The 72089-nt window shown below is 39.4% G+C and overlaps 4 protein-coding genes across 11 annotated transcripts; 3 read left to right on the top strand and 1 right to left on the bottom strand.

Moving 5' to 3' along the window:
• Positions 1-5391: 5391 nt before the first annotated feature.
• On the bottom strand, positions 5392-37247 carry aadac (arylacetamide deacetylase). Of its 4 annotated transcripts, none has more exons than XM_036001226.1 (7): positions 37057-37247; positions 36127-36277; positions 14448-14615; positions 13056-13284; positions 12522-12591; positions 10953-11124; positions 5392-8139 (listed from the first exon to the last, which is right to left on the bottom strand). In XM_036001226.1, the coding sequence occupies exons 3-7, from the start codon at positions 14586-14588 to the stop codon at positions 7513-7515; spliced, it is 1239 nt and encodes a 412-aa protein (XP_035857119.1). In that variant the 5' UTR covers positions 14589-14615; positions 36127-36277; positions 37057-37247; the 3' UTR covers positions 5392-7512. The 4 variants fall into 4 exon arrangements, with proteins under 4 accessions (XP_035857119.1, XP_031156904.1, XP_035857118.1 ...); XM_031301044.2 differs by lacking the exon at positions 37057-37247 and adding an exon at positions 36958-36992; XM_036001225.1 differs by lacking the exon at positions 37057-37247 and adding an exon at positions 36745-36890.
• igsf10 (immunoglobulin superfamily, member 10) lies at positions 35438-50168 on the top strand. 2 transcript variants are annotated; one of them, XM_036001223.1, is made up of 10 exons: positions 35438-35635; positions 36044-36299; positions 38226-38355; positions 38926-39316; positions 40653-41426; positions 41661-43547; positions 43656-45275; positions 45523-46426; positions 47249-47615; positions 47695-49227. In XM_036001223.1, the coding sequence occupies exons 2-10, from the start codon at positions 36097-36099 to the stop codon at positions 49225-49227; spliced, it is 7809 nt and encodes a 2602-aa protein (XP_035857116.1). In that variant the 5' UTR covers positions 35438-35635; positions 36044-36096. The 2 variants fall into 2 exon arrangements, with proteins under 2 accessions (XP_035857116.1, XP_031156903.1); XM_031301043.2 differs by lacking the exon at positions 35438-35635 and having other exon boundaries at positions 36097-36299; positions 47695-50168.
• Positions 50169-63468: 13300 nt separating this feature from the next.
• Positions 63469-66934, top strand: p2ry12 (purinergic receptor P2Y12). Of its 4 annotated transcripts, XM_031301045.2 has the most exons (4): positions 63476-63601; positions 63705-63770; positions 64073-64336; positions 65889-66934. In XM_031301045.2, exons 2-4 carry the CDS (start codon positions 63747-63749, stop codon positions 66699-66701), a joined length of 1101 nt encoding a protein of 366 aa, XP_031156905.1. In that variant the 5' UTR covers positions 63476-63601; positions 63705-63746; the 3' UTR covers positions 66702-66934. The 4 variants fall into 4 exon arrangements, with proteins under 4 accessions (XP_035857442.1, XP_031156905.1, XP_031156906.1 ...); XM_036001549.1 differs by lacking the exon at positions 63705-63770 and having other exon boundaries at positions 63469-63601; positions 64066-64336; XM_031301046.2 differs by lacking the exon at positions 63705-63770 and having other exon boundaries at positions 63477-63601.
• A 3475-nt stretch (positions 66935-70409) lies between these two features.
• On the top strand, positions 70410-71871 carry LOC118495112 (P2Y purinoceptor 13-like). Its single transcript, XM_036001539.1, has one exon. It carries the CDS (start codon positions 70430-70432, stop codon positions 71420-71422), a length of 993 nt encoding a protein of 330 aa, XP_035857432.1. The 5' UTR covers positions 70410-70429; the 3' UTR covers positions 71423-71871.
• Positions 71872-72089: the final 218 nt, after the last annotated feature.

Raw genomic sequence — 72089 nt, forward strand, 5'->3', positions numbered from 1 at the left:
ACTGGCTTTGGCTTCAGATCTTTCAGTATTTGACCTGACATTACCTTATGAAAAGTTAAACCAAACCAGAGAGAAAATCATGTTATTCAAAGTGCATATTTGCATTAGCAGTAGGTTATGTGCCTGCTTTACTCATGCTTACACATTCTACCCCAGTATTTGTGCACTTTCTAAACTGTATTTAGGTATAATCCGTGCAAAACTACTATATGTTATTAGTATTCAAAGAATCATCTGCCATAATCCATTTCACACTACTGCACTGTAAACCCGAATGTTCAAAGTAATTAAATAGATTAAGTGGGGTATACTCAAAATTTTAGAAAAAGTTATACTAACTTCATTTTGTCAAGTTGGTGTAACATGTTCTTCATTTTTGAGTATTGTTAACTAATAATTTTTGATTAAATGGAACTATTTTGTGTATAAGTAAGCATAACTTAAAAACATAACTTAAGTGCAACTTAATAGAATTAAGTAATTACATACTAAGAATGATAAAGTCCTGTTATTTCTATTGTTTCAAATAGGGGTGATTTAAAAAAAAAACTTAATTTATATAGCACATGTTAAAATACAATAAAATCTCAAAGTGCTTCACCAAATAAGTAAAATTGATCATAATAAATAAATTGCAATCAGCAAATGGTCTGAAATGCATTAGACATTAGTGGAGGACAAAATGTATTTATTTTTTGCATTTTTATTGTCATCAATTTAATGTTGCTTATATATTTTTTATTTTTATTTAAGTGTTGAGCAGCTGCAGGGATCATTTTTTATGCCGAGTTAATCTCTGATTCAACCTGCGAAGCAGAAGGTGGTGCTAATATGCATACTACCTTCCTTACCGCTCTTTGGAAAAAAACAGAAGAAGAAAAGTTTGAACAACGCAGCAAGGCGGGAAGCAACAGACAGTAGGCTTGCAGAAGTTACTACCTAAGCAGCAGCAATCAGCCTCACTGGACTTACTGTAAGTTTTGAATGTTAATATTCATTCACTTTTACTTCTTTTATACATTATACATTTTTACATGCGTTTGTCTCAGAGAGTGTAGAACTTCTCCAAGCCCCCGCCCTTCACTGGCTTATCACGGAAGTCTTGTAGGGATTGGCAACTTGTCAGATATAGGTTAGCTGCTAAAGAGCTAGCTAGCTAGCTAGCTAATTAGCGCGACCACTAACGTTACACACTCCAGCAGCACAGCTAGCGACCTACCACTACCAGACTCACTGAAGAATTTTACGACGGATGAATCTAGTAATCACACGCTCATTCCCCGCTTAAAGGTGGTGTTAGAAAATGAGCACTAACAGACACCTCATATGCGATAGTTAGTTTTTTGTTGATGGAAACTTTCAATAGTGCACCGCTAAGGTCCAATATCATATTAAAAGAGCATAAACGAGCATAATGAGTCAAACTGAGTTCCTACACTGCAAGTCCGCGCTCCCTGTAGCTTCTAGGGACGCTCGTTTTAAATTCTGTGTGAGCAGACTGTCTGAGACACGGAGATTGCTGTTAACAGAACACGAGTCAACTGCCCGTGCTCGCCCACTTGTGTTGCGTCGGTTTTAAAACAAACGACCCTGCTGGAGGCAAGCTGCTTTTCATGACAAAGATGAATAAAGTAAAAACCCTTAACAGTAAAGCTTTGGTTTGTAGAAATGGCATTATTGTTGATTAAGCATGCAGTAAGGTTCAAGTGCTGCTGCTTTTCTTTACAGTAATGTTAATTTTGCTTGATGGCTTTAGTAACTTCACACTTTAGGGATCAAATGAAAAGATCATTAACAGGGAACATTTATAAGTATTTATAATTCGACACTCTTTGAATGCTTTTACTTGTTCAGTTTCAGATCAGTTTATGCCTTTGCATCTCTCTGTTCCAGTTTCAAAAAGTTAAGGAAGATAACTGGAGATGTGATAAAGATACCAGGTAATCCAATGAATCTCTCTCTCACACACACACACACACACACACACACACACACCTCTAAATACCAGTAACTTAAATTGGTTTTTTTTTCAGACAATGTTTTAGTGTGGTAACCCTAAATCATACACACTCCCACATACACATATCATTTGTTTATTCTACTTGCCTGTTTGATCAAAATAATGCTTTTTGCCGTATTCAAGTCAACAGTTCATGAATGTCTTCTGTTCACGAATATCATCTTCCTAATTGATATTTAACCTTTGGCACTGAACAGATCATATTTTACTTTGTATTTGCTTGCAAATATTGTTGAAGAAAGATGATGGAGACCACATTCCCCCTATGCCGACAGACCATAGTGATATCCTGCCCACCAGTGAACGAGCTCATGGACCTCTGGCCTGGTCTCAAAATAGAGTCTGAGGTAATATGGATCAGCTCTCTCTTTTAAAATGAAAATTGTGATTCTTACTCATTTGGCCGATATTTTTGCTTTATAAATGTGTGCTAGATTCTTCAAATTGGACTGTTTTTTTTAAGTGTTCTCCTCCTGCTGTTATTTCTATGCAGTTGTATGCAGAGTTCCAGCGGATTACAAATCAGAACCTGCCCAACACATGCTATCCTGAGCTTGACCGCCATCTTCCTCAACCGATGACCTTATTCAGACAGAAGGCATCAAAAACTGGGAAGACAGCAGATGCTCTGGCTAAAATTAAAAAAAATCAATGATGAACAGGTAAATAGATTTTTACACATTTCATAGGTTGACCCAGTGGAACATTGAACAGGTTCAATGATTCAAATGAGCTTTGTGAATTTTGCAATTAGTCCACTTTATGTTTGCCATTTGTCTGATTGCATTAAAGATGTGAACAGGTTAGAAAGTGGTAAACTACCACCAAGGTTGCAGACCCTCAAGAATGGCTTAATGATGTAGAAACTCATCTGAAAAAAGGCTGCAGGGTAAAGCATTATAAAGGCTAGTTCAAAGTTATCTCCTTTTGTCTAAATAATGCCTCAAAAAGTTACTGCACTACTTTGCAGGTGTTCAGCCAATAGGCCCAAACTACACAATATGCCTTTGTTCTCATTAATATAATGCAAAAGTAACGCTAATGTTTTGTATGTTTTAATGTTTTTCTTAACCATTGTGGGCTGCACAAGATGACCCACATTTCACTGTGCATTTGATACTGGTTATGTAAAACATTTACATTTTAGAGTTTTAAGTGAAAATGTTCTTAAACAGTCTATAGAATTTTTTAAATTTCACCCAAATTGCTGCCCTGTTGCCTTACTCAGGAATTAACCAGGAAGCCAAAAGCAGTGTTTTTTTTTCTTTTATAGCTGTAGCAAACAATAATTTCATTTTGGTATTATTTATTATTGTTTTTGATTACTCCGATTATTTTCCTGACTATCTGATTAGTTGTCTGGTCAATATCAGAAATTTGTGATACATATTTATTTCCTAGGGCCTTAAAGCAACACGCCTACTTATTGGGGCTTATTCCCCATATCCCCCAGAGTTCGATAAGTCCATACATACCCTTCTCATCTCCGTGCGTGTCGTAACTCTGTCTGATGCACCCACGCCTAGCTTAGCACAGATCCTGGAGGTAACCGGCTCCATCTATGCTCCTAATAAGTGACAAAATAACGCCAACATTTTCCTATTTACATGTTGTGATTTGTATAGTCACAGCGTGTACGAATAACAAGGTCACATGAGACACAGCCATCTTCTAACCGTATACAAACTGGGAACTATATTCTCAGAAGGCAAAGCACTGCTACTTGGGTGGAGTGATTTGCTTGCAGAACTCCAGGCGAACTCTCTGCTCCTCACCACGGGGCTTCTCAGGTGCAAATCACTCTGCCCAAGTAGCAGAAGTATCAGTGCTTCACCCTTTCTGAGAATAGTTGTCAGTATGTATACGGTTAGAAGATGGCTGTTTCTCAGCAGCTAGCAGTGGGTGCGTCAGACACGCACGGAGATGAGAAGGGTATGTATGGACTTATCTAACTCTGGGGGATATGGGGAATAAGCTAAAGTCCCAATAAGTCGGTGTGTTCCTTAAGTGACCAGGAACACATTTGGAAGGCTAGAAGTTTTTCTTCTTAAAAATATCTCAAATGTATTTATTTATATACAATTTATTTAAGTATATTTTAAAATTATTTTTTTATTCTATTTATTTTAATTTATAAATGTTTATTTATTTTTGTATTTAATTTTAAATTTAACTGTTCAAAAGCGGACTTTCATGACTTTTAGATATATTAAGTTAGGTAAACTTAATGTAAGTGAGGCAATCAGTTGCCACAAAATTTTTAAGTTTTGAGTCACATGTTTTTAAGTAAACAAACTCAACATATTTGACTAATGTGTACTTAAAACAATGACAACACAAACTAATAAACATTGAGTTTGGTTAACATAAACTGGTGTGGTTGTGTACTTATTTTTGTAAAGTTCTGTGAACTTATTCCTGTGGTTTGTAAACTCAAAACTTTAAGTCATAATAACTGAAAATAATTGAGCTGCCTTAACAGAAAACTGTAAGTCATATTAACTGCAAATATTTGAGTTGAGTTAAATGAGCACTTTTAATTTAACTGTTATCAAAAGGTACATGTAGCAATTCATCCAACCTTTTAAGTTCTGGAAAATTTTGACTTTTAAGTTAATCAACTTAAAAAAATTGTGGCAACTGATTGCCTCACATTTTTTGAGTTCTGGTAACTTATTCGGGTTTACAGTGTGTTAATGAGCCCTCCATAGCAGTGAAGGAATTTGGGAACAGTCCCACCATTCATCTCCAGAGGGATAAATAAGTGCATCTACACATAAAGTGCATGCACACAAGGCCAGAATACAGAGGAATATGACCAGCATTGTGTAACACATAAATAGTCTACTCTGTACCCAGGAGGCGTGGAGTGTTTTGTGTAAAGTGTCCTGATGAACGAGCTTGACCTAGTTGAATCATTCTTTTGTATAAATGGTTTGTTCACACTCATGCATTGCATGAATTGCACTAATTCTGTTGTTTTTTTCCAACCTCTTGAATAGAACAGATTAATGGACATATTATGCAGTATGTTAGCAGCTCAACTGTACTCTCTCAGGTATGAAGCCTCAACAGATCCAATCTGAAATGCTTCACCTTATTGGCGCCAACTGTATTTGTTGTGTCTAAGTCAGTCTATACAGAATATCCTTACAGCATATTATCCTGTTCACTTTAATTATGTGTAATGTATTTGTCAATATCTTGTTACATGACAAGACACTTCTGTTCCTCATTTGCCTCTATTCTAGTACAGTATGTTTCCACACACACACACACAAACACACACACACACACACACACACACACACACACACACACACACACACACACACACACACACACACACACACACACACACACACCAGTAGTTAGAGGGCCAGTCAATTTATTGACAGATAACATTGAAATTAAAAATTATGCAAATCATAGGTTCTCCAAGAGGGAATCCAAAACGAATATAGTCATATTTACAATTGAGAATGTAGCAGTGCTAATGCAAATGAACTAGGTTTCTCTGAAAAACTGTCACTTGATTAAAAAGATACATACTTTATTTGCATAAAGTATATATCTTACTGTATTTTCTTTGTGAAAATAAAATACTGGAAGAAAAAAAAGAAATAGAAATACAGAAATAGGCATACAGTCTTAGTGCCAGCCATATAATCTTGTTTACACACTGTTAAATGTTACAAATGACATCATGAAACTGGCACTTGGTCTTGCACTGGCAACTTCATCCAACAAAGCAGCCTTTATTCATTGTGCAATGTATCCATTACACAAAGGCAAGTCTATAATTGGAAGCTAAGCTTATTTATTAGCTTAATGTAGAATGTCAAATTCACCACATGCAAAGCTGTTTACTCAAACTACAATAAAATCATGCTTGAACAAAGAAGGGGGTAGTACACACATATGTAGGGTGGGGTATCTTTTTTTTTTCCAAAACTGTTACAAAAACAATACTAAAATGGTTCCGGTGCCTAAACTGATACTTAAAAAAGAAAAAGAAAAAAAAGAGCACAAAACGACAGTCAGCGACATTAAATGCACCATTAAGTCCCGTTGGTGTTGTCTCTCCAACATCTCCAATTGCGACAGTGGCCATGGTGTCTCAAAGTGCAGCTAGAATACACAGTTTTTAGCTGCAGACGGTTGCACATCCGTGTTTTGGAATCCTTTTGAGTGAAATACAGCCACATTTTAGACCGTTTAGCTTTAAGCATTTTATCCGAGGTTTAAGCCAGGTACCAACGGTACACACATGCACCTTTATACATTTTGTTATAGGGAATTCACTTGAGACTTGTGATGCGTTGTAAATATTAAGGCTCCAAATACAACTTTAACCAAATTCCCTCTTGGACATTATCCCTCTTTTTGCCGTATTGCTACAACACACCCTGCTCAGCTCAATTACAATCGTGTGTACGCGTGTTCGTGTTCGTGTGAAGAATGTTTGGAGGTATGTACATTGTTACAGCATGATCTTTACTGATAAATACCAATATTCTGTGTGGAATGTGGCTCATCAAATTCCATTGTCTGCAGCCATTATAACGCAAACAAGACTCCAGATATTTATGTTATACTCCGTAAAGTATGTGGAAATTGAACTTAGATGTACTGATGATACCATTCACTCTGCAATTTAAATAATTTACCATACCAAGCAGCCTCTGCCTGTGTACCATATTTGTATGGATTACACAACTAAGGGCTAGTTCTTTACTTGTGTTACATCGACAAATCTTTAATGCAATGTCAGGAACCATTATGCAGCAGTTTTAGTTTTGCAAACACATCTAAACAATCTTAGGTTTCAGTATTAGCTGCATTCTTGGAACTTTGGCCAAACTGAACATAGGTTTTGAAGTTATTAAAGTTTTGCTGTTGTGAAAATCCTTTCCTCCTTTGCCAATACTTGCACTGGATTCTTAAAACCCCAGATGGGATAGCTCATATTTCTTTGGTGGCATGCATTGCTAATTTATAGTATTGATTCTGACGCAATGGATATAAGATCAGGTAGAAGGTCCTGTGATGGGATACAATGAACAGCACCACAGAAGGTCAGCTAGCCACCTACATGTAAAACAATGTTTAACCATCCACAACAACAATCACAACAATTTTTTTCAATATTCCACCTATGGGTAGTGTTATGTTGGTTGGACAATGAACACAATCATACAATCAAGTACAATACTTGAGTGATGGTATTTTACTCAGATCACCTCATGTGAATAAATTAGAACTATTCTTTCAAAATCCTGTTTCTTATTGGTATCTAATGAGGTAAAATCCATGAGTGGAAAAAAAGAGTAAGTCGATATATTACTCAGTATATTTACAGAAAAATAGCGTGACGAAAGAAAAAGAAATAAACAACAAAAACTTGAACACCAGGGGAACAAGTTGCACCTAACCAAACACTGGTGCATTGTGTTGAAAAGCTGGAATGAATATTGATAGTCAAGAGGTCTTTACAAGTTTTCCTCAAGCCATTTGATATAGTTGTCTGTCATGCGACGTGCAATCAGGAAGTCAGTTGGCCACACAGTGAACATCAGTCCTCCATGAAATCCGGTGTCATAGTGTTCATGTGTCACCTCAACACCAGCAGCACGGAGCCGTGTAACATACATGATCCCATCATCTCGGAGAACATCATACTCACATGTCAGAACGTAGGCCTTGGGCAGAGAGCGCAAGGCAGAGTCTGGAACCAGCAGGGGTGATGCCCTCGGGTCAGCAAAAGATCGAGATGGTACATCCATCCCAACTGCCTCCCCTCCGACTCCCTGCACAACAGCAGGAGCACTATAGTTGTATTTTCTATGATATGTTTCTGGCAGAAAGGCGCTCCAGTTGACAAACTTCAGCAGACGGGAAGACTCAGGGTTGTTGTGGGTGTTAGCCATCATGGCTCTGAAGAGCGCCTTGTCGCTGGTGAAGTACTCACTCCAGAAACGCACCATGAGAGTGCGGGGCAGAATGGGCATGTCCTGATTCTGCTGATAGGAAGGTGTGTTAAGATCCAGAGCCTGCAGTACGGGGTAGATGAGTGCTTGGGCCTTTAACTGAACCTGCTGCCCAGGCTCTCTTTGTAACTGTGAAGAGAGACAGAAAAAGATTGGCATGTATTCAAAGAAAATTCCATTCCAATTGAGTATTTCTCAATCCGATGAAATATGTGCTGAAAGTATTGAGAAATAAAACAGCATTATCTAATCACATGTATTAGTCATGGTTATTTACAGGAAGAATTGCTTCAGTCCCAGTTCTGTATTTGTTTGTCTCTTCACAAAGCTGCTGAAAATTCTTAACTCATGGATGTAGTAAGAGAACTAGATTGGTGCAACAGTAAAGCTGTCCTCTAAAACATGACTTGCTCAACCAAGCCAAAAAACATCTTAAATGGATACTTTGGATACTAATGTTGGTAGTATGTGTAAATGAACTATGTTAAACTTCCCTACATCTTACCCAGATCTCCCTACTCACTAGGGCTGTTGCTCGAACTACAGATTGTACTTTCGCATATGGACACAAAGAGTATAGAAGCGGATCGAGAGACAGCCGCCCCTGTTTCTTTCTCAATCTCAGACCGAACTCAGATTAAACAGTGCTAGACAGTGCTGATCAAATATAACCCAAGACTGTTATTGTATTGCCTACTTCTCACTATAAATGTTTTCAGAAATATATTCTAGTGCAGTGTTTGGCTGAAATACTGCCATTTGGGAAAGGAAGTGGGCGCCATTATGTTTCCTGTATTGCGAAAACGGAGGATGAAAAAACGATGAAATGGTAAAACTAGGCAGCACTGACCAAATATATTCCAAGATTATATTACTGTATTGCCTATTTCTCGCCTAAGATGTTTTTAGAAACATATTTTAGCTTACAGTTTAGCTGTAAGACTATCATTTATTACCAGCCAACCGCCATATTGATTCTGTGACCTGCTTGCAATAGGCTTGTTCGAGATGAGCCAGGCCTGTGCAGAATCCTGCCTCTCAGCTGATCTAACAGCTGATTCGTTCAGAATCAACTCTAAGACTTTTTTTATAAACTTTTTATTGTTTTTTAATTGGAGGGATTTGAATTGCTATTTGTCTGATTTAAAGGCGGTGTGGCGCAGTGCATTCTGGTAGTTGTAGGTTTTCTATCTTTTGAGCAAATGTGAATACCACAGCCCATTTTCTGTGTTTTATCTGGCCATGTAGCACCAATTTAAAAAACTATTTATGCTATTCTAATGAGGTTAAATCCACGAGTGGAAAAAAAGAAGAAGTTGATATATTACTCAATATATTTACAGAGAAATAGCTTGACGAAAGAAAAAGAAATAAACAACAAAAACTTGAACACCAGGGGAACAAGTTGCACCTAACCAAACACTGGTGCATTGTGTTGAAAAGCTGGAATGAATATTGATAGTCAAGAGGTCTTTACAAGTTTTCCTCAAGCCATTTGATATAGTTGTCTGTCATGTCAAATATGTATGCTATTCTACTGCATTGACAGACCAGCTTTTTATTTATACATTATTCCAGCGATAAAATACTTACATAAGCATCTTTTCTGATTGTCTGGTCAAAAATAAAACAAAATGTAAAAGGGAAGAACATGACCTGCGTTTAGGTAAGAAGGTACTGCAAAAAATTCCCTTTTTGGGAAATATAACAAAGACGAGGAAAGGCGTACAGAAACTTTTCTGGGCGACAGCCATGTCCCATGAGAGTGGATCATGGGGTCACCCTAAAGGCAGTGTGAGCCAGTGAGTGCACTAGGTTTTTGCTTTGAGGCAAACAGATCCCTATCTACCAGCCTGATGTCTGACTCATGATGTCAGTGTTGTCACCAAACATCTACTAAGAGTGCCCAGAGACATCATGTCTGCTCCAGGATTGTGTACGCCTGGAAAGTGAAGCAATTAATGTCAGCTACTCTCAATGGCGCAACACCAGATGTTCTCCATGGCCTTAAACAGTGATCTTTAGGGTCAAAGAGGTAGTGCATCTGATTTCAACCCCCCTACAGTGTTACTGTAAGTGCTGTGTAAACTGGACTGTGTGCGACAAGGCCCATCACCTGGAACGAGCCATCAGATTGAGGTCATCTAGATAGAATATAGCTAGAATTATGCTTCTGCGAAGATACACGTAAACATCTTCAGTGTTTCAGCTAGCATTTTGTTGCAGCGGGGGAAAAGTGTTAACGTTAGGTTATACAACCATTCCTTCTGGCTTTATACTTGACGTGATCAGGTGAGTCCATTATCTAAACATATTCCACATAGTATGAAACTTAGAAGCAAAAATAAAAAAGTGTGATATCAAGTAAACTCAGCCTTTGCTTTTTCTTGGCCAAAAGGATAGGATAACATTAAAACCTTCACAAGCTTCAAAAGACTAAACTGAAGCCAGGTCACCCTGGTGATACAAATATTTATTGTTTTCTTATCCTGGAACTTGAAAACTCCCTCCTGTAAGACCCCCATCCTCATTGTGTTTCTTTATTTTTTTACTCCTTCTGTAATTTGAAATGCCCAGCTCCCCATGTTCATAGATGTTATGAAACGTGGCCTCAATGTTATGTTATAGCACTCATAGAGTATAAACAATTATAAAAAAGTACTACTTATTATGAATCAGAGAAATTGGCTTGAAATTAACGTAATTTCCTGATGAATAGTTAAAACAAAGTTCTCCACGATAGGCTATGATATAGTAGGTCACTACTGGTCACCTCAGACCCAACACAGAGAACATGCTCTTTTGGTTCAGGGTAATACAATACTATTTATCATAAACTGGCTGTTTAACCTTGCCTCATGTCACCTCTTCATACAGTTCTTTTTCCACATGTAAACCAAAAACATAAAGCTAACACTAGAAAGAAAAAACAGATTCAGTACCTGCTGGGAGACCGCAGCTGCCAGGTTGCCCCCAGCACTATCCCCAGACACAGCAATGCGTCCTGGGTCCACAGAGTACCGGGCCAGCACCCCCTTCTGGAGGAAGTGTTTAACCACATGGTATACATCCTCATATGGGACAGGGAAGTGGTGAGCCGGGGCAAGTCGGTACCTGAAGAAGCAGAAAGGTGCAGAATAAAGCTACATTTTGAGCCTTGGTAAATACACATGAAAACATTTTTAAGGGGATAACCAGATCATCAGATTAAGGGAAAATTGCACACGTTTTTTTTCTTAAATTAGTTTAACACATTTACATGTTTGGGAGAAGAAAATAGGTGTATAAAAGTTTAAGCAACAGAAAGATGCTCATCTAGGCTGTACATTATAAAATGATTGGTCAGTGTTATCACACTACATTTGCAATTTACTTATTTACCAACCTCTGCACAGGCTAAATTTAAATTACTAAATTTATTAGAGAAAATTTACAAATTGACAATTTATCATAATACAGATTAATTGATAACAATCTTTAAATCAATTGTATCTTGTATGATAAATGGCCATTTATATGATTAAATGGCTAACAAAATAAGTTTCAGTTTCATGTAAGCAATGTTTTGCAATATTCAATCAACAAAACAATTGATGAAATTGCAAAACCTTTTGAATGTATGGACTGTCTTGAGCCACTACTAATGTTTACACTAACATTACAACCAGGTATGCATTCCTGTACCCAATTGTGTTTTAGACCTATAAGAAGTCATTTTCACCGCACCACAATGGGCCACAGTAAACCACAGGCATCTTAACGATTATAAACAGTGACACCCCAATTGATTCAAATAAATGCCTCAAAACAACTGCAAACTGCACCGACATTATTGAAATAAATTGCATGTTCTAAACTGTTTTTGTTTTAATCTATGAACCAAATGTTGCACATGGCTGACATTGAGATTGTCAAATGCTGGAATTACTCATTGAACCCTTAAAAATTACACACAGGAATTCAGATGAGGCAGATAAGGCAGTACCCCCACACACCAGACTCCAATACATGGATCCACTCTACCTCCCACTGTCAAATCATGTACAGTATGTCATCAAGCACAACCTTGTAATACACACTAAAATGAAAGAATGACTTGGTGACGGAGTACTGGTATTTCACATAACTGTTGATTGACAAAGCTGAAAAACTGAGTAGTGAATTAGATGATAGCGAGAGGGTATTGACAAAAGAAAGTTACAGTACTGAGAGACAGAGTTAGGGCCGGAAGCGCCAAAGAACAACAGTGAGTGTAGCTGTGACAGGGAAAAGCCTGGTGAGACCCAAATGAAAACCTGTTAGCTTCACTCTACTGCATCCTCACTTCCATCTAGCCTGTGACTAATGGAGGGAGGACAGGCACATATGACAACAGAAAATTGTGTGAGCGGCTGGGAGAAAGAGTCGGGGGAATAGTAGGACTTAACTATGAATAATACAAATGAAGCAGCAGTTTGCACATTATATTACAGTAGCTGCATATAACTGGCTATAAAATATGAAATACTTACTCGACAGAAAGAACAACTGCATCTAGCTTAGTGACAATTGTTCTGGCCAGTAGATCATATGGACTCATCCCTGCATAGACAGAGAAGACAGACAGATCAGAACAGAGATTCTAAAGCAACACAAACCACCATAAGTATTGACATCCAAGGTAACATTGCAGTAACAGAGATGGACTGAATAATCTGTGTTACCGTAATTGTTATAGCCGTTCAACAGATTGCAACAACAGCATGAGATGTGTCAAACAGCATGTCGTGTGTAAATTTACATTTTGGATTAGCAAGTGTAACCACCCTCTGAGGTTCCCCCCGCTCCAGCAGACGGTGTGTTCCTTACTCAGGAAACTGAAAGCTTTGTGGCTTGTATTTTGATGGTTTAATTATTTATGATCCTGTCATAATAACTGACACAGGGAATCTATACAAAGCTGTAATTTGTCACATCCATTTCAGAGTACGTTTCTCATTAAAATTAGTAGAATTACTGTGTGAAGAACACATCACACACATCACCCATCAAGCCTATCAACTTACGGGAACTACCCAGACACCATCCTCCACCGTGCAGATATATGACAGCTCTCCTGAGCTCAGTTTCACCGCCCCTCTGCTTAGGCTGGTACAGCACCACCTCCACTCCATCAAATTTCTCTTCTGTCACCTTGACATGCTCGTCAGAAACAGGCACTACCTTTTCAGCCAGAGTGATGAAGTACATCACCCCCATGTAGTCCTTCAGCCCCAGTAATTCACTGAGGTCTGCCTGGAAAGGGAAGCAAAGCGACAAAATGAGAGAATGAGAGACAGACACATTAGAGAATTGAGCCATGAGTATTACGGTTCATACTGTTCGGTTAAGCTATTTCAGGCTGCTTATCCTATGTAAACAACCACCTTGACCAAAGCTCATAATATTCAAATCAGAAAGGGTTAAGATGCTTAACTACATGGTTATGCAGTATTACAGAGGGAGAGAGGGACACGGAATGTTGCCTGGTAATGTCAACAGCTCCCTAGTTATTTATTTTAAGAAGTCATAACTAAATAAGTTATAAAAGCATGACTCGCACTCTATTATGTCTGATGATGAGGCAGGCAGTCGGTGGCTGGCATGAGGCTAATCAGCTGATGCTCTTCTACTGTCGCCACAACAAAATCATCAGAGTCATCCACTCCAAGCTCTATGTGCATACAATCCACAATATTTAAATATCTTACTTAATACAATACTTTGTTTCATGCTGAAATGATATTGAATCCATCAGAAATAATGAGTCTGAACACTATTCTTCCTATCACAAATATGTCCTGTTGTGTTAAAGGCAGTAGCCTGCACTTGCATTTCATGACAAATATGTTATACTCATACTACTGCAACACCTTTCTAGGTGTTGAATTGATTAAGTATATTGATCTTGTAATAGTGCCCAAGGTGTAGTGACAAAACAAAGCCACTCATGTTTATACTAATGTTACAGCCATGTATACATTACTTGGTGTTTAAACCAATAAAGGGTCATTTTAGTCGCACCACAATGGGCTCGCGTAAACCACAGATGCCTGATGGTCATAAATAGATTGGAGTTTCCTTAATAGGATCTAATATTAGAACAGGTGAGCAGGACTATACAACACGTGGATTAGCATCTGACATAATCTGATATAACAAGCATGTATATCCACATCAGCAAAATACAATAGCCTACACGTTTAACCTGCCACTTTCCCTCAGACAACTTAGCATGTTTTGTTATTTGATATATGGCTACATTAATCAATCATGTATTAAACGGAAATAACAAGTACGTGTTCATTCACCCAAAGTGCTAGACAGCCTATTGTAAAGGGATTTATGTTTAAAGGAATCATCAGTACCAGCAGACCTAATGTCAAGATAGCCTGCAAGAATAACATTATTTTCCTTACCAGGTTGCTGAGACTTCTGAAGAAAGAGTTGGTCAGCATGAGTTTCCATCTCTCTTCTATCTCCTCAGGAATTGGCTCATAAATATAATAAGCGGTAAAAGAGCAGAGAGCGACGAATAAAATGATGCTTCCAAACCTCATTTTACAACGAGCGTCCTCAGCAACTGACTGCAGGGTACAAACACAAACAGGCTGTTAGCTGTAGCAAGTCACTCCGGTGCGCGAGTAAAGCTTACGCTCGGAATTAATTTTGGATCCAGACCAGCTAAATATGACAGCACGTGTTTGGTGTCATTTAATGGTTATCGGCGTGCATGTTCGGAGCTTTTCTTCCCTGCTCGTGCGCACGCAATGCATGTCTGTCTCGTGGAGCCGGAGAATTAGGCTACTTTTAGTGGCAGTGATATGGAGACAGGAGCGCGCACCCTGTGTAGGACCGTCCCACCTTGGCCCACACTGCAAATTCTTCAGGTGCCTCCTCAGCTTGTATAGCTTACACAGAACGCACGAGAGAACTTCGTGCCAAGATGCAACTGATGCTGAAAAATCATAGATTCTGAAACAAAGGTGGCCCATGCATCCAACTTTGTATGAACCAATGTTTAAACGTAAAATACATTTTAAAAAGGTCATAAATATTACAGGTTTTTTATTAGGTTTATCGTGATTTTCTTAAGGGGAAGTCACTCCAGATCCATGCAGTTGATGCACCAAAGTGTCAGCTGTACGCTCCACGAGACACCCAAGCTTGTGCTAAACCCATAGACCCATAGTTAATATTACAGTCAATGGCTAAACAGCGTGCTCTTGGGTATAAATTCTGTACATCCGGTCACAGTATCGGTGTGGCACGTATAACCTTGGGGCCGCAGCGTATAAAAGTGACTGCAGTGCAGCTGAGCAGCAATGGTTGCAAGTCAGCCTTAGCTAATTATATTATTGGTGACAGAGGCAGATAAGATGTCGCGTTTCCTGGCAGGACTGACTGCCAGAGCAATACTCTCATGCTCTCACGTTTCTAAAGGACGCTCAATAAATTACAGTACATAATATTTTCATTTTGTTTAATGTCAGTTTTACGCCCACGTCTTCATGCAGAGGTAGGCCACAATATTCATGACAAAAATCACATTTGTGTGGGAAACAGGTCCACACAGGTGTGTCTTTGAGTCAGGCCCTTTACATTGGCAGTCTCAGCCTCTATTCTATGGAATGCAGTTTCATTCAATATTAAATAAATGAATAAATACATAAATAAATTAATAAATACATACATGAATGAATAAATAAGCCTTTGAAATACATCATGAAATAAATAAATGAGGCAATACATACATAAATAATTAAATAAATGTAAATATTCATACATAAATTAATCAATTTAATAAATTAAATATATTAAAAGGTTTTACTTGTACTTATTTCATGGAACTTTTATTTCATAAGTCCACGTTTATTTATTTCAAGAAACTTTTATTTCATAAATCCACATTTATTGATTTCCGTGGGCTTTTATTTCCTAATGCCACATTTATTGATTTCCCTCTCTATTTATTTCCAGTTCTTATATGCAAATCAGGGGGCGTGGCTATCTCTCACATTCAGATCAGAGCCGTGGGCAAAAAAATGGCTGGCGAAGTGAGTGCGGACATAATGGAAGACATCGGTGGGCTCCGTGATAGCATGCTATCATTAGCAAATCAACATGGTTTATCAGCACATACTATTTTGGCACATATTACTAGGGCGGATAAGTGCTCTTCAAGAAATATACATAGACGACAAAGTTTTAAATAGTTTAAGACTGATTGAGCACCGTGTTCGTGTGGAAGATGTCCAAGTCCAAGTAGTCAACGTTACCGCTAGTACTACAAGCACAGGTGCTGGACTCCCGCTGCTGGATATTCCAGGCGACATGCTGGCTAACTTTGTGTTGTCCGGTCTATCAACCCGAGAAATTGCGGATCTCTTTGGTGTGTCGTCCAGCACGATTCAGAGGAGATTGGCCGAAGAAGGCCTTAGGTGAGTAAACTTACTTATTGAGCTAAAGAGTAGGCTATGGTGGGCAATGAGCCCGACTCATAAAATATACGGCTACTATCACAGCCCATAAGGGGGGTAAAATGCGGCCTGTATTATGAATGTTCCGCACTCTCACTTCGCCAGCCTTTTTTTTGCCCACGGCTCTGTTCTGAATGTGAGAGATAGCCACGCCCCCTGATTTGCATATAAGAACTGGTAATAAATAGAGAGGGAAATCAATAAATGTGGCATTAGGAAATAAAAGTCCACGGAAATAAATAAATGTGGATTTATGAAATAAAAGTCTCTTGAAATAATCGTGGACTTATGGAATAAAAGTACCATGAAATAAGTACAAGTAAAACCTTTTCATATATTTAACTAATTGATTCATTTATATATGAATATTTACATTTATTTAATTATTTATGTATTTATTGCCTCATTTATTTATTTCATGATGTATTTCAAAGGCATATTTCTTTTTGTATTCATGTATTTATTAAATGTATGTATTTATTCATTTAGTTAATATTGAATGAAACGGCATTCCATATATTTCAGCCTCTTTCTCTGATGCAAGAACAGACCCATCTAGAAGCATGAAGTATGATACAGGATTAATGTTACATTAAAGGGTTGTTGATTTGAAGAAGGCCTAAGAGCCGAATCATCATCAGAATAAATAGAGAAATGCATATGGAGCCAGAGTGTGCAACACTTTTTTCTACTTCCAGTGATCAGCACCTCACGACAGCCCTCGGTGTACATTACTCTTCTATATATTATACATTAAAGTAAAGCCACATTTGGCATATTAACTATATTAACTATATATTAACTAGCAGTCTATGATAAGTCAGTATATGGTACATTCTTACTGTATTTTTCTAAACAGATGTACATAAATAAATATTGCAAGTAGCTGACTGTTCCATGGGGGGGAATTATGCAATAGAAATGCCGCACTTTATAAATATCTGCAACAGTATAAATATCTGCAACGGTGTATTCACATTTCTCACACCTCAATACAATAGTAACCTAACTACATGCAAGCAAATCCAATATCAGCATGATGGGAAAGCAGTAGGCCTGGACACTAGAATACAATAAAACCTACATGAAATGTACCGTTTTGTAATTTCATTAGTATTTACTAGGGCTGTCAAAATAACGCGTTAATTTAGATTAATTAATCTGAGAAAAAATAACGCGTTAAAAGAAATAACGCAGATTAATCCATTCCATATTGAACTTTGAGCCATTCTAGCCACCATTCGACTGTAAAATGAAGGAGGGAGACGAGAATGTGCTGCCTGGATCATTAATTGGAACATTTACTTATACAAATCTTCTTCCTGAATAGGGTTGGGTACCGAAATCCGGTGCCAATACAGCACAGGTGCCTTCACGACCTGTATCTACCAGACCGAATAGCAACGCGGATTTCGGCGCCTCATTTCGGTGCCACTGATAGGTCTGCGCTTCTCTCGGATGCTCTGAAACAGACGTTACAGGAAACAGAAACTTCGCTGCATGTGACGCTAGTTAACACTATACTCAACAGCAGCAAACGTTAGCCTACCGCTAGCTAGTAGCTGAATTAAACCTATGGATTAAACACGGTTACAATGCTGACAGCTAACGCTAAACGGTGTAAAGTGTGACTGTATTTTACTGTAGAGGATTCAACACTGGTATGTAACAATCTGCAGCTACCGTCGGAGAAACACAGACGGTGCGTTCAATGAAACTGGTAACCTACAGCCTTGTGGTGCATTCAAAGTTGTTGTTAAAGGCCCTTTTCCCATCTGGTGGTTGTTTTTCTCATTCAACAGCAATTTACTACTGAAATAAGTTATTGTTATAGTTATTACTATATTTTTAAATCATTTAATTTTGACCATATGGCCTTAGCAATAAACAAGCTGTTCTTTAATGTTGCCGACTGTTGTTTAGTACCCTTCTTTTTTTTTTTTTTACTTTCTTAAAAAAGTATCGGTTAGGGCACCGGGCAAAAATTAATTTAGATTAATTAATCACAGAGTATGTAATTAATTAGATTAATTTTTTTAATTGATTGACAGCCCTAGTATTTACCTATCACTAATTTGTGGTAACCTAACACAAAACAACTTTACTGTCAGATCAGATGTTCAACCAGAGCATTATATAACAACCGTATAGACCATTTTCATACTCATTTGCCTCAGTGATCATTGTGATAGCCTTATCAATTATAGCAGCTCCTTCTTGTCATTGCACTATATTGCAAAAAGCAGATTGTAGCACCAGCAACATCCATCTCTCCTTTAATCCTGATCATCTTTATTTTAATGAAATTAAGGAATTATAGGCCTACCCTTAACATTTGATTGACTAAAGGGAAAAGTGACTCCTTGCGATGAGGTATGGGTTAAGCTCAAGATAAAGTCTCTTTTAGTGCCATTTGACATTCTCTGGTTTGAAAATTTGTTAGATTAATAGGGTGTGCTGGACAATAGTTTGATATGTCTTCAGACTTCTCAGAAACCTGAACCAAATGCCTCCACGTGAGTCTGTGTGAACCTTTGTGTCATGATCCTTTCAAACTTTCTCTCAGTCAAGTTGGAATTGGTAATTGGCTGGTATTTAGGAGCAGGCAAGTGTCTCCTTCCATCAGCCATCAAACTCTATTGAGATGCAATCTGCAGGATCCAGTGTGTGACGGTGGCATGGTGAAAGCCTCTGTGAGACTGATCACTGCTGAGCGGTAGAATACTAAATATCTTCTCTGAATACAAAATTACACTTCAGACACTCTGGGGTTCTCCCTGGAATTTCCTCCCTACTTTTTCGCCTCCAAAGATGGGGCTCCACTCAGCTTCTAAGGGAGACCACCTCAGTGGGTTAGTAAATGTTTCATGGAGCCCTGTTCACGCTTTGCCTTTTGTCAGTTAGGGAGAACGGGTGTCAGAGGGTGCGTGGGTGAAGATGTTGTCTTTATCTGGGTAGAGCCATGCTGTGCAGTGCTATGCCACATGGCCGCCCAGCACCCTGCTGCGTGTGGGGGTAGCTCAAGCAGATGTGAAAATTTCTGAAGACTCAAACAAGGAGTTTTAGTACTGTGTAATGTGTGTGAATGCGTGTGAGTGTGTTTGAATGTGTGTGAATGTGTGTGAATGTGTGTTCATGCGTGAAGTTGTGAGTGCTTGGCTATGTTTCATTCCTTTGTGCGTGCACATTCTTGGGTTGAACACATCTACAGAGGCACATTAAATTCTTATAATTAAGGAACTCAATCCAGACCTCCACAGCCAATAATGAGTATGAGAGCAAACTTTGTTACTTTTTAATTTGCAGAGCCCTTGCTGAATCAAAGTAGACTGGCTGTGTGATGAAAGGCATTTGAAGGCACTCAATTCTCAGTTCAGGCTGTGCATCATATCTTTTTGGTTGTGTCATATCCTTTCTACATTCGGACATCTTACTGTACACATGAAGACAGGTGAAACTTCTCTCCAATTAGAACATAACACTAAAATATGCATCACACTTTAACCAGATCAAGCAGAATGCCCTGAGAAGGACCATTTATAGGGTTAGGGGTAAAAGTCAAATACAGTATTTACTGTAGTCCATTTAAAGAGTCTATTTATTTTTTTTTTTTTTTAAATGAACCTATATATTTGTGACCCATTTTTACATCCTCAGAGGGAATAAATTCACTTGGGGCTAAGTGCCAGTATGAGACAATCATTCTTGGTTTTGACCTTTTCATGAGATTTGCTAACAATAAGCAACAAAAATATAGAATAATGGAATAGAATCAGCCCTATCCTTTAAATTGCCAACAGATAACAAAAACCACCACAAATGCCATTTTGCATAACAGATATCTCAGATATATCTCAGATATATATATATATATATATATATATATATATATATATATATATATATATATATATATATATATAAGTAAGTATAAGTAATGGATTCAACGTAAAAAGGTACTTATTGTATGCCATAACAAACAATTCTTGAACAACGTCTAAGAACTACTCCAACACATTAAATCGCTTAGTGGAAACCTTCAGACAATGCACAAAAAGGCCTAATAATGTTTTTTCGCATCAGTGGTTGAACAGTTGAGTGCAGGAAAAAATAAAGATTTGCATTATTAAAGAACTTTTGAACTTGTGGCCCAACTACAGTAGACACAATCGCTTGCAATTTTCATTTCCCTTTGACTTGAAGTATCCTTATCTGCTAAACAATCCTTATCTGTTAATCAAAACATGTCATTTGGAAGATTAAACACCCGCTTTGTAGTATGCTAATCGGTCGAAATGGTTAACTTTTAATGTTTTCATCATACTTCTTCAGCATATCTTCCCTACGTGACTAGGAACCAAAGCAGCATTAAGGATCTTGAGGTTTATTATTTCCACACAGTGCGTCATCATGATCATGGGACTGAGTGTAGGACACACCAGTGGATAAGCTCTTTATCAGTAGTCGCTTATGTGACACTTTTGTTATAAGGAATGTTGGCCCCTCAGCCCATTCCACGTGAATGTCTTATGTAATCATCGTGAATTTCTTATGTAATCACCAGACAAAAGGAAGGCATTTGGACTTGGTTACACATTGAAAAAACTCATTTACATTTAAAGTGTTGGTAAAATAAACATGGTAGGGTTATATTTGATTATGACTTAAACTTTGAGAAACATAAAATGATTTGGGGATGTTTAATCACAATTAATTTAATCAAACACAGCAGTGCTTTTATGGTAAAGGCTAGCATCAGCATGCTAACAATGACAGTGGATATTTACCCAGTAGTTGCAGAGACATTTAACTCAAAGTCAATCAGTAGGCTTATTTCAGTCTGGAAGTATGGTGGGCCGACCAACATCGTCATTCATAGATCTGAGCTACTAGCGTTCATTTTGTCTTTTGGTAACGGTGAGAGATTTATACATAATTCTCTGTCATCATGCCTTGATCCCTGTAAAGCCTTGTCCACCTGCCTAAAAGGTTATCTTGCAATTGTGCAAAATTCATTAAATGAACAAAAACTTGACAACCAAAACAAGTGTTTTGGTTGTATCCATTTTATAGTTTTACTAGCGCCTCAGCTCTAATTCTCTAGCTCTAGTTTTATATAATTTTTTTAACTAATGTAGTTCATCAATGTGGAGACAGTTTAAAATACTTTAATATACTATGTATACTACTTGGTAGATTAGTAGTGCATTATATCACATAAGCATATCATATGTGTGTTATTTTATGTAAAAAGCAACTATAAGAGTCAAATAATGCAGTGGAGTGAAAAGCGCAATATTTCCTTCTGAAACATAGTGGAGTAAAAGTAATAAGTAGCATAAAATGGAAATACTAAAGTATAAGTACCTCAAAACTGGACTTGGTACAGTACTATGTACTTACTTACATTCCACTGCTGATTTATCTGAATGTATTCTTTACATTTTACTCTATTCTGTGTCATAAATGTGTTGTTTCATTGTTTTAATGTGTTAAAACTCTGTCATGTATCAACCCTCTCAGAATAACCTGAAGCATGGCTCTGTGCTTGTAAAAGTGCTGTATAAACAAAACAAAAAAACCTTCAATTAATATTCCAAAATGTAATATTGGTTTAAAATTATAATGCCATTCTTCAAAAGGAGTCCATTGATTGGGACAGACTAGCATTAATACATTTTCAAATGCCTGTACACACCTACACTAATTTTATAATTAAAGACTATTGCATGTCACAATATTCTTTGTTTGTGTGTTTTTTTATACAAAAATAGATTCAAAAGAATCAAAAGAGAATTAAATCTTATAAAAACAGTTCTGTCAAAGAAATTCAACACGGTACACCATTTTACAGGAACAGTAGGGCGTACTAAAAATATATGCTCGGCTAAAAACAGTTTTTGAAACACCATTTGTTACCTATAGGAAAATACAAATACCAACGGTTGTGGAGCATTGCTACTGACGTTTAAGTATAAGTATGTTCACTTCAAGTACATGTGAAATCAATCAGTCCATCTATAGTTGAACTTTTCTTTCCAGCAGATGGTGCTATGACCTAAAATCAACTGCTCAATGCATCTACTTTACAACATATTGCTATTGTCAGACCAAAAGCCTGATTCTCCAAATTGTTAGGACCTGACAACAATAACCATGCTTAAGCTGAATGATAATTCTTTTTTTTTTTTTATTCTCCACAGGGGGATAATAAGCCTAGGATGATGAAAAATGTTTCAACACAGAGAGAAACATGACGCATGCAAACCACCAAATGAGTGATGATATGCAGACTGATTTGTAATGCTTTTATCTGCTTCTTTGTACAACTGACAATGGGTCAGGAACTTAAGCCACGCACACTGAATGGGGCATGTTCACTGTTTTTGCCTATAGAGCGCATTAATTAACATTTTAACCCACCATATTTGCATGAAATATGTCCAACAACTACATACAGAATCCAGCCTCAAGGCTGCACATTGGCATAAAATAACTCAGTAGATTTAAAACAGTTGCTTTCCCCCCTTCACTGCTATAGAGACCCCAATAGAGATGCATGCTGGGCAAACAAGGACACCCAGTGGCCGGACCTGGTCATATCATATAATCTCTCTATACCTGATTACTGTGTCTCCAGTATCTGATTCCCAGAATTATATATAATCTACATAAAATGTTAGGCTCAATGACACTCACAAACGTATACCCCAACAGGGAAAAATAACTTAGCCAATGTAATGTCCATCCTTTATGGCAATTTTCAGCAGAGTCTGACAGACAGCATGAGGGTGAGTTTGGATATTTTTCTATTTGATACACAGATCAAGTCATCCAGACTTCCTGGTCTGTAGCGTCCCTCTGTAACAAGGAGCTTAAAAAAGGTCCCTAAAAGCAGTTACACACCGGGCCGATAATTGGCCGTTGTACAATCTGGCGAGGTCAGTGACTCAAGTCTGTTCGGTGTGTTCCGTGCCGTCGTCCGTTGGAGGAGCTGTCGGCCTTCATTTTGGCCGACCTGACATGCTCAGTCGGAGACAGGGCAGTCGGGACTCACCCGGAAATGGCAAGCGGGATGAGCATGACTAGAGTCTCTCAAATCTGACGAAAATCTTTTAAGCTGACCTTTGTCGATCTGAAATGAAGACAGATTCAGCAACTGCATGGCCTATTTCTCGCTTAAAATGTTTTCAGAAACACGTTTCGGTGAACTATTTTAGTCCAATATGAGATCGTACTCTGAATGAGTCGCCAGTAATTGCCGTTCGAAAAATCCAAAATCCGGAAGCAACAGCCAGATCCATGTGACGCGTTCGTCCAATCAGCTGCCGGTTTTCATTTTTGGGCGACAATACAGATTAGCGCCGCCTGCTGTTATGGAGACGTATTACGTCTTGGCGCTTCGGTGTGTTCCGAGGCACTTTTTTGACCAACTCGGGGAGACTGATCAGTCCAACTGCCTTTTCTGCCAACGGTCGGCCGTCTGGTTGGTGTGTAACTGCCCTAAGGTTGCAGGGTGTTTTGCTTTGCTGACACCTAGAGGTGAAAGGTCAAAGGTGTGTAAAATACTGTGGCGTATGCAACACACATCCACACACCAACAAAATATACTGTGAGCAGTACAACTGTCTGTGGTACACATGGCTCATGTGCTCAGCTTTACTGAAACATACAAGCTGAAGCTCTTCCATATAACTGTTGCTAATCTCCATTTTTTATTGATTAAATCATGTTTTTATATTGTGCACTTGACCAGAAAATCAATCGTACTGGTGTTGGTTTATTCATTTTTCGAATGGTCTTTCGTATGGTCTTACTGCTCGTTTTAACTCAGAGGTGTTCACTGTATAACACGTGCATTGCATGGTTGGCCCAGAGATGACCATGTAAGAGCTAATCACACTTAGATCAAATGTTAGTAATCTTCTTTGACAGATTTAAAATGAAAGAAAATCACACACATTTGAGAAAAAACACAAGCTAAAAAAACACAAGCTAAAAGTACAACATGAATTGGTCCCAAATGAATCTTGAAAAACACATGAAGCATGGTGTGAGCGGTGGAGGAGATGTGCAGGAAAGATGCAGTGACACACAGACTGGTCACCAGTAATGACTATACCATACCATGTAGCATATACATTTCCCTCTTGACACTTTAGGTTAAAATCGTGCTTCCTACTCAGTAGCTGGACACAGTCTGGTTCTCTGTCTGAGATCAGCAGATGGAAAAACCAGAGTCATGATACTGGAGAGCTGAGACTAATGGAATCAGTCACACCTACATGTGTAACACAACTGTATTGATGGCGCAGTCACTCCTAAGTTTGTTAATTTTGCTGCCATTGTCAGGTAATTTTCATTTTCTTTCAATAAAATGTTTTACAAAATTGACCATAATATAAGCAGAGTGCCGTTTACTGTATATACTATACAAAAGCAAGACTAGTGTAATTGTATAGGTCCAGGTTTTCCGGCCAGAATAGTACACCTAAAATAATTTGCTATAGCACCGCCCCAGGCTCTCCAATGGCTTGTTGAGTTGACTAGCTCATACAAGCCATAATAGAGGAGGTCACAGATCACAGTGATTTAGAGAATCACTCCCTTGAGACAAGTTACCATCCTTCTCTGCTCACGGTATGGAAAGAAAAACTGGACATATTCAGCCCCATAACACGCTTTCCATCCTTTCCAACAACGAATCACATCCAGACAAAATGAAGAATGTTTAGTTCAGTGTTTGCTATACTGTAGCTCTCCATTTCATGACCTTTAACAAAAAGCATACAAATGGATATTAACTCCATAATAATATATTACTCCATAATAATATTTGTTTTTTTATATATATATATATATATATATATATAGAGAGAGAGAGAGAGAGAGAGAGAGAGAGAGAGAGAGATAATTATTAATAAGTAATTTCTTAAATTGTTGTGGATCCAATAGGATTTGCACTTTTTCTCCTACTTCAAAAACCAGGTCATGTTTATATGCCAAGAAGAACTTCGAAACTTGCATTCATTTAATCCCAGTTAGATTACTGCAACGCACTCTTCTCATGCCTCACACAACCAAATCTCAATAAACCTCAGCTGATTCAAAACACACCGCCAGAATCATAAACAGGTCAAAGAGGAGGAAACACATCACACCGGTATAAAAAAATCACTTCAGTGGCTCCCAGTCCGTCTTTGAGTGGATTTTGGGGATTAGCTCTAGAATATATAGCTTGAGCTCCCTCCTGACTCCCTACGAGCCTGAATGCAACCTGGGATCCTCTGGGAGGTTATTCCTGGCCATTTTCTATTGTCTTTTGTTTTGTTATATAATATTGTATTAACGGTTTACTTATTGGGTTTTTAGTTTTATGTAAAGCACTTTCTAACTTGATTTGAAAAGCGCTTCATAAATAAAATTATTATTAATATTATTTATATTGTGTGGTTGCTTGTAAATCTTTCATTTTCACAGCAGTGGATCCCTTAAGTTTAAGGATCTCCAATATTTCAAGCCAAAACATAATGCTGCTCTGATGAGACTGCTGGTTCCTGGCTGCTCTCAAACTTGCGTGTTGTTTTTCTTTTCTTGTTTCTGTTTTTTTTCTCTTTAATTTACTAAGCAAGTCTTGAAGTAGGTCAAAATCTGTATAATATTGTCCGTTTCCATCATCTAAATTTCCCCCAAACTAATAATAAGTCAAAGTGGAGATTTTTCCCAACCCTCCCTCATATGAGGGTGGAAATGTTGAAGCTAGCCTTTGCTGTTCATTGCTGTCTTTTGTAGCACCCAGTATTCACACAGTTGAACAATGTGAAGAGACATATACTGTTTTTGTCCAGTAAGAAATAAGGTCATAGAGGATAACAGGCTGACTCATCTCTTGCTGCTTTAGACTTCTGTGCCTTTTAAATTCAGAGGTTTCTGGACGGGTGATAGTAAGACTTGTAAAGCACTCAGATGTGTTCCTGTGACAGAAAACTTGGCCAGCACTGAGGACACAGAGAAACTGGAAGAGCTTCTGGCTCAGACTGAGATCAGTGAGCCACATGTTAGATTTTGACGGCCTTTTGGCATCACCTGAGAGACACTGAGATCCTTACAGTGACTGTGGAAGGACGATTTAATTACTTGGTCCCTAATACACAGACAATATTTTAGCAGTAAAAGTTGGGAATTTTCCAAAAGAGTCAGCACTAAATTAACATTACAGTTCAATTTCGTGGTAGCAATGAACTGTATATAAAAAAGCTCTAATCATGCTTGTGGGAACTTTGGTCAGTCACTTATACATCCTAATTGTGAGATACACTGTAAATGAATGAATTGAATTCTTTATATTGCCTTTTCCATTGTAGTTTAAATGATTTAGTTTCTTTTTACAGCCATATGCAACTGGTATTCCAGCAAATGGGAGGTCTAACGAGGTCATTCAGAGGTCAGCCACTGAAAAGACATAAATGTTAAATAAAATAATATTTCAGCTGCTTGATAGAAAGACTTGCCCAATGTTTCAATAACAATTTCTGGTTAGCTTATGTATTCATTGTTATGATAGTGTTTTGTCATGCAATCATGGAATTGCTGATGTAAGGGTTTTCTCAAGGGACTCAAATCTAAATTGTGACACTGGAGGAAGGACATGTACAGTACGTTACAACTCGATGTTTAATGACACATGCTTTGCAAGCATGCCGTTACGTAAACTACATCAATGTCTTGTACATTTACTGCCTGCATTTATATATTTATATATATATATATACACACACCATCATCACATTTTATTTAGCCTGGCCATCAAATCTTCAAAATACCACTCATCAAAATACAATCCTGCCATTCTCCTGTGTTACTTTTTACCTAATTTCACCTTTCCTGGAATCCATTCTATGTTTAGTGCAATGAGAGAGATCAGTCACATAACTTCTGTCAGTAAAGCCTACAATTTATGCTGGTCAGGAAGTGCACATCTTTGTGGTTATTTCATTAGCAATTAAATTATTATAGCAATATAATTGTTCCCAAATATTTTTTCCAACTTAATATGCATAATGCCTATTGCATTGTTGTGATTATCCACTTGTAATGAGGCTCTTAAATTATCCATGTTTGTAAAATTCTCACACAATCATGGTCTTATTTTATGCAACTGAGAAAGTGAGAGCTGTTCTTCATTAATGGCATTCTCCATGTGTGTTCAATGTGGTGCGTTTATGTATGTGCAGATGAAAGAGAATGATGATAAACAGAGAGCTGGACATACAGGACTACCAGCAGGACCTTGATATCCTCTAATGGCTCTGATGGAATGCAGTTTTTATTGGGGCCATTAGGGCCCAAAGGACCACTAGGCATGGAAATAAAAATGGTATAAAAAAGGTAGCAGAGGACTCTTTCATTTTTACGGTCCAGGGTCACCCAGATCAGAAACATATGTTGTCATGTTTTCTTTGTGTTCAGTCAATGAGGCCTATGGCTGTAACCTCTGGAATCACTGGGAGTTACAGCAGCTAAACATGACAGGAAGCTCAGAGCGCAGCGGTGGGCCCGGTGCTTCTGTATGTCAGAATCACTCAGCCCTAACAAAAAGAGGCAGGTAATGTGCACCGCTGAGTCCCGCTACACCAGCCAGATCACAAGCTTGTGACATCCTCAGTCCCTCTGTGCTGTGTATTACTTGCTCTACTTTCCAAATATATGACCTTTTTAAGCACACCCTGGCTGCAGAAAGTTAAAACATATCAGATAGGGTGAAGATAGTTGCACTGAAAGTATTTTCATCTAAACAAGTCAAAGACATTACTACTGTGTATTAAAACTATGTTTTTGAATGCAGGAGACTATTAGTGCAATTTACTGATTATTCTGTCTTGCTTCGAGATAATACTAGCAGAGCGGTTGAGACCATTCAACCGTTACCATGGTAATGTGATTATTGCAATCAGAGGGATAAACAAGGCAGTAAACACATGAATTTACAACTCTCTGGAATGACACTGTGTTTTCCTGGCATGTTTATACATACCTAGAATGAGGTCAGATTCACATGCACTGACACGCTTGTGCATACAACTGCACATCAACCCATGGCCTCATACACACGCCACACAGACACAAATATAGCACGCCTCTTTCAGAAGTCTCAAACAACAACAACATCAAAATTATTAAAAGATGACAGACTAAGACATTTTGACCAAGGGCTAAAACAATGGTAAGAAACAAAGATAAGGTGAAGTAGGTGAATGGAAAGTATCCGTTTTGTTCTCCCTCCACTGCAGTAAAAACAACTGTTGATCAGAAACTGACTCACAAGTTCCAGGCGGCAGTAAAGGAGGGATGCATGAAAAAAAGAAAAGAGGGGAAAAAGAACAAATTGTTGCTATGTGAGAGACCTTGAACTCCTTCATTTTGTGCCACTGTGTTTTGCTGAATGCGTCCCGTAAAGAGAGTAGGTTGACCATGTTAAGCTGGAGCGTTATTTATGAGCTGGATCTAAAGACGACGTGCACAGATCAGCATGATGCACCAAACACACAGACAGAGTGGTGTGTTCATTACAGCTGAATGCTCAAGTGACTGCATATGTTAAACCATATTGTACGCATAAGTTATAAACTCCTTCATGTTTATCTAGACTTACAGGCTATTTCCACATACACGACACACAACACAGATTAATCAGAGAAAAGATGTTTTGTTTTTCTCATTATTATTACACAGGAAAAATCTTTAATCTTCTCGTCATTGACAGGTATGAAGAAATGAAATGTCCTACTTCATGTGTTATTTAATGAGTCATAAAACGTGCCTGAATTATTTGGCTTCGCAAATACTTAACCTTTCTCACTCCACTGGTTTTATTTTACTCTCTGAAAGTCTGAAACCATCTGGTTTTGTTTTATCTTAGACTTGAAGACTAAAATACTCACTGGCCCTCCACATTACAGTCATTACAATGGGAACTGGTAAACAAAGATCCACCATAAACTTATCAAGCAGCCTGCACAGAATCTCTAGCATTTGTCATCATGTCATCATGAGCATCCTCTGTGTAGCCAAAACTCTTTTCACCATCTCTGTGATTTACATGCTCACTGACACAGATGACAGTCAGTGACATGTTTGTAAATCGTCAATGACTAGGTCAATGCCAAATAGCCATGTGGATATGGAGGGCTCCAATAACATTTCTGAGTAAAAATATCACCAAATTCCAAACTCCAACTATGGCTCAGTAGAAATCCCTGAGTTAGACATAAGCTGTAAAGGTGTACCCATACACTGCATGACATACTGCAGTGCCATGCACGTTATGCAGCTATACCTGTAACCGTGTATCAATAACACTAGATTAATACTACTGTGCATATCTCAATTTGATGTAGTAGTGGAACTTATTCAAGCAAAACAAGTAAGGCATTAAAGAGACCCACTCACACACCAACAGAAGGCCTTGTCCACAAAAATCATCACACAGGTTTCTGATTATAGCATCTGAAGCCAACTGAGAGCAAAGGCTTAAGCTCTCTCACAAAAGGTCAGTGTCCTACAGATATAGGTCCGCGAGGCAGACTGTCCAGGACTTAGAGATGCTCTAAAATAACCAGACAGTTGTTACTTTGATTCCCAACTGACCAGCTCACCGGCAACTGGGGATGCAAGTAGTGCAAGGCAAGTAGACAAATAATTTACTATTTGAACAGTAGCGATATTGCACTTACATATCAAAGCATTTTTATACCCAACTTAAGTTCATTTTCTCTGTTTGGAAGAATTTCAACTACTGTACGGTGAATCTTTACACAGAACACAGTCATTTGTTGTGAAATAAGTTGTTAATAATTATCTAATACAAGGATGCAATCACAAAGTTGGGATATGTAATGGAAAATAAATATGATCAAGAAATAATATGGGGCATGTTTTCAAAATGAGTAATAGGTAATAATAAGTATCCTTTCTTTGTAACAAACCCAATGCTACTGTTGTGGTACCTTTAACTTAAACTGCTCCAGAAACCAAATTCCAGTGACCTTGTTAAATGTGGCAGAACTTAACATATCATCCTAAATCTTGGCACATATCAGCATAAACTGCATTAATAGTGCTATTGTAATATGAAAAGAAGTTTTACAAAATCAAAATGATAAGGCAAGATAAGGCAAAAAAAGTACACATTTATTTGACCAAGCCAGATATATTCTGAGCCAGATATATTCTGAGTTGTGTAGCCTCCCTGTCTCACACAGTAGTCGCAATGCCATGTCATGACCCTAAAAGGCCAAAGGCCAATTCAGACTCAGGACAGACTGTTAACATGTATGACTATTGTCACATCGATCAGACGTGTCAGGAGAACTGGGCTCTTGATTTTCATCAGTACTATTGAGAGTAAAGGCGTGTGCAGGAGTGAAGTCACAGAACTGAATTCCAAGAACTAGATTTCTCTAATACTCACACACCATATAAACTCACACTGACTACTCCACCAAAACAGATATTGACATCCATCAAAAATAGTTGACCTTGCTATTTTATGCTGCAAATTGGTCCTACTGCATTGTAGGTAGGGTTGGGAACCGAAACCCGGCTCCAAATTCGAATCGATCTGAAAATGCCAAGTTCCGGGTACCCATAAAAAAAAAAAACTAAACCAACTACACATGGCGCGCTTTCTGGACTGGACGATGCTGCACATAGCGATACATTCTGTTCTGTTTAAGCAGTAGGGGCGAGATGAATAAGAGTTGCAAGCACACAAGTCAGCAGTGCGCCATGGACCGCAGGTTTTCTACTCCGCTCCGATTACCAACAGCCGACTGCTGCCAGCGCAGCCGCTTGGAATCAGAATCGTTAAAATCCAAACGATACCCAACCCTAATTGTAGGCATGCTGCGGTAGTCAGAGTTTCTGGTGTTACTCGGTGTTCGGGCATACACCGAATAAATTACCCAGGAGAAGACTGGTCAGCGTGATAGGTCAGCGTATCACATTTATCAAATTAAAAAACTAATTTATAAAATACTATCATATATATATTTTAAAATACTATCATATAAATTATATATCATCTATATTATATATTATCAATATTTATGGCGTATGATGGACGCTCTAAAAAAACGTTACAGTTTATATACTGTAGACTTTTTAATCACAAGAGCCACAGAAACTCGTCAAATTAAACTTTAACCATGTGCTAGCTTACATACAGGGAAATTAGTTTCTACGATGGATAACAAATGCCTATATGTGTCTAATCAGAAATAATAATACATGTGAAGGACAGAAACAGAAAAACATTAAATGTGCTGAATTATAAAGAGAGAATTCCACACATGAGGAAAAACATGTCAAGGATGTTGAAAGCGAGTCTCATGTAAGATGATATTTTTTCCAAACCACACTATTCCTGTCATTCACCTCCCACAGAGGTGGGCCCCCAGTCATAACCGAACAGTGAGTGTGAGGAGCTGAGGCCAATGCTGTATGTATCTACAGATTCCTCAGAGCCTACCAGCTAGCTGTGACTTTTAACAGCCGGCCCGTTCCTCCACACGCCCTTTAGCTCACACTGAGAGTAGAGAGAAGAAAGTGATATCAGTTTATCATTTCCTACTGTCAGCCAGTCAATGAGGGGATGAACTGTGTATGCAAACATAACTTAAATCAAACAACATGCTGCAGAATCAAAGTTCTTTAAAAACCACAAGGAATCCCAATTTTACCTCCAGAAGCTTTTAGCCTAAGTATTATAACTTGAAGAATAATGCAGCTGCCCTTGTAGTACTCCATCATATGGAGTAAATTAAAGCCAATGTGAAACAGTTTGCTTGGCAAGAAAAAAGATGGACCACATTCAACTTTGTGATCAGCAGAATCACAAACAAACAAATCATTTTTACTGGCCACACACGCACACACACGCACGCACGCTTTGCTCGTCCCATCATCTCTTCTCCTCAACCCTGTTGTCACTGAGACATCAAGACATAATTAATTCTACTATGTGCCTTACTAGAAAAAGAACATTCTACTCTATTTAGCAGAACGAATCCACTTTGATGGGATTTAGAAATGGGCATGAAATTCCACATAATTATACAAGATTATGTTGGGGAGAGTATCAAACACCAACTATTATGGAAGTTGGTAAGTGAATCAAATGTGTGGCTGTCAACAAGCCTCTGATAATATAGGATTACAGTAATAGTCCTCTCTCATCACTGTTGGTAAATCAATGGTAACACGTTTTAGAGAATAACAGCTAGAACAAACCAATTATACTTCTTTGTTGCTGGGTGAGAAGCATGACGTACTGTATAGAAGCAAGAAATCTGATCTAGGCTTCAGTGAGGAAGAGAAGATAAGGTGTTGTTGTTGTCCATGTCCACAAGTGTTGGTGTGTTGTCCAGATGTTCAAGTAAACAAGCCTGTGACCTGAAGTAACTGATGAAAGGGATCCCCATAAACCCTCATTCCATGCAAATTATTAGTCCACCAACACATTTAAAATGAAGTTCAGATCCTTTTGCTTGTTCCTCTGTGGTTTGAATATGACTGAAAGGTAATACCGTAGTCATTAACAGTCTTCTGTGTTACTAAAGATAGTGCACATTCCAAAATTCTCCCCTCTGCAAATTTGCCTGAGCGTGCGTGCAGGCGTGCGTGCAGGTGTGTGTGTGTGTGTGTGTTGTTGAGGGTAAATGGTGTGGATGAAAGATGTGGTGAACGAGCAGCCTCGTGAGAGGAAGAAATGTTGATGACAGCCACAGTGAATCGCCCACAAATAAACGACATGCTGATTTTAAGATGATCTAAAAATGTAGGCATTTGGGGTGCTACGCTATATCAAAAGAGTACCAATACCCTTGTACACCTGCTGTGAATTCACCATTATTATATTCAATTTAACTTAAAGGTCTTGGATGTTAAGAGTCAGTCCTCTAACATATCCACTAACAGCAGAATGTGGAGGGAAAGTCTTTGCCTCTAAATATGCTGATTTGTGGGCACAGAGGGACTCTTGGAATTCAACAAACCAGTCAAAAGAATTGGATTTTGGAATAAGAAAAAAAAAAGAAACTGACCCCCACATGCCTGGAATAATGTTTTTTTTTTTTTTTAAACATAAGCAGACCACAACAAAATCTGGTGAGAAAGAATAAAGTAAAATGCTTAATGGGCTAATCTCTAACATGTTTGTCCTTTCCCATGGTGCTTTCATCTGACAAAGAGTTTAACAAAGAGTTTGTGATGCAGACAAGCATTGGGCAACTTACCATGTCCAAATTTAAATCGTACTACTTACTATAAGAGAGTCAAGATCAAGCATAAACTAATTCACAAGCTATAGCTAATAAATCCCATCAACCATTTAGATTATTCTTCTACAGTGTTGGGAGTAACGCGTTACAAAAGTAACGCAATTACAGTAATGTATTCCTTTTTACTGTAACGCAGTAATATAACGCATTACTAATTAAATTTCGGCAATATTATACTCGTTACAATCTCAGTAACGCGAGTTACAATGCATTTTAACGCAACATTTAGTGGTGCATTGTTTTTTTAAGAATTCACCAACACCGCGACACATTTCTTCACAGGAATAAAAAAGCCGTATTATTTTCCTGTCGCTGTATTCGATGGTTGAGATGACTGTAGAGACAGATACATTTGCGATATGGACATTTTCAGGAGTTATTTACGCTGCGTTGAAGTGAGCTGTCCTGTTTCTGTTCCCTTGGTCAGAACCAGAACCAGAGACGGTACGGACAGCATGTATGTCCCAACAGGTGACGGTACGTCAGCGGCTGACAGATATAAACATGTCGGAATTAATGTTGAGGCTTGCTACACGTAAATATCGTTGCATTTTATCAGCCGTGGAGAGTAACTCTGCCTGTAGTGGAATGGCTTCGAATGACGACCAAAAACGCTTGTCTTTTACTGTGACCATTTACTGTTCAATATGTTGCAGTTTTACAAACAAGAAAGTGAACAACTTGAGCCTGACGGACATGTTGCATCCATAGACTGCATCTCAGTAAGCTAGCAAGAGTAGGCTACACAACAGATAACTTCCGTGTAGCCTACTTCAAAATAAAAGCACTTCCTGTGACATTTCGCAGTAAAACTAAATTACTGTTAAATAAGGTTGTGTAGGCTACCTTTTCACAAATCAGCTGTAAATCAAGTACTGTAAATAATGTAAATAGTGAGTTTTAATCACACTATAATTGAACATTTCCTTTAGAGTGTTTTAAACTAAACATGAATTTCTTATTCAAGTGCTATAAACAAACATTTTACAACAATGCCATACTTTTAATTGAGTATTTTCATTTTCTCCTACTTGCCTATTATACGTTTTACTTATCTATTTTTTATAGCTTTAGTTACTTTGCATATTTATATTGATTATACAAAATATGAATAATCTATGATGTATTAAAGTGGATAAAGAGGAGACTTTATTGATCCGGTGGTGAAATTCACAAGCTAGCTGCCAAATCAAATTCCCCCTGTTATTTTGATGAAAGTAACTCAAAAGTAATGCAAAAGTAGTGTAACGCATTACAATTCAGAGACAGTAATATTGTAATATAACTAATTACTCTCAAATGACAGTAACTAGTAATCTATAATGTATTACATTTTGGAAGTAACTTGCCCAACACTGTTCTTCTAGGAGGTAGGCCTACATGCTTCTGTGTAAAACAACTTTTAAAACTTAATAACATAAATCAAATATTATTGTCTTGGCAGACAAGTTTTTGATGGAGTTTAACAGTCTATTAGATGCATGCATGTATCTCCAGCAGACCACTTTGCTGAGTATTTCATGGTTGCAGTAACTCTAGGATTACATTACAGCAGATTACAGGGGGGCGGAGGAGACCAAAGTGTGCGCTCACTGCAGGCGCTCATACAGAAATGACTCCCGTCCCGCTGCGTCTCAGACACAGTGGACTCGTCTGAGGAATCAAACTGGAGAACTATTGAAACTGAATGTGGACCTTCTACTCTTCCAGTTGGGTTTTTACATTATTACATCATTATAACTGCAGCAGTTCCGTTTTCTACAGCTGTTCAAGTGCGTTGATCCGTAGGTAATTTAGATTTTTTTAAATATCTTTTCCTGCCTTATCAATATAATACATTATCTGTATAGCATATCAATTGTATATAGACAGAATATGTAGGCTATTATCTTTGCATAAGATTTTGCATGTGACGTTTTCTCAGTTTGAATTTATTACCATCCTAACAACGTTTGCCCTATCAAAATATGTCCTTAATGCCTATAAAAGTTGAGTGACGTGATGCAAATTTACAGGGAGAAACGTTGTACTAATCTAGCCTTTACCCGCGTCGGATAATCCAATTTTCAGATGAATTAGCCTCTATGTAGTTTGTTGTTTCATATACCCATCTATCTGCCAATCCATCGTCTATCTATCCATCATTGGTATTCATGATTGGAGTAACGCTTCTACACGCCGTGCTTCCCTCTCCAGGTGGGTTTCATTAATGGTCCAGTACAACGTCTAGCCCTCATTGCCCTTGCACAATGAGTGTGTGTGGCTGCAGCGCCTCATACCTGTGGAGGTGGCTGCTGAAGGCTCTGTTGTTCTTGGCTGCTGTGCTGCCGTCGAGCGGTGACTGCCCCAAATCATGCGCCTGCTACGTCCCCACTGAACTGCACTGCACCTTCAGATACTTGACCGCAATACCTGACCACATCCAGCCAGCTGTGGAAAGAATCAACCTCGGGTGAGCTTTCGCTTTTTTTTCCCAGCTCAGATGATTGGAGAACTGCAGATACTCTGGGGGAAGACCATTTTTTTATTGATTGATTTAAACCACAGATTGTCAGCTGCAAAATGGTTATAGGAATAACATTACAAAAACAACTAATGTTAGCTACTGGCTTTTCAGAGTTTAAACTAACAAAGCCATTTAACTACCATTACTGGTAGTAAAGGAAGTAACTGTCAAAAAAAGACAGAAATTTAGATAGAAATAATGTTTTGACCAACTAACGTTAGTAACCTAGCTAATTTAACTCAAATTTAAGGGAGGTTAACAAGCTAACATGAACTCAGGCTAAATATGTGAAGGTTAGCTAAGGTCAGCTTTAGCAAATATCCCATTTAATTAACGTTAGCTAGCTAACCTATTCAATTTTTAGCTATAATGCAGATTTTACAACAACTACCAGCTAGCTTCTCGCGACTGGATTCTCAGCTCGGCAAAACTGCCACAGCTAGCCTCTCTGGTTGGTTTCCCCTCGCCGATGAAGAGCCAAAGTCCCGACCTGTCCTGTAGCCACTAGCTAGCTAGTTTCTGTGCTATTAGCTAATAGCTAGACTCCCAGAAATATGAAACATGGTGCCCCAGGTTAACATTTTATTAAATTACCGTAGCCTACCTGATAATGATAACGGAGAGTTTTATTAAGTTTGTGCAGTGTTTCCTCAGGTTGCCAATTTCAAAAACATTAACAGATTCTAAAAGCTTTTGTCTTCACCTTTTCAAGATATTGTAGGCTACACAGGTATGTTACACCCCCACAGGTGTTTTCACTAAATTCCCCTGATTAGATCCCTCAAGACCTTTTCACACAGATTGACTTGTCAGGGCAGGAAATACCAACCTTCATCACTGTGTGGGCATGATTCCCGTCTCTTGTTACCTGTCAGGGAGGGAAAATCTAGACCATAAGAAGTAGAGTTGGGGTTTCTGTCACAAGTTCACCTACTTCCAATGTGTATGGAGAAGGGAAAGAAGTCTGAAGAGGTCACAACTCAGTAACACTTGTAGTATGACGCCTTTTGGCTTGTGGCCTTCATCAGGGTCATCCTGAGGCCACAAGCCAAAATGTGTTGGTCTTACAATAAAGTTGTATAAGTGTTGCTGAGGTTTTTACCTCTTAAAACGTAGACCTGTACCATTTTTATTTCTACGCTATTTCTACTGTGGTGACCTCGCATAATTCCCAATGTAACCCTCCCCAAGTTAAACCTGAGGAGAGGTCTAATAAGCCAGTTCAACTCAAAACACCAGTGTGGGAGTGCAGGACCTTTAACTAAAGTACCTCCATACTTCAAAACAAATCCTTTTGGAAAATACTAAATGTTTAGAATATATATATATATATATATAAAATGTACTTTACACCAAAAGCATGCCACAAATGCGTGGTGAAGTAAGAGATTATTGAACAGTGATGAAAAAATAAAACTATAAAGCATTTTCTTTAAAATACTATTATAATTACTAGTTGGATACTAGTACTAATGGATACTAATCCTTTGTCACGAGAAGTTGATTTATTATTAAATAAATTATAACTAAATAAATAATAATATAAAAATAAGTTAATATTTTCTGTTTTTTTCTGATTGTGAAAGGAAGCGATGATTAAAGTAACACATTTCTTAGCTAGATCGGCAACAAGTATAAAGCCCAGCACTGATACCCAATATGTCAATATTAAAGGTAACGTCATCAGTGATGTACCAGCGTAGCTCTCTGATTTTCAACTTGAGCAGAGATCTAATCTGGAAGAGTAATTGAAAACACGTGTGCTGTGCTTGAAAATGAGACTGTTTTCATTTTTCCTTAACTTCCATAAAATAGTATGTGGTACATTGGATCCAATAAGCTGAAGTCTGTTTTTTGTTTCTCTGCTTTTAGGTACAACAGTATAACTGTCTTGAGAGAAAACGATCTTTCAGGACTTGAGAACTTAGAGTTGTTGATGCTGCATAGCAACACTATCCACAGTATTGACGACCGAGCCTTCCAAGACCTCAGGTCTTTACAGGTAAAATCATATTTTTGTCAGTCTCTTGTGAACAGATTACAGTCCTGTCTTGTAATATTGGAATACAAGTTCACTGTACTGGAATATCAAAGACACTAGTGTGAAAAGCCTGCCAGTGTCCTATGGTTTAGTTCAATACTTGTGCATGATGACACGAATATCAAGGATGTACAATGTTACTTCCACTGATGTTTGATCTTCACATAATTTGATTCATAAAAGATGGATAAAATATCAGTACAGTATCACAGTATAACACAGTCCAGTACATCAGCACCACAAGTTACAGACTCAGACATTTAAGAGCTCAGAAATGAAAAAAAAATAAACCCCACAAACTTCACAAGGAGAGCATTATTATGGGGCTTTCATAGTGGATTGCATTATATTTCATTATTTTGTAAAGGTTACTCTCCAATAACTGATTGCTTGCACTTTTCCAGACTAAATAATTATTCTGCTGTCTTGACAACATTTCATGATATCCCTCAGTAATGCGCCGTTGTGTGTTAATAGTCTTAAATCAACGTTCTTTTGACAAACTCCAACTTCTCAATCATCTTCTCACAGGTCTTGAAGATGTCCTTTAATAAAGTAAAGGAAATCAAAAAAGAGACGTTCAAGGGCCTGGACAGTCTGCTGAGACTCCACATGGACCACAACCACATTGAGTTCATCAGCCCAGAGGCTTTCTATGGCCTAACCAAACTACAGTTGGTCCATCTGGAGGGTAACCACCTCCAGCAGCTCCACCCAGACACATTCATCACACTGAGACACAGCCAGGTGTTCAAGCTGTCCACAGTAAGAAACATCCACCTGTCAGACAACCTCCTCACCACGCTGCCTGAAAACATCTTCTCAGGCTGCAGCCAGTTAGAGAACCTCTTCCTTCATGGCAACCCATGGACATGTGATTGTCGTATGACGTGGTTCTCAGTGTGGGCACAGAGGAACACAGGTGAGGAGTGTGTGTGTTTGCTTTGGAATAGTCTGAAAGCAGTCAGATAGATTTACATGCTTGTGTACAAGGGAAGACAACCCCTTCTTTCGTAATGAGGGAATCTTTCTTAAGGCATTGATGTCTTTCTGAACACATTATACATGTTAGAAAATAATTGTTGAAAACATGTGAAAAGTCTGTAAACTGTGTAGTACTGAATTGTGGAGTTATACCGTTAAACTGTTTTTTACCACGTCTGTGTCCAAGATCTTTTGGGCGGCCTGAAATCATGGTTTGATGACACACTGGAGTCATCCTGAACATAACCTCTCCCCTACTATATAAAAAGGATGTAACTACTAACGTTAGAGCACATAGCATCAGTGTTGTTTTCTTCACTCTCGTGTTAGCGGCGCAAGTTCACTATGTTCGGCAAGCTCTCTTAGCTTTTTCAGTCTAATGAATACATGCATAAACTAGGTTGGCAGACCTCTGCCAAAAGCCAATAGTCCAGTTATATATGATATGCACATCTGCAGTCGCAGCCACTGTATACAGTATGTCTGGTTACATTTCCAAAACTATTAGAAGCAGCAGTCAGAACTACTATTAAACTTATGTTACGACCACTATTAAATCTATTGCATAATGCACAATTAGAGGGTGATGCTGTGTAAACTAATACTATCAATAAAACACGATAATCAATCACTCTAACTGAAACTCACCATCTAAACATTGCCGCTGAGTGTCTGTCTGTGACAACCTGGATCGCAGTTTGTCTATTTATTTATTTAGCCCCCTTTCCAACAAGCTAGCATTACACGGTTGGTGCCAACGGGATCCTTAGGTCATCTAGTTTGATATGATCCTGATACCTTTACTCTAGCTTTCTAGATTTCTTAATCATTCAAATTTGGCTGGGTGGTTAATAACACATGTTCCTGCAAATTCACAAAATGCCAAATGTTGCTAACTAATAGATTATTCTACTTTTTTTTTATTAATACTGCATGGAATTGTAATCAAAGCAAGAAAGGCATATCCAAAGGAAACATATAAATCTTTGCAGAGACATCACTTGAGGCAGAGATCATTTCTTCTTCTAGGGCTACAGAAAACACTAAAGACACGGAGGAACACAAGTTATACCATTCATTCATGACTTGGCTAATGTAAAAGTCAACTCATAAATTACAATGCTGTATGATGATGATCTTTTCTGGTTCATAAATTTTTTCAATCAGTTTTGGTTTGGCTGGCCCATAATGTGGAAACTGTAAATGTTTTTTTGGGGTTTTTTTGACATGCAACCAACTAAACAGCATTACACGCTTGATTTAAATGTTTCCAGGTGTGCTGAAATGCAAGCGAGACAGGACATATCCAAGAGGCCAGCTGTGTCCTGTTTGTGAAAATCCTGCCCCTTACCACAACAGACCTCTATCCCTTCTCCCCGGTGTTGCCTTCACTTGTACCAAACCCTGGATCCAACCCCATCTAAAGCAGACAAACATCAGCCTGAATGAGGGGGACTTTACTCCAGTTTCCCCCAAGGACTTCATTGCCCCATTAGGCTCCATACAAATGAAGCTGACAGACCAGTTTCACAGTGATGCCAGTCTATCCTGCACTGTCCAGAGGCCCTCTGCTTTTGAGAACTTGACACAAACCTTGGAGGAGGGGGAGGAGGAGGGAAAGAATGTCACTCTGCTTACAGCTGGCATAACTGCATATTTGGTGTGTAACATTGACTATGAACACATACAGCAGCTTTGGCAAATCCTGGCCACCTACAGTGACTCTCCCATGACAATGGAGAGGGGCGTAATGCTGGCCAGAAGCCCAGAAATGGTATACAGGTATAGTCAGATGAAAACAAAGGAAGGAGAGGAAGGAATTCACACAAACATTGAGGCTGAGATTAAAGCCTCCCCTGCATGGTTGTTGCAGGGAGAGGTGAGCTTCCAGCTTGACCGCACTACTACCACTTTCTCTACTCTGCACATTAAGTACCAGTCTGCGGTCAACCTACGTGTGGAAAACACATCACCTAAGAAGGACCATTATTCCTGGACCATGATCAAGCGAGATAATCAAACCAAGACTGAGCACACTGTACTTACAGGTGGGAGTTAGAGATCAATGCTTAATTGCTGCTTTGACCTTTACTTCAGTCTACATGAAATAAATAATCTCTTAAAGCAACACTAGGTAACTTTTAGCTGCAGCTGTAGTTCCAATGAGACAACCTGTAGGGGGACCGAAGCAGGAAAAGTTACATAGTGTTGCTTTAACTGATGCATAACAATCCACTGATAATAGTAACGGTAATAAAATATTTATTTTATTTGTAACATAGGTGGTGTGGCGCAATTGAGCTGTCAAATCCGGGGTGAGCCAAAGCCTTTGTTGGAGTGGATTTTACCAGATGGAAGTAAGGTCAGAGCTCCTTACTCCAGTGAGGACAGGAGGATCATCATTTCTGCTGATGGGAAGCTCACTCTGCGGGGCGCAGATGCTTCAGACACTGGCCTCTACCGGTGCATCACCACAAACTACCTGGATGCAGATATCCTTGTCTTTCGAGTGACAGTTCTGTCCCCTGATGTGGAAGAAGCGGAGATCAACGGTGTCCAACTCTCAAGGCCACTGGGTGAAAAACTGGTTCTTGACTGTAGTTCCTCAGGGAGTCCTGAGGCCTTGGCACAGTGGGTCCTCCCTGACCACTCAGTACTGGACAAGTCTCATGGGAACAGGAAAGTGTATGAGAACGGAACCTTGGTGATTCAGGGTCTCACAGCGAGGGACAGAGGATTTTATAGGTGTTTGGTTTCTAATCACCTGGGAGTTGATCTGCTCGTGTCTCAGGTGACAGTGACTGGAGAAACGTCTGAAAAGGTGACGGTTTTGGACAGTGAGGGATCAGGGGTCAACATGGAGGACAAGGTTGACATGAGCTTGACTGAAAACACGCTCACACTCAATGAGATGCCCTCTTCCAGTCCCTCTGACAGAACTAGTCAGGAATCCAGGACCATCACCTCAGATCGACCTTACCCCAGACTCAGGTCACAGGCTGGAGGAGGTAGACTGGGACAGAGAAGGAGGGGGACAGTCGGCAACAGACGCATCTGGAGTGGTAGGGTGTTTGATAAAGCTTCCAGGAAAGTGGACCCACAGAAATTTGCTGAACTAATGAAAAAGGCTCAAGATGGATCGAGAATAAAGACTGGCACAGAGAAAGAGGGGGTAAAATATGAAGACTCAAACACTGGTCTTTCTGGTGATGGGGAAATCGGCTCTGGTGAGGATCATAAGGAAGATCATGTCATCATTGTGCCAAAGATAGTTAAACCAACCACAGATAATCCACAGAAAGGTAGAGTATTTGGACAAGAGAACAGGCAGCCTGAAACTATAACAACCACACAGACAAGTCAGGATAGTAATTTAGCAACAATGGGGGCACATCAAACAGTTGGCATGGAATCCACAGTAGGTAATCACATTGATGTAAGTCAAGTGTCTGAAAATAAAAGCACGCCAACAACAGAGTCATATATGCAGTCAGATTCTACACCGATGAAGTTCACATTCACACACTATCCAACAGAAAGTAAAAGTCAAGGTGATGCGGTTACACCATATAACACAGTTTCACACAACGCAGGCCTCTTTGGTTTTGATGAGACCACTGAACTTTATGCTCTGGAAAGAGCTTCCAATCCAGGCTTAAACAAGCTCCCAGTCACTCTCCAACTTACTGTGACAGACACTTCAGAAGAAACACAGCTCCAGTTCTCAGGAGAACAGCCTGTAGAGCCCGAGACGTCCACTGGGGCGGCTCTATCATTTACCACAGACCCTCATGTCACTCCAATGAGGGATGGCCCAGGCCCAGTGGAGCTAGTCATTCACACATCAACAGACCCAGAAAGCCAGACGACATTCACAGCCGTCACCGCCACAGAGAGACAGCAAGATGAGATAACCTTCCACACGACCCAGACAATCAAATCCCCACGCCTGCCCGCAGGATCCACTATCATCTCCCGGCAGCAGATCCAAATCATCCCACACAAGAACAGCAGAGGAGGGGGCCGCAGGAGGACCTTCCAAGGCCGCAGGAGGATAATTAAACCCAACAGGATCACCAACATACAGTCCTTGATCAATAAACTTAAACAGCCCTCATCAAAGAAGGATGGGAATGTCACAGTGCCTTATAGAGTTGAACTGACCACAGGTAAGCAGCCTTGTTTTGTAAGCAAATAGAGCCAAGTTTTGCTTCATCGTTTACTGTGTGCCTCTTTACCTGATATCTTGTATATCTGTTTCCTTTTTTTTTCCTCAGACTATGATGAAGACAAAAAGAAGACAGCAACCACTGATCTGCAGGTGGTCACACCAACAGCTTCTTCCAGTTCATCTTTACACAGAACAGAGAGACCTGGCTCCACACAAAAAACTGCAGCTTCTACCACAAACTATTACATTACTTCAAATGCCCCCTTTACCCATACAGAGTCTAGGCCAGATGTTTCCAGTGGTTACATGACCTCTGCTGATGCCCCTGAGTTTGACCCTACAATGGATCCATTTTTGACCACAAATAAAGAATCGTCAATCTCCACCACTATCACTACTACAACCGTCTCTAAGATTATCCGTGGAAGAATTCCATGGAATGAGCTGTTTGGAAGCAAGGAGATGGGAAATATACTGAGCAGGCTAAGGAAGCCATCCATCACCCGAAAAACCTCAACTACAGCCGAAACTACAACAGTGACCCCAACCACAACCCCTGCTGCTCTGTCCACCACCACCGCAAACTCCCTTCCTGAACCTGAGACCCTGTCCCCGTCCAGACACACGGGGAGCAAGGAGGGCTCATTAGATGATGACTACGGAGACTTGTCCTCTGCAGATTTTGAGTTCACAACATTGCGACCCAGCTTTCACTATCTGACTTCTACCAGTCCATCATATTACTCCAAGTCTGCCACCACTGCTGAAACACCACCAGAATCACATACTCTACCTTCCCCACCTACTGTCAAACCTCCTTCAATTGAAAATCCTGATGAAGCCTTATTATCTGGGTCTGGGGGACTAGCTGATAACTGGTTAATAACCAGACAGAGGCCTGGTGGGACAAGAGGACAGCAAGGGCGGAGAAGAAGGCCCTTAAGGGGCAGGAGACCCTTCAAGAAACCTGCAATCACTAAATTTCACCCTACAACTGAGGTTTTAACTACAACTATGGGAACTACAATGGAGGCAACCACACTACCACAGCGGACTGTTTCACTTTATAAGCCCCTTTACACACCATCTAGGAAAGAGGACAGAACTCCAGTAGTTGTTGCCACTGCCCAAACATCAAAGGAGGAGACTGACTTATATGAGGAATTTGGCTGGAGCACATCTAGCAGTTTAACAGCCTATACTACAACCAAGGCACCTTTGATCCCTTCAACCACATTTACCCCCACCACCACATTTATGCCAATTACCACAAAAGTGCCTGACACAACAGCACAACCCAAAGTCCACAGCAACATCAGACCACCAACACAGAGGAACACCGGTCACGCCACTCGTAGGCCACCAATGAGGAGACTCAGACCTACTGTGCAGAGCAGTGGTGCCAGAGATGCAGATAAAGGCCTTGATACGAAGACCATTCTTACAGCTAAGCAGGGATACACTAACACCCCTGCCCCATACAACAACATAGGCAAACACAATGCCATGTCAAGTGTTTATAATCATCTCACTGGCAATGAAGCTACACGTGCCAATATTGCTGGCTTTGAGCCCACTACAAAGGTCATGATGAACAAACCAAAGATAGTTGGGGGCAATGCAGCCAGCTTCACCGTGTTATCTAACTCAGATGCTTTCCTGCCATGTGAGGCTGTTGGAAACCCTCAGCCAGCTATAACCTGGAAACGATTCTCCGCAACTACAGGTAAAGAAAATATGTTATCAATTGTTATCATTTAGAAAAACAATAGAAAAGTAATACTGTGTGTTGTTGTGACATTGTATAATGGCAATTTTGTATAATCCATGTCTGTTTTATTATGAACTTATGATGTGTATGAATCAGAATTTTGAATCTGTACTTAGTGTCTTAGTAATGTTATAAATGTTGTTTTAGGATGTTTTTTAAGTTGAATGTTTCTTAGAAGAAATTCTCTTTCTCTCTCCTTCAGGAAGCACCGTTACTGTTAAGGGGAGGATGGGCAAGTTTGAGGTGTTGAGCAATGGCACACTGTCAATCCAGAATGCCAACATTAAGGACCGTGGCCAGTACATCTGTCTAGCTGAGAATGATCATGGGTCAGATAAACTTCTTGTCACCCTCTCTGTGGTGGCCTACCCCTCACGCATCATGGAGGCAAAAATGCGTGAGATAAAGTCTCATGCAGGAAACACTGTGGAGATGAAATGTAAAGCAGAGGGTCGGCCCACACCCATGATATCCTGGATCCTGGCCAACCGAACCCAGGTCAGGGGTCAAAACACAGAGAAAGGAAGGGTATCAGTATCTGCTGAGGGGACTCTGGTCATTGAGCAGGTGTCTGTTTATGACAGAGGTCATTACAAATGCATCGCCAGTAATCCAGCTGGAGCTGATACTGCTACAGTCCGACTGCAGGTGGTGGCAGCTCCCCCAGGTATCGTGGAGGAGAAACGGCAACAGATAAAAGCGGGTGTAAGCCGAGACATGTGGCTACCCTGCACTGGCCAGGGCAGCCCTCAGCCTACTATTCACTGGGTCCTCCATGATGGGTCAATGGTACGACCTTACAGACCTGCTAGAGACACAAGGATATCAGTGTATTGGAATGGAACCCTTCACATTAAGGATATGACTGCAGCAGACAGTGGCAAATATGAATGTATTGCTACCAGCTCTACTGGCTCAGAGAGAAGGGTGGTGATTCTAACAGTAGAGAGGCAAGAGTCTGTACCTCAGATAGTGGAGACATCCCACCGCATGACAGCGTTGTTCTTCGGGGACCAGCTGAGACTAAACTGTTCAGCTACAGGAGACCCTAAACCCAGGATCATCTGGAGGCTGCCCTCTAAAGCTGTGGTGGACCAGTGGCACAGGTAAAAATCCCTCGATCAGTGGTAGTAATGCACAGAAGAATAGATAGAAGCATTTACAGCGAACTTATGAGTAAAAGCTAAAACAAACTACTAACATTTTGGACTCAACATTTCTTAACCGTTTAAAGGCCATGCAGAACTTCCAAAAATAAGCTTTATTGTCTTCAGGGGATCATACTTCTTCACTTCAGGATTTAGTAATAAGTATGTTTGGTCATTTTTAGTTTCCTGCATTGACCATCATGTCAGTGTTTTGATGTGATGGTTACTCATCTGAAGCGTTACCAACTTGCTACATCAGCTTCAGAACCATCTCCATAAATACTGCATATTCTCAGCTGACACTGGAAATATTTACAAAATGACTACAATGCCTTGTAGTGTTTTTTGATCCGTTGCCAAGGCCTTGGCTCAGTTTACTGGTCAGTTCATAAAATCGTTAGTCTCTTTAACCTCCTAAGTGAGTTTATGTGTTGCTGTTAGTATTCAGTAATTAAGTTTTCCACTGTTCGTGTTCATTTTTATTCAACTATTTGAAGACTTTCTTTGCAACCACAATGTTCTCATTTGAGTTTTATTTTATGTGGTTTCCCAGTGGATTCTATTTTAATGCAGTAATATAAAAATGATTTGCTGTTATTATGGACATGACTGTGATGTGTGAAAGCATGAGACGTTTTGTAGAACTGTGACGAATTTAATTGTACGAAATGAAACAGAAAGGTCCCACTATATGAACTCTGCTCACTTATATTTGATCAGGCTTTATTCTTTCCTCTCCAATTACTAAGTCTATCTTATTTCTGTCATGTATTTTTTCAGGATGGGCAGCAGAATTCAGGTTCTGGATAATGGTACTCTTATTGTTAGCACTGTGAGTGATAAAGATGCTGGAGACTATCTCTGTGTGGCACGAAACAAAATTGGTGATGATCTCCAACTCATGAAGGTCAGCGTGTCAATGAAGCCAGCCAAGATAGAGCCGAAGCTCTATGGGAAGAAGCAGGTACCCTACGGTAATGACTTTAAGGTCGACTGTAAAGCGTCAGGAGCACCAAAGCCAGAGATCTCCTGGGGTCTACCAGACGGTAGAGTTGTCAACAGCGCTCTTCAGTCTGATGCCAGCAGTGGAGGAGGACGAGCACGACGCTATACACTTTTTGACAATGGAACTCTCTACCTAAACCAGGTATGCAATTGCATGTCATTCTCCTCAATGACACATACATTTTCAAAAGAATTTACATCACTGTGTTGTGCTTCTCCAGGTTGGAATGTCAGAGGAAGGGGACTACACCTGCTTTGCTGAGAACCAGGTGGGCAAGGATGAGATGCATTTACATATCACTGTGGTGACCGCTGCCCCCAGGATACGGCCAACCAGCCAGACATATGCCAGGGTGAAGCCTGGAGGAAACGTCCGCTTTGACTGTGAAGCATTTGGGGAGCCCAAACCCAAGATCCTGTGGTTGCTGCCCACCAACGATGTCATTGCAGCGTCTAATGAACTCTACCTAATGCATGTCAATGGCTCCCTGGATATCAGGGATGTGAAGCTTATCAATGCTGGGGAGTATGTTTGTATGGCTCGAAACCCTGCTGGAGAAAATAGAAAAGTCTACAAGCTTGATATAGAAGGGAATCCACCAGTGATCAATGGTTACCGGCAGAACAGGACTGTAATCAAAGATGTAGCTGCTAAATACTCCAGGAAATTAATAGACTGTAAAGCTGAGGGCAATCCCAAGCCTAGTATCACTTGGATTATGCCTGATAACATATTTCTGACAGCACCATACTTTGGCAGCAGGATTAATGTCTACCATAATGGGACATTAGAGATTCGTAACGTGCGGCCGACTGATACAGCCGAGTTCATCTGCATGGCAAGGAATGATGGAGGAGAAGCAGTAATGGTGGTGCAGCTCGAGGTGAGCAGTATACTCCGAAGGCCGATCTTCAAGAACCCCTATAACGAACGTATTGTGTCTCAGATTGGGAAAACCACAGTTCTGAACTGTTCTGCTGATGGATACCCAATACCAGAGATCACTTGGACTTTGCCTAACGGAACACGGTTTACTGGTGGCCACCACCTAGTTAAGAATGGGACTTTAGTCATCTACAACCCTCGCAAAGAAGATGCTGGGAAGTACCGCTGTGGTGCCAAGAATTTAATGGGCTACATAGAGAAGCTAATCATTTTGGATGTCGGGCAGAAGCCTTACATCCTGACAAGGCCTAGGGGCATCATACGCAGTGTGTCTGGAGAACCTCTCTTCCTTCATTGTCTATCTGATGGAAGTCCCACACCCAGAATCTACTGGACCATTCCTGGTGGCCACACTCTTACTCGGCCTCAAGTCCTCGGGCGCTACCAGTTACTAGAGAATGGTACTTTAGTCGTTCAGGATACAACTCTCCACGACCGAGGGAACTACATCTGCAGGGCTCGGAGCGATGCTGGAGAGGCTGTGCTAGCTGTCCCTGTTATTATCATCGCCTACCCTCCACGGATCACAACAGGGCCACCTCCCAGTGTGAGGGCAGTGACCGGAACACCTATCCAGCTCAACTGCGCTGCCATTGGGATCCCCAAGCCAGAGATCAGCTGGGAGTTACCCGATCGTTCAGTTCTGTCAGCGGCAGAACAGGGCCGACCTATGGGTAGCGAACTGCTCCACCCTCAGGGCACACTTATCATTCAGCGGCCCACAGCTTCTGACTCTGGCACATACAAGTGCCTGGCCAAGAACCACCTAGGTACAGACTCAAAGCTCGCATATGTACATATATTGTGAGAAAGAGAGTGGGGGAGGACGGTGGCATATCCGAATGTAAATATTACCAGACACTCAGTCACTTGTGTCTACGAGATACAGTGCATGTTTTCTCACATGTCGATTTGTGAGGGTTACAGCTTGTGGAATATTATTAGTGTCAAAAAGTGACAAATGTGAATTAAAAAAATAAACCGAGCACAAGAACATAAAGGAAACAGATTTTATAGGAGAAAAATGTGTTTTCTTTAACTAGAAAACACAGCCTGGGGCTAAAAAGTTGTTATTGTAACTTTGAAACTGGGGGTCTGGAAAATCATAGGTGGTTTTCATTTGGGGTGGTTCTCATGGGAGCAAAAGGACCAGTGCATAGAGTCAAACTTAAAGTGATTTCTCTGACCAGGAGTTGCTAGCCACACATATGTATATTATTACAGCACATACAGAGAGGGACAAAAAAATGGTGTAACAGATTGAACGAAATAAAAAAAAGGCGCCGAAGAGGCTTTAGACATTGGCAAGAAGCTGCTGCTGTCATGAAACAGCTTTGTTGTTTAACAGCAAATGAAAAAGACAACAGGAAAAGTTTATAGTAAAGTATCTTTCAAGAGCAATTCATCGAATTACAAAGTGGAAGAAAATGGATTTCTTCAAAAAAATATATATGGCTTGTTTTACACTGGATACATATCTGCATAGACAGTACAGTGCTTTTTATCAGATCTGATTTCTTTATTATAATTTTTATATTTTGATGACAGTTTAAAGCAGATTACTTTGTCTATTCACAGTGCATTTTCAAAACAATAAAAAACACACTATCTATTGTGTTGTACACAAGAATTTACAGTAATGTTATACATTATGCTTATCTGTAATAATACAGTATATGTATATCTATTTGTAGTATCTACTTTATCAAAGTATAGGAGACAAAATGAAATTAAAAATAAAACATGGTTCATGTCTTTTTAATGTTTTTTATTGTACTATAAGATACACCAAAATCCTTTTAAATTAGACATTTGTCAAATAAATGAAACATTGCTGTTGAATGTACACAGAACTAGTACTAGTAGGCTTTTATGCTGCTGTTGTAATGAAAGCCATTAGGATTATCTAGTTGTACCTCACCCTGCAGGAGGAGGTTATGGCTCTGGCTGCAGTAGAAATCTTCCAGACACGCATAGTTTTACCTCTCCAGCTGTAAAAATAGTTCTTTACCCAGCTCTTCAATGTGCCGGACCCACAGGGGAGCCTTTGATTTCTGTTTGTGATTGAGTGCTGATTTCACTGCACTCCTGCAAATTGCATGTTGAGACAGAGAGGGGGAACAGAGACATATTTAAAATATCAATCTGTATGTAATTAATTTGACGAAATATTCTTGTTTCCAAAGTTATAGTTTACTGTAAGAAAAGAATGAAATATATTACATGCAGCACAAAAACTTAAATTAATAATGGTGAATAATCGGGCGTCCAGGTAGCTCAGATGGTAGAGCGGGCGCCCATATATAGAGGTTTACTCCTCGACGCAGCGGGCCGCGGGTTCAACTCCGACCTGCGGCCCTTTGCTGCATGTCATTCCCTCTATCTCTCCCCTTTCATGTCTTCAGCTGTCCTTTCAATTAAAGGCCTAAAATGCCCAAAAAATAATCTTAAAAAAAAAATAATAATAATGGTGAATAATGTCCTTGAGATACGGTATGAGTGAGATGGTCTACTATATACCAATGTTTGCTCTCTAACCACTTAAGTTAGGGCATTCATCAAGACAAATACCCCCTATGCCTTAAGGGCAACAACTGGAACCAATTTCTCAGTAAATTGCACCAACTTTGAATCCTCTATAATGATGCACATTTAAAATCCGCTAAAACTTCCTTTTTGCAAGGCCTCATAAATAATGCTGGGACTTGCACTGTGGTTGTACTGTGTAACAAAAACTATTTTAAATAAAGGAATCGATTCTGTGTCGTATGAGATGAAATTGTAGGTTAATATAGAGTAACACTTTTAAATCCTCTACATTGTATGTGATTGGGGTAGACATTTTTTGTTATATGGCTATGGGCCATATAACAAAATGTTTCTAATGAAGAGATGTATAGTATTTTCTACAGTCGCCCCCTGATGTTGGATTGTGAAGGACAGCTGTAAACACAATCATTAAAAAGGACATAACTCATTTAAAGTGGCTTCCAATACCTAACGGCTGCATTTTAACAGAGACTCAAAAAAGAGGTCAGTGGTTATTTCTCAAGTGTGTACGTTCCAATAAATCACTTTTTTTAAATGTCAGAAAAAAAACTAATTTTAGTTTAGAGCCAGTCTACAGCAGTATGATATGACCCAGACAGATATGTGGAATGAGGGAATTGTCTTCCATAAACTTTGGAATGCAGGCTACTTGCTCCATGATATGAGAGAAAACTGCTTTCATATGTGAGCTGGGCGACAACCACACACAAATTAAACTAATAGAGAGAAAACACCATGTATTTTTATTGTTTTTAATTATAGCTCTTCAATGTGAAAAGTTCAAAGTTCATCATTCACACCATGTGCCTTCTCTGGATGGTAAAGAGTTTATTTGTTCAGTTCTGGTTTTGCGATTCGTGTTTGGAGAACGATGAAGTTTGCCGTCCACTGACTTGGATATTTATGAGGATTTATGTGATTTTCCCATTTGCTCCTTTCCTCTTGGGTGTTTAAAGGAAAAGCTTTGAAGTCTAACACATACCATTTAAAATATGGTTTTATAAGAAGCTACTGAAAGTAGTGTGGGGATTTTCTTTTCTTTTTTTTCATGTGTCTTTACCAGGTCAAATATAATGTACCTCTGAACCTAATTTCTGGTTACAGCTGTTAAAGTGAGACATGTCAACATCAAGAGCTGCACTAACACTAACATTTCACGAGATTAATTAACAAAACATGTTTTTACACTAGATGAGGTAGGTAAAAATATGGCCAGTCTTTGGCCACCTCAAAGATTGTGGAAAAACCGAACAAATCTGCACAGAATCAAATGACTTCTTGATGGGGAGATTGTCCTCATTACCCCACAGGCTACCTTCTCCAAGGGACTCACGTTACACACAAGTTATTTTATGTTTTCTGGAAGCAGCTTGTTGATTTTTCACATTTATTTACACTACCCCTACTTTTTTATCTAGATTCAGCTGCCAACTCTGCGGGGAACATTTAACAATAGATGCTTTGTTTAACCAGCAATTCCTACGTTGGCTTTCTCCATGTTTCCATCCAGCAGCAAGGCAGTCCATCTCCCCTCCCGGAACCAATAGGAGGCCGGATCTGTTCACTCAGTCAATAAGTCAGTGATTCTACGTCAAGATATGCTTCTCAGCAACACAAGTCAATGTAATGTATATTTTGCTGTCTAGCATTTATGTGTTTAGTGTAGGGTTTTTATCTTAGATATGGACTTTATACAACAAAGTCCTAATTTTTCATTCGAGTACTAAGTTAGTTCTCAAAATGATACTGGATTTTTATGTCGATACTGATCTTGCTATTTAGGAGTTTCAATACCGATTTATCAGGAGATAGTAATTTTGTTTAATATACACACAAAGCACAAACAATCCTGGTACAGATCCCTTAGACACTTTTTGTAAAATAAGCATGTCTGTGCAGCATGTTCTTGTTACTTATTGGCCAACATATACACCGATACTGATATATCTGTAATAAGCTAATATCTGCCTAGACAAAAATAAATCTGAAAGGAGAGTGGACTCAAATCCACCCGGTGGCTCGAAACGTGTCTCCAAATGAATGTTCCGTAAAGCTGCATATGAAAATCAGCAACACGCTGCTAACACGTTGCTATATCGGTATGAAACAGTGATACTGTACGTCAGTGTTGCCCCCAAGTCCCCAGAAAATCAGTTATTGCTGATTTAAAGAAGAAAGTGTACACTTCCTTAGTTACAAACACTCCAACTCTGTTGCTAATAATTTATTTTTAACAAAATTCACTTTTTCAACATTCAATACACCTTTTAATTATCGTAGGTAAATGTTTAGTTCAAAGACCTTTTTTTTACATCGCATAGCAGGAAAAGCACGGGTGGGACTAATAAACCTAACAATGGCTCAGTGCCACAGGAAGTCATGTCAGTGAGCCATTATGCACTGATATGGGACATATATCTGTGCTTTTCCTGCTATGATGTCAAAAGGTATTCAAAACAAACACCTGCAATATGTAAACATACAGCCAGCATTTATTTTTTCACAGTCATTGTAGGAAAATTGTATACCATTCATTTAAGAATTCATACCTACTCTTAAAAGTGAATGTGCAATGTATGTTGATGTATGTCATATCATATATCTGTGTGGGCAATACCAGAATGAGTAATGACAAACACTTAAAAAAGAGGAAACTTAGAGCTGAGTGAGAAAAAGTGGAAAGGAAGGATAAAGTCCACCGACTTGGTAGACATGGTAAACCAGGGAAGGGTGAGACATATTTTTGGTCTGTGGTATGAATTCCATACTTAAACTAGAACGCTAGCAGCCTGAACATGGAAACTAAGATCTCAAGAGAGGACTGCTGGGAGCCGACCAACAGCAGTCTGAGACAGTACTTCTCTGTTAGCTCAGAGAGTCTGTCTTTTTTCTTTGATGCCGCAAACTGTCCTCTCTCAGTAGAATTAAGAGGACCACTTGCTTCATTTTTGCTGCAATCCAAGCCTATAAGTGGGAAAGTATTTTCAAATAACCAAAGTGGGTCTCTCCATTACACACAGCCTTGTGGATGCAGTCACAGTAGATGCTCGTACAGTAGATCGGTGTCTTTTTCTGTAACTGTCAATGCTGGAATTTCACACCAGCATTGCAGAATGCACACATCTACCTTAACCACAAGTTGGATAGATTCATCTGTGCACCTCTCTCCCAGGTAGGACCTGTCATGGTGTGATGGTGGTTCCAAGTTTCTCGGACCATTGCTTCTCAGGAAAGGACTCAGTTTTGCCTGGCCCTAATACGTCGGCCATTAGTAAGAGAAAGTAAAACAATAGTTGATTTACAGTAGGACTCTGAAAGCTCTCGAGGCCTTTCTCTTCCTCAGATATCGTTTGGGAGTGTTAAAAGTGAGCCTTTAAGCCATATAAGCCAGGTACAGCATAAAAGCCAGGTACAGGGGCAAAGGTGCAATAATAAATATACTGACTTTAGCCATAAATTGGCCAAAGCTTTCAGTAAATGGATACTGCAACCATTAAATGTAAGAGGGCCCTAATAAATATAATAACAAAAAGGATTCAATATGGTACACATATTTTTGTATGTATATTATAAGGCGTGGGATACACTTTTTAATGGGACCACATCCCTCGGTCTCTGTCCTGGGGGCAGTGGAAGTACGTCAGTGGGGGGGTTCTCCGATCTGATCAGGTGCAGATGTGGTCCTTTGGTCCCCAGAGAGTAACCAGGTGGACTGGGGGAGCCCACTGCTGTGTACCTAACCTTCCTCACTTCAGTCACACAAACGGCAAACTAAAAACATCAAAGCCCTTCTAAATTATTGAGTCCCAAAGGGGGGGAAAGCTTTTAAACAAGCCAGCTCACCCAATTAGGCTGCATCAACAATGTGGCACTGCTACTTTACAGCAGAGGTTGATGTTTCTGTCTGACAGGTTTAGCTTTTCCAGGAAACTTCAGTGATGAATTAGAAACGATAAGTGGGGCGGGGTGTCAGTAGGACCATACGGGTAAAGAAACTTCTAGGGGGCAGAACTTCTTTGGTATTTGGCATAGATGAAATTTAGTTGTAACATCCCCGACATTAGCTTTGGTCAGGCTTTTAATTCCATCGAGGCCTGCACATTTTTAATTAGACGAGGGAAGAATGCCATACTCTTCTCTGTGCCCCCGGTGTGGGAATGAGGTTGTCTGTATTTCTCCTGTTTGACTGGTTTCCCATAATTTGTTTCAAATCTCATTGTTTCCAGTACAAGATAACAAAGCCCAAGTTGGAGGGCTGTTGTGAAAGAGAGTCACGAGTCTGCAAATTACATTCCTTCACTCAGACACACGTCACCATTTCCTCTGTGCTTCTGGGAATACAGTTTAATTTACCACTCTGTAGTAAAGCCAATGTGTAATTTAGATGCAATCTGGAGAAGCTGTAACATGGCTGAGAAAACACTAAACACCTATAAATAAAAAACGAGACAGGAGCAGGAGTCTTAGCTTTGGACAGCTCTTCTATATAAAAAACATCCTTCTCTGGTTTAAGTAAGATATACGTGTACATGCCTATGCGTGTTCTCTAGACAGACATTTGTGTACAAATGTATTTTCCGTGATTGATATCATATGTAACTTGAGATTTTCAAATTAATTATCTGTTGTGCTGTAAGTACAATATATTATCCATATATTCACCCATTCACACATTGGGCTTTTATATATCTAGAAAAATGTAAGGATCAGAGACTTCATCTTCACTCCAAATAATATTACCAAGCCAAATCATGCAATGTACCCTGATTGTGTTATCCTGACAGGCAACCAATAGATGGCATCAACAGCTCTAATCTATCTGTTCTGTATTTCAAAAAAAAACTCCAATGATTAAATAACATTTTGGATTTAAATATGTAAATATTTGAGAGAAAACAATGTGTCCACAGTGTCCAAGTAAGTAAAACAGAGATGATTGTGTCACTCTGTTAACCTTGTAAACAGACTCACAGGTTTAGTACTGCAGGGAAATCAATTTACATGACATCATTTAGACCACCTGCTGCAGCTTGTCTTCTCAACAGAAATGTCTTTATGACACATAGCAACCACAGATACCACGATGACATCACAGGAAAAACATAACCTCATTATAGCTCTGAGTTCACTGGTTGTTTACATGGATCATAAAGGTTGCTTGAGATATTCCCTCACACAGTTTTAATTCTGCATTTCCTGACATATTGATCTATCTAGTGATGGTGATATCACTATCATTAGATAGTGATAGTGATATATGCTCAGCAGAGACCTGTGTGCACACAGAGGGCAGCAGATAGGCCAAGGGACAGGGCAGAAAGTGTCAGCTTCAGCTGTTAACCACAATTGTGGGGAATACATGTGCAAAAGGGTCAGTGTCATGTACAGTACAAACTAGGAAAGAAGGCACTGCTGTAAAAGAACTAAACCCACTTTCTTCATGTACAAACTAAGGTTGATTCCCTACTTGAGACATTGCAATGTCTAGCCACATACTGGACACACGTGTATGTCTTACTTGAAACAAAGCCATCCCAACCATTTCCTTGACACCGGATATATATATATATATATGCATTTCCTGACATATTGATCTATCTAGTGATATATATATATATATCACTAGATAGATCAATATGTCATGTATGTATATATATATATATATATATATATATATATATATATATATATATATATATATATATATATATATGCATTTCCTGACATATTGATCAGGAAATGTCAGGAAATGCATATATATATATATATATGCATTTCCTGACATATTGATCTATCTATGATCTATATATATATATATATATCACTAGATAGATCAATATGTCAGGAAATGCATATATATATATATTGTCAAGGAAATGGTTGGGATGGCTTTGTTTCAAGTAAGACATACACGTGTGTCCAGTATGTGGCTAGACATTGCAATGTCTCAAGTAGGGAATCAACCTTAGTTTGCACATGAAGAAAGTGGGTTTAGTTCTTTTACAGCAGTGCCTTCTTTCCTAGTTTGTACTGTACATGACACTGACCCTTTTGCACATGTATTCCCCACAATTGTGGTTAACAGCTGAAGCTGACACTTTCTGCCCTGTCCCTTGGCCTATCTGCTGCCCTCTGTGTGCACACAGGTCTCTGCTGAGCACACAGAGACACCCTGTCAAATATGCCTGGTATCCCAGACTGGCCAGCCTCTCAAAGGGAGCTGTTGTCCCTCTTTTTTTTTCCGATTTTCATGCCACAGCTCTGCATCCTGCTTTCTCAGGCAGCAAGGCTAACTATTATCAGACAAACATCAACACCCTGGATAAGAATTTAAAAGAGGAAAGCCTCTGCTGACAGGTGCCAGAGGCACTTAAAAAGTCTTCCCACTTTGGTTTCATTGCAATTGCAGATGGAGTTTTTTTCTCAAGCTGATGTCTTACTGCCTCACCACTGTGTAGTGGAGTAGTGCTTTGAGTTGATTTGCCACTGTAAAATTATAGTGTGTATGCACACAAACTACTATGACCATTGTCACACTGTTACAGATGTTTTTAAAAAACAACATCTGAGTTAACTGATTTATTCACCGCTTGGAAGTGCAAAAAGCTGTAAACACAACATATGCTCAACAAGTTCCTATTTACACACCCAACAGACACAGAGAAACATACAAGTAGGCTTTCATTTGGAGTCGGGTTTCTATCCATCTGATTAAATTCAGTCCAATATTCACTCTTTTAGCTCTGTTTTGGTCTCCACAGGCTCCTGAGAGAAATATATGGCTCTTTAGCTGCTAAATGCTCGACTATATGTCGCTAACTCTGTCTGTCTGACATTAGCTGTAACTAGTGCAGTGCCCGTTGACAGTTTGGAACAAGCCGATTGCTTGTAGAATTCATGAAAACCAAATTGTACCCCAAACCACTTAATATGCAACTCCACTGTATAGCCTACTACTTACTTACAGTGTAGGATACTTCTACATCAGAGGAAGACATTGTACTACTACATTTACCTGACAGAGAACGGGGCAGATTCAGAATGTAATCACAAAATATCACAATAAAAATTTGGAGTAATCAGACATTAGCCTCATGGACGGCTGCATGGACTCATGGTAGTGCGCTACCCACCCGGCCCGTTATGAGAGCTAATATCTGCGTTAATCAACCACCAGAACTGGACTGTGTGTGTGTGTGTGTGTGTGTGTGTGTGTGTGTGTGTGTGTGTGTGTGTGTGTGTGTGTGTGTGTGTGTGTGTGTGCGCACGCGCAGAGAGAGAGAGAGACGGTGTTGTCTCATGTCGTATGATGGTTAACGGATTTAACATTTCAGCAGAGGTGTTAATTTCCATACAGGTTTATTGGCTTGACAGTTAACGGTGAAGTAGGGGATTTGATTCGCGGAGGTATTTTGGCGACAGTAATGTTATTAGTTAGCAGTAGACTTAATTAACCCGGAGTGAGTCTGATGAAAAGTGCTGTATCTGCCCGGTTCAGCTCTGAGATTTTCTCACATTGCACAGCGCTGTGAAGGAATAATCTCCGAGATTGTGGAATGTAATAATGTAATAATGTTGGAAGCAGGAAAAGAGTCAAAGGCGGTAACACCCCCCCTGGCCACCGGCTAGAGCGGCAAAAGCCAATGTGTGCTTCTTTTACCAATATATATTTAACGGTATCTTTTGCATTTCTAATCCAAACAACGTCAAACTTGGCACTGCACTTACTTGTGCCCGTAGCAAGACACGTGTCAAGTTTGAAATCCATCAGACTAACGGTTCGAGAGATGTGCGCATAACACACAGACAGACAGAGAGACAGACAGACAGACAGACATTCTTGCAATTTATAGATAGATAGACGTTAGGTAGGTACAGTGGGTTTAAAACAGCTGCCTCATGCAGTCCAAACTGGCACTGATGAGAGCAGTGAGAGTAAACCAAAACAGTCATGGGCTGTAAAACCAAATCAATAAGCAGAAAAATGCTGAAACACTCAAAAGAACTGTAAGATTGGGTGATAGTTGTGGGTTTGTCACTATGTGCAACACTTTTCTTATTACATATAGTGATTTGATCCAATGTTAATATAAAAATATAGAGTGCAACTTTACATTTTTGCGAAATGACAAAAGTTTGTATTAAACTTAGATGCACAAGGTAAACAAAATGACCATTACAACATCGTCTAAAGGGATGCATTTGTAAAAAAAATCACTTGTGGAAGCCAGGTAGTAGGTCATTCACCTATGAATTATACAGATCCAAGCGATGAGCAATAATTTGTAGCAATACCCAAACAAAAGCAGTTGCTAGGAAAAAGTGTGAGCAACAAACTGGAGCTCAGGATGGAACCAACGACATCATTCACCAGTAGAAACTAAAGCCCAGGAGCCAGTTGGACCCACTGATGTTCGTGTGTGTGTGTGTGTGTGTGTGTGTGTGTGTGTGTGTGTGTGTGTGTGTGTGTGTGTGTGTGTGTGTGTGTGTGTGTGTCCGTGTGTGTCCGTGTGTGTGTGTGTGTGTGTGTGTCTTCACACAGTTTTGATGCAGACGGTCAACACACCCATACTGGACACTCACTGGGCTCATGAGAAATGAAGGAATGTACTTAAGTCAGCAGTTACCAATGTAGAGCCCTCACACAGCTCCTGAAGAAATAAAACTTGCAGCTATAGTAGGACAAATAGACCATTTCAATACATTTTTGTCACCAGTGTGGAATTATACTTTACAGCCTATGGTGCATGACAGCAAATGTGGTTTCATCCTCAATAAAAGCTAGAAATACTGTAGCTCACACTATTTTTAGTTATACCCGTCTCCCCCTTCACCTCCATATGAGAAACTTTAGATTTGTGTAACCATATGGGAGGCAGACCCGTTGGAATCTACACTGAACAGCACACCAGCAGCAGTAGCCAAAGAAACCCTACACTGTCAAAACGAAGTGTGGCCCACACATTTCAATGACGCAAGTGGAAGCTAATTTGAAAGCCTGCCAATGGAAATGTATACACGTTAACATTCATACATAAAGACAAAGACAGTCACAAACAAACCATAAGCAAGGACCACCCTGGATATATATATTTTTTCTCTCTCTCTCTCTCTCTATGTCGTAAGAAGTTCCTGTCTTACGTCTTACTTGTCACAATGACAACATGATCAACCATCGACCGTTTGTGAGGGTCAGCGGTCACAGTTCAGCCACATCAACCAGGCTTTTCAGACCACAGCTGTTACAGCTCTGTGTCTGTTATTAGCTTGATGTTTGCCCTCAAACAACAGGGCTTCTTTCCATTATCTTTTTCCTAACCTCATACTCAAAGTTGTGATTAAAGACCCTCCAAAGGCCATGTAAAGACGGGGTATTTTTGCTCAAAGCAGGGCTAATAAAGGCAATACCCTACATGCAGAGAGGAAATTAAGTCTTCCCCCCTTCACTCTCCAGCTTCATCTTTGCCACAGGGTGAAAGAAAAGTGCCAGACGGTAGCTGTCTTAAAGCAGGATGGTGGTCTGGGGTTGGCAGAAAATGAAAGTGGTGACTTAAAGGTCAAGGGGTGACATGGGAGGTGAGGAAAGTAGTGCACTTACAGAGAGGGAAAAGCATGTGTGGGTGTGTGTATAGCAGGCGGTGTTGAGGAGGCTCAGAGGAGTTCAAATGGAAATTCAGTCAAGTCTTGTGTTACGTTCTTTTTATTTCCTCCCCTCATTCCCTTCTTCCTGTCTGTCTGAGAGGGATTACTGCGTGTGTGAATGTAGTGCAGCTTTGCCTGTGTCTGCAACTGTGTTTTCACACACTATTTGATTAGGCCTTTGTGTAAATGATTCATGTAAATTTAAAACCTCAATACAAGAGGTAGGATTACACAATGGCCCTTGGTCCTGGAGAACTCTGGGATTTAAGAGCCCAATTACCAAAGGAAACACAGGACACAGAAGAAAACCAACTCATGTCAGACCTGAGGTGAACAGACATTCGACAAGGAATAGAAGCAAAAGAAAGAGAGTAAAGTAGAAAGGGGAACAGAGAAACGCACAGATAGACTAGTGTGAAAAGCAGCAAGTGTAGCTGTCGAGTTCTTTCCAGGAGTGTCTGCTTGACGCGGTCTTGATTAGACCCAGATGTGCTGAGATCACAGCTGCGGGAAACATGACTGCATGTGAATTTAAAGGATTGGGAAATCGGCCATAGGCACAGTGAATATGACTGAATTTAGGCTGAGCTTTACATGTGACAAAAAAAATACAAAAGGATGCAAATGTACAAAGACATTTGGATATGCATCTGTGAAGGAAGTGAAGGCTGCCGACTTTGTCAATCTTGCTCCAGACACAGGAAGTTGCAACATTGCCATGTTAACTGCTGGCACTCAATAGACTGAAGGGCACAAAGCCATCATGGTCGTGTGATGAGGAGAGAAATAGATACCAACATGTGCAGAAAATTGGTCCTCAATTCCTAAAAATAATAACAATTTTGAAAAAAAAGACACAGTTGTGAAACTTCCACTATGAAATGTGAACTAAAACACAACCTGGGTCATATCTGTATAAGGAAACACACCACACTCCTGACCACCTACATGGTGGTCAGGAGTGTGGTGTGTATAACATTCTGAAAAAAAAACACAGCACAAAGCACTAACCACTAACTGTAGTGGTTAACAGTGTCGTTTAATGTCATAAAACCATCGATAAATGTGCAAACTAGTGATTCTATCTCTCTATTATTCTACATTTACATTCTGACTAAATACATTATATTTGAAATGAATTGACAAAATGGTTTTAAATTTGACTTTGATGTTCCATTAACTAATGTTTCTTCCTATCATATTCTATCCCACCGTTCATTTGTCTTCTGCTTTAACATTTAGAGCTCACCGTGCAATAACAGTGTATTATTATTCCTGTGACACACCCAGACTCCATATTTGAGTCGTAGAATACTATTTGTTTTTTGTGAGTCGTTTTTTGTGAGTCAAGCAGTAAAACACTTATTGATTTTAATAATTTATCAGCTTTATGTTGCCTACAGCTTAATATTTTGGGAGAATAATTAAGCATGTATTGCTTTACTTCTACTTGATTCCCACATCAGTGTGCCCCACACTCTTGTGACCTGAAAGGTGCACAACTCGCAATACTAATGGTTATGGTTAGGGTTAGGGTTAGGGTTAGGGTTAGGTGCCTTGAAGTCAACGGTCGCAGCGTTGCCTGGAAGGAGACGTTGGGGGCTTAAAACACCATCAAGCATTTGATATATTTAAATAGGCTGGACCCGGTTATACAGAGGCCCCCAAACTTCCCGACACTATTTTGCTATATTGCTGTAGCTAACAAAATGTTTTTGAACAGCAATAATCCCCCCACAGGGATGCTGTGGGGGGATTATTACTGTTCAAAAACATTTTGTTAGCTACAGCAATACACCAGTGTGTCTTTACAAACAAGATTAGGCTATGCATGAAACTTACTGCATGAAACTGCATTGCTTTGCTTTTATGTCAACATGATGTTTCTCTTAAAGACGTTAAGGACTGTGTCTGCTATACGTGATAACAGACAACAATTTGGGGAAGTTTCTTCATGCTCTGTAACCAGAGCAGAAGGTTGGAGGATGAAACTGCTAAAATGGGAACAAATGTCTGTTGCGCAACATGGATCATGCCTTAGAGATCCCAACATGACCTGGGAAGGCAGAGGGTTAAAAATCTGAACGGGATTGTGAGCAATGGGAAAGTTTTATAACAGTTTCATATTGTTTCCACCTTGGAACAGAAGGTTTTACAGCCATATACTTCCAAGCTGTTTGTTTTTTTAAGAAATTGCATGATATTGTATCAAAATTGTTATTTATGCTAAGTGTTGGTCAAATGAGACTGTCACCAAGTGTTTTCTTGCTTTGTGCCCAGTGCATGCTGGGATAGACTGCAGATCACTTGCACTGCAGAGGAAGAAGCTGGCATAGAAAATAAAAGAAAAGGATGTTTTTAATGACTCATAATCTGACAAATTCTTTTTGTCTTAACATAACCCTGACTTGGTAGTTTTCCCTGTTTTTGGATATCTAAAAACAGCACATCACATTACAATTAAGCAGGTTTAAATTGATCAGATTACAGGTTAGTATGACTTACAGTACCTTTATCCAATGTAGTGATTGCAATTATCCAATAATAAGATAAATGTACGGACAACCAAATTATTTTATGTATTTTATGTGAGCACAATTCTTTAAACATGTATAGAGTGATTTTAAGTACAGAAATACATTATCAATCATTTAAGAAAACTATAAAATAATGCAGAGCTGTGGAGATTACACAACTGTTACCAAAAGTTGTCTTCCTGTGACTCTTGTATCACCAGCCTACACACACGCACACACACACACACACACACACACACACACACACACACACACACACACACACACACACACACACACACACACACACACACACACACACACACACACACACTTGTCTGAAACATTGAAATTGTTTTGCCAAGACCAGTCAGTGTCAGATCACTTTTGTTCAGAATACAGATAAGAGAGGAAGAAGGAACTGCACTGGAATTTTGATGAGACTTTACTGACACATATCAGCAAAATTAACAGGTTAGTTACAAGGCATTGAATTTTATTTATTATATTAAATTAGGAAAGATGTGCAGCATGTACTAACATATTGTGTTGACGTTGAAATTTTCGTTGATTTTTGGCCGACTACTGATTTATTTCAAAGGCTAGTGTACGTAGAGACATGAAAACCAGATATTCTGTGAATGTAATCAAACAGCAATAAATACTGCTTTTAGGAAGTGTTAGTGTAATTTAGTGTTTTTTTTATGCTATGACACATCTCAACATAAATTTAACATTCAACACAATATATCTGCAAACTTGCAAGGCTGTTATCGTGGCTGTTATTTGGTATAGTGGTTAGGGCTAGAATGACAAAGGGATTCTCGGAGAGTATCAGACTTAACTTTGCAGGTTCAAGTGGTGTTGGTATTTTTGTTTGTTTGTTGTTTGAAGCAATTTTTAAGATAACATACTGAGAACAACTTTTTTTCTTGTATTTTTAAGATGACCCTCATGGAGAGAAACACTACTTCGTCCCTGTTTCCTGGCAATCACAGCCACACCAACAGCAGCACTTGTTCCCGTGACAACGTTTTGAAGACGGTGGTTTTTCCTGTTCTCTACTCCTTTCTCTTCGTGGTGGGACTGCTGCTCAACAGCGTGGCTGTTTGGGTGTTTTTTCGCATCCCCTCAAAGTCTCACTTCATTATATACCTGAAGAATATTGTGGTCGCGGATGTCATCATGACGTTCACCTTCCCTTTCAAGGTGAGGTTTAACTGGTACCAATTACTTACGGTATGAGGCACACTTTAACTTTTAAATTGGTTTATTAGTTGTAATTAATGGCTAAATGAATGGTTATCGAACCATTTCTAATACATTAGTAATAGGTAATTTACATGAGCAACATTTTGGTTGCTAGAGGTTGTGAAAAGTCTCTTGCTGGTGAGTCATTCATAGTCACTTCATTAATACATGCTCATGAGTTTCTCTCTTCTAATAAGGCATTAAATCTGCAGTTATAAAAGTAAATAAGTCATTAATAAAGGGTATTAAACATACATTTTGAAGTTAACACATGTTAATAGTCGTTATTAAAAGCTTTAGGGCGTAACTTTTTTGATGAACGTCCGTTACATTCAAGCCATTGCCAAATGAGTTGCTACAAAGTAGGGCTGCGCAATAAATCATTTTTTTATTGTCATAGCAATATCAACTGGTGCAATATACAAACCACAAAAGACTGCGACACATTGCCCAAGACACTCAGTGATCTTTTGTGTTAGCTGAAAGAGAAAAGCAGTAGCACTTTAAAATGTAACTCATTCTTTTTTTTGAGGTTCCAATTTATATTTAATTCAATGTTCAATGTTCCATAGAAGAATGTTGGAAATGATTTCCTTTCATTTGTTTTAAATTCAACAAGTAATTTGTTGTATTTTAGAAGAACACTGTAAACAGCAGAAAGGCAAAAGTAAGAAACACTTTAATATCTGTTAATTTATCGCAAGTAATACCTTTATCGCTATATTCAACAACGTTATCGCATATTGCATATTTACCTCATATCGTGCAGCCCTACTACAAAGCTAATTAAGACTATCAGCTCCACACATCTCTCTCTGTATTTCTCAGTATGGCTATGTTCAGAAGATTGTGTCGTCCGGTGACTTTCCCGCGCAGAAGCTCGAGTGAAGATAATTACCTCTTCTTAAGAGTTCATCATGTTTCTTTTTTTAAGATTATTTTTTGGGGCATTTTCAGCCTTTATTTTGACAGGACAGCTGAAGACGTGAAAGGGGAGAGAGAGGGGGGAATGACATGCAGCAAAGGGCCGCAGGTCGGAGTTGAACCCCGGGCCCGCTGCGTCGAGACGTAAACCTCCATATATGGGCGCCCGCTCTACCAATTGAGCTATCTGGGCGCCTTCCATCATGTTTTTTTAATCCTCCATGTCCGCCTTTGCTACTAGCAACTGCGTGGAGGAGGGCTGGAGGCGCGTGCACTATCACGGAAGGCTTGTGTCATGTGGACGCGGCGACAGTGTTGTTGTCATTAATTATTACTTATTACTAATTCCTCATGGGGCTGACAGAAACTATGCACTATAGCTTTAAGGCTCAGGAGTTTCTCAGTTCCTAATAAGCCATTAGCAAAATGTCATCTGCAGTTATAAATGTGTTGTTTACAATAATTTGCAGTTGTAAATGTTAATAATGAGTTAATAAACTGATCGTGTGCCAGATGCCCTGCAGCTTAAAAGATAAAGTAAGTGCAAGTGTTGAGTCTTTTACATGTTGCTGTTGTGTTTCTGCAGGTGTTATCAGACTCCAACATGGCTTCCACTGGGTTGCGCTTATTCGTGTGTCGGGTCTCCTCAGTGCTCTTCTACCTCACCATGTATATCAGCATCCTCTTCTTCGGCCTCATCAGCATCGATCGCTGCAGAAAAACCCTCAAGCCCTTTAGGGGGACTAATGCAGCCCGGTTGGCCCATCGCAAACTCCTTTCCGGAGCCATCTGGACCTTTCTGCTGGTTCTGTGTCTGCCCAATGTGATCCTGACACATAAACCCCCAACTTCTCCATATTTCAAGTGCAGCAACCTGAAGACAGAGGGTGGGCTGTACTGGCATGAGGTGGTAAATCATGTCTGTCAAGTGATTTTCTGGAGCAACCTTGTGACTGTGATAGTATGCTACACTCTAATCACCAAAGAGCTGTACAGATCCTACGCCCGCACTAAGGCCCACAGCACTGGAGGGACTGTATTGGGGGAATCAACTCAGAAACCCAACCAGGCCAAAAGAAAAATGAATGCAAATGTGTTCCTGGTTCTTGCTGTGTTCTTTGTGTGCTTTGTGCCATTTCACTTTGCCCGTGTGCCATACACCATGAGCCAGACCCAAAGGGTTCTCTTTGATTGCAAACTCAAACTCTTCTTCTTTCAGCTCAAGGAAAGTACGCTCTTCCTGTCATCTTTAAACTCTGTTCTGGACCCTCTCATTTACTTCTTCCTCTGTAAATCCTTCAGGACCACTCTGTTCAAGACCCTGCAGCTGCCTCCTGGTACCTGTAGCAGGCTAACAGGGAGAGGGTCAGACACGGACACAGGCAGCAACACTCTCTGAATCTCTTCTGTCTGTGCATAAAACCACTGGGCATGATAAAGAATTTTGTAATGTGGTAACTGAATGTGCACATTCTGTGATTCTGTCCTGTTTTTAAGAATAGGATGAAATCCAAATTCAGCTTTTTGACAAAACATTTAGAGAAATACAGTCGTTGACAGACACAGTGTTCTATTTTCTGTCATTTGTTGTAATCAACATGTTGATCATCACAATGTTATTACCATCCCTTTAAGAACCTATCCTTTCAACGTTTTATTGTCTGTGAAAAAGAAACCTAGAGAAACCTGAGAACTGGCGTGTTTTCTTTGTTGTTCTTTCAGTTTTTCATTTCACCTAATAACAGTAGTCGGGGAACTCTCTTAAGATGCAATGGTCTTGAGCACCAGTAAACTGTGATCTTTCTGTAGAGGGGGAGAAATATTTTGAAATGAACACATTTTGTAATGATTTTGGACTGTTTAGTTATTATTAACGTAAATATATAACAGTCCTATAAAATTGTATATAAAAGCGTATTGCTCCAAAGATTTATTTTAGCATTCTCTCTCAGAACCATTTAAATCAAACAAGTACTTACTTATACTGTAGTGGCTGTTATCTGGGTTATTATCACTATAAGAAACTGTGTCAAACCTGAGAACTGGCGTGTTTTCTTTGTTTTTCTTTCAGTTCTTCATTCCACCTAATAACAGCATGAAGTTCCTCTTTTATTCTTTTCATAGCCGCTAATCTAATGTGATGCATTCATTTACAAACTGAAAACTAAATCTACATCCATCAAACCATCAGCATCTTACAAATAATCTCCTGTCAATACAAAGTGATCTTTTATTGTTACATGTGCAGGAAGGCAGTTTAGTTGTGTTTGCATTGACTGATTATTCAGGATAATCATATGGATAAATGTTATGTCTACATTTGTGATTTATTGTTGTTGAGTTGTGCTGCTAACAATGATCCTCATCTATGTAAGAAAGTAAGTAAGTAAGTAAGAAATACGGGTGGTTTCCAAATGAATGAGTTGTGTGTACGGTTATTGCCTTCTGTTGCAACCACATAGCCAAAAGAAGAAAAAAGAAGGGACTTACATGCATAAGAAAACAACAATAGAGGAAGTATTGACAGTATTGCTATTTGTTGTGCGTGCCTGTGCTTTGGGCCATAGTATGTGATTGGCACTTTTCACATAGGCAAATATTAAACCCCATATGGCTCTCTCAGCCAGTATCTACTTCTCACTGGGAATGTACTGTATAGTACTTAAGAGAAAAATAAAAACACTTTTTGAACTCCAAGCACTTGTATCGTTTCAAAATTGAACCATTAATCATATGTCTGTGCCAAAGGAATTCTAAATCCTGAAATCCACTATAATAATATGAATAAATAAGTATTTGAGCAAGTTTCTTATTTGTCAAGTTTATCAATCCACATGTGTGACCAAGGTAAAACAAAACGATTGCAAGCTACATCTTCACTAAATGATCACTGTCGTACCACTGCACTGGTAAAACGAACATAAAGACTTTTATCTTTTCAGCCATGTTGGAACCAGTAGAAATAAAGCAACCTGGATTTGATGTTTTAAATAGAGAAATGACCTCAGTGTCGCCTATAAACACAAAGCTTACCACAATCTATGTTATTTGAATCCTCCATCGCCTCCACAGCTGCTCACTATTCATGGATTTGCATCACTCTGGCTGAAGAGACAGACAAAGGCTGACTTTGGTGATTTATCTTGTGGCAGTTTGAAGTGAAGGAGATAAACATTGCTGGTGAGTGACTTCATGTTATGTTTTGTTTCACAGCTTTTTGGGGGAAACAAAACCCTGTTTTTTTCAGATTAGAGTGAGAGGGGATTAGAGAAACACACATTCTTATTGGTTGAGTGATTTAGATTGATTGATTGATTGATTGAACATGAACATGCATGACCACAGCTTAGCATCCCTTAAATATGATTTACTTAACTGTATCTATCATGGGTGACAGTAATTGGGCCTGGTTGAGGAACTCTCTTAAGATGCAATGGTCTTGAGCACCAGTAAACTGTGATCTTTCTGTAGAGGGGGAGAAATATCTTAAAATGAACACATTTTGTAATGATTTTGGACTGTTTAGTTATTATTAACGTAAATATATAACAGTCCTATAAAATTGTATATAAAAGCGTATTGCTCCAAAGATTTATTTTAGCATTCATACTCAGAACGATTTAAATCAAACAAGTACTTACTTTTACTGTTGCAGCTGTTATCTGGGTTATTATCACTGTCATAGCCCATTATCTGTACACTATATTCACTCTTAATATCAATCTAAATTGAACTTCACAAATGAGCACATAGCATACAAAATGTAGACACTGAATACATTGTTGAGGTCAATCCAGGTAAAACTCTTACTGATAACACTTATTAAATCTAAACCAATTACAAAGGAGACAGATTAAAGACACTTTAAAGCACATGTGTCAAACTCAAGGCCCGCGGGCCAAATCCGGCCCCTTGCAGATTTAGATTTGGGTTCACAATAGATTTTGGCCCGCCTAGTTGTGCGCCAAACTAAAAACACAGGAAAGTGTTTTTTAAACTGCAATTACCTGACATTGAAAGCAGAATATGGCAGATTTGCCGACTGAGACTCAGAAGCAGAGAGAGAGTTTTCATATTCAGGCTAAGAAACAGGTTGTTGTTAAAGAAATGATCATTGTTTTTGCTTGATTTGCTAAATTCTATTATGGCTAAGGAACTCTTTTGATGACTTATGTAGGGCTTCATGTCAACAAAAAGCGTACAAAAATGTCGGAAAAAACAGCAAATTTACAAAAAGGTGACAAATGTCTGAGAAAGCCACAAAAAAGTCGGAACAAAAACAACAAAAATGAGGAAAAAACTACCAAAATGTTAAAAAAAAAAAAAAAAAAAAGTGACATGCACTAACTAAATCACGTCAATAAACTCTACATGTCTGGCCCTTGGTGTGATTCTCTTTTTCCAGTGTGGCCCTTAGGGAAAATGAGTTTGACACCCCTGCTTTAAAGCAACACAAATCTATTGTGAAGAAGGGACTGTGACTCAATACCAGTCTCTAAAAGTTAGCAATTCTGTGCAGTATATGTACATGTAATGAAAAAATTATACAAGCCAGGTTTATTTTGCTCTAGTATGGTGAAAACAAATCCAACAATTGCAAAAGTGCAAGTGTCAGGTTTAGCGTTGGGGATGCATTCAAATGCTCTGGTTGAGCATGTAAAACCAAATCATAGTAACAAATGTCTTTTAAACTATAATGAGTGATGCAAATCAGGTCCAACGGGGCAAGAAGGAAACATTTAAAGCAGTAGTAAGGCTCAGTGTGGTAGGCAGGGGCCAATTCCAGTAAAACTCATCCCCCTGGCCCTTCCCTCAGTCCAGTCGTTTACTATGAAACCCCTCTGCCCTAAAACTGGATGTTATTTCACGAATCACTAAACTCATGCCAATGCACCATTGATCAAAACTGCTTATTTCACTTTAAATGTGTTGAAACATAGTTAAGAAATGTGAATCAAAAGCAAAATATCTGGATGTGGGTGTGGTCTACAGGTCCTAAAGGACTCACTGCTAATTTTCGATCCCACGATCTGATCACAGGTGTAAACCAGTTCTGGATTAGAAAGATAAAGGCAAAACAAGTTTTTCTTTGACATCTGTATGTTTTTTTGTTTTTTTTCAGATTTCATGATGGTGTCCAACAACACACAACCCTTCTCCTCTGGCTGTGCTTCTTCCAGCACTGTGACCGTAGATGTGGCCGTCTCGTACCTTCACTTCTTCTTGTTCCCCATTGCGCTACTGCTAAACGGGGTAGCAGCGTGGGTGTCTTTGCACCTTCCGTCCACTTCTACCTTCATAGTGTATCTCAAAAACCTGGTGGCTGCTGACCTGCTCATGACCCTGACGCTCCCGCCGATGGCAGCCAGCATGCTGCCTGGAGCAGCAGCTGGGTTAAGGGCGTTCGACTGCCGTTACTCTAGTGTCCTTTTCTACTGCAGTATGTACACAAGTATTAGTTTATTGTGTCTTATCAGCCTTGACCGCTTCTTCAAAATTGTTAGACCATGCAGAATGTTGTTGGGACAAAACGTGGTCCTCAGTCTTGTAATGTCCACCTTGGTTTGGGTGGTGGTATTTGGCAGTACAGCCATCCCAACTATCATTCTAACAGACCAGGATCCTGTTAATATGACAGGCGATTTCTGTATGTCCCTGAAGGGTCCAGCAGGTGTGGCTTTTCACAAGTTTGTGGCTCTAGCTATGGAGAGTCTTTTCTGGCTTGTCCTCATAGTGATTGTGTTTTGCTACATCTGCATCACCCTGAAAGTCCTGCAGTCCTTCAGAAACTCTGGGAGCAACAACAGCCACGGAAAGCAGAGGACCAAGCTACGAGTCTTCCTGATCCTTCTTGTGTTTTTTGTGTGTTTTGTGCCTCTCCACATGATGCGTGTTCCATTCGCACTGTATAAAACTGCTGATACTGTCGTGTGCGCTGAAATGTGGTTGAAAATAATGTATAAATTGGTCCTGTGGCTCTCCGCCACTAACGCCTGCCTGGACCCTCTTGTCTCCATCTATCTGTGCAGGGAGTTCAGAGATAAACTGGTTGATATGATGAAAGCTAGAGGGATCTGTGTCAGGTTATATTCAGGTCAAAATGAGGATGTTTCACAGTAGAAAGGAGAAATATCAGTCATCAAAATAAGTATGTTTAAGAAGTTTGAGATAAATAAGATGTTCTTAGTCACAAATGAGGCTGTTGGGTTACTTTATTTTATATTAGTTTATTTTATGGAAGCGAGAGAACCTTAGCAGTGTGGTCTTACAGCAACTTTTGATCTTTAACTGTTATTTTGTACTGCCCTCTAGTGGCCTAATGACGATTGACATCTAGCTATAGGTCCATTTAGACACACAAAGAAAATATACAAATACAACATATGATAAACATGATGTCAATTTTATTGCAAAACATACACCAGGATAAATACACCACACACATTATTCTATTCTAACTTAGGTGGGTTTGACCCACAACACAAAACAACAATGAATGTTAAATCTCAGTGGTCATGTCTTAGAGCTGTGTCTTTTATGTCTTTTATGCATGTACAGTGTACTGCATGCATGTATCCATAGATATATGTATTTATTTCTCTGAGTGAGTGTTATGGTGAGACCTGTATCAATACATTTGAGTTTGAAGTTGTCCTTTGTTTAGTTTTTCTGTGTTGGGTCACTGCAGATTGTCTGTGTAATGATATAACTGGGTGACAACAATATAAATGGGTTTTAAGGGGGAATGTACATGACAAATATAAAATAATATAGGAGTAAAGTTTAG

This window comes from Sander lucioperca, chromosome 5 (assembly GCF_008315115.2).
Source record: "Sander lucioperca isolate FBNREF2018 chromosome 5, SLUC_FBN_1.2, whole genome shotgun sequence".
NCBI classification, from domain to species: Eukaryota; Metazoa; Chordata; class Actinopteri; order Perciformes; family Percidae; genus Sander; species Sander lucioperca.

Excerpts from the sequence above, each read along its gene's own strand:
- aadac (XM_036001226.1), bottom strand. The coding sequence starts at position 14,588 with ATGAGGTTTGGAAGCATCATTTTATTCGTCGCTCTCTGCTCTTTTACC. Across the intron at positions 13,285-14,447 it reads TCAGAAGTCTCAGCAACCTG|GCAGACCTCAGTGAATTACT; the intron begins GTAAGGAAAATA and ends TTCCCTTTCCAG. Across the intron at positions 12,592-13,055 it reads ATGGTGTCTGGGTAGTTCCC|GGATGAGTCCATATGATCTA; the intron begins GTAAGTTGATAG and ends CTGTCTATGCAG.
- igsf10 (XM_036001223.1), top strand. The coding sequence starts at position 36,097 with ATGAGTGTGTGTGGCTGCAGCGCCTCATACCTGTGGAGGTGGCTGCTG. Across the intron at positions 38,356-38,925 it reads AAGACCTCAGGTCTTTACAG|GTCTTGAAGATGTCCTTTAA; the intron begins GTAAAATCATAT and ends ATCTTCTCACAG. Across the intron at positions 45,276-45,522 it reads ACGATTCTCCGCAACTACAG|GAAGCACCGTTACTGTTAAG; the intron begins GTAAAGAAAATA and ends TCTCTCCTTCAG.
- p2ry12 (XM_031301045.2), top strand. The coding sequence starts at position 63,747 with ATGAAAACCAGATATTCTGTGAAT. Across the intron at positions 63,771-64,072 it reads AAACCAGATATTCTGTGAAT|ATGACCCTCATGGAGAGAAA; the intron begins GTAATCAAACAG and ends TGTATTTTTAAG. Across the intron at positions 64,337-65,888 it reads CGTTCACCTTCCCTTTCAAG|GTGTTATCAGACTCCAACAT; the intron begins GTGAGGTTTAAC and ends GTGTTTCTGCAG.
- LOC118495112 (XM_036001539.1), top strand. The coding sequence starts at position 70,430 with ATGATGGTGTCCAACAACACACAACCCTTCTCCTCTGGCTGTGCTTCT.